This window comes from Rhamphochromis longiceps, linkage group LG12, assembly GCF_057381845.1.
Source record: "Rhamphochromis longiceps isolate RC_006_pf linkage group LG12, R_longiceps_female_GT1.1, whole genome shotgun sequence".
NCBI lineage: Eukaryota > Metazoa > Chordata > Actinopteri > Cichliformes > Cichlidae > Rhamphochromis > Rhamphochromis longiceps.
Genome location: NC_140568.1, coordinates 45,345,348 through 45,415,165, shown reverse-complemented (window position 1 = coordinate 45,415,165; position 69,818 = coordinate 45,345,348). Strand labels below are relative to the sequence as shown.

The window sequence follows — 69,818 nt, the reverse complement described above, 5'->3', positions numbered from 1 at the left end:
TACTTCCTGCGTGCGGTTGTGTTTTCCTGGTTTAAGCTCAGCCGGGTGTGTTTCCACACACTGCAGTCTGAGGAGCATCAGTGAATCCTCATTCCAGCCGTCCCTGCACACCATCGCACCACATTCTCTCTCCGGATTTCCTCCTCGATGGGAGGCGGGACTTTTGAACCCGCCACCCCGGCCTGTGAGGTCTGCTGCTGACATTCGGCCTCACCCGTCTTCTGTTTTCCTTCTTTGAGCTGATAAAGTAAAGCAAACATGCTCAGAGCATCATGACGGCCTGTTTGGAAATGAGCTCAGTGAAAGAAAATAAATCCAGCCGCAGAGCTTTAAGCTCCTTACGGCGCTGCTACAACAGCTCCACTGTTTCCTCTACAGCAGCTGAAAGCGTCCTCAGCAGCTCCTGTTGGTAACAAAGCAGCTGATCCACACACAGGTATCAGTGTCACACTGCAGCTCAAATCACACATTTCAAAGGAAGCTCTGAACTGTATTTTGTTCCTCGGGAGAAAAAAATCCCAAGTGGTGGCCTGTCAATCAATCAATCAAACAAACAAACAAACAAACAAACAAGCACGCTCGCACGCTCACTCACTCACTCACACACAGTGTTCTTCATTTCTCGCCATCTGCTCACAACTGACAGCATGGTGTCCAACACGAGTGTGTGTGTGTGTGCATTAATCTGTAGCCACGGTAACACCTGCAGTCCGACGTTAACGACCTCGCCGTCCTGAAGCTGGGCAGGAAGCCTCCAAACAGGAAGCACTCTCACTGCTTCCTGCTGGCTTGTTTCTCGTCATGTCAAGAGCTGCTGCTCATCCCTGCCAAAGGGAGCCCAGAAGGAAAACCCTGGAAAAGCGACTCCAAAGATAATCTCAACCACAGATTTTAAAAAAGCTAAATCAGGTGGAACCATGAGGAACACGGGGACGAGCAAAAAGCTCTGAGAATAAAATACAGTAAAAACTAAATGAAGACTTGAGTAGAAACACGATAAACCCCAAGAAACAGATTTAAACACAGAAGGAGAAGCTGCGATCAGCCACGCAGGAGGAGGAGCCTCGCCACCCCGATCAGACTGTATTTAAAAGATGGCCGCACCCTCTCTGATGTACTGGCAAATGACTCGCCCTCTGCTGGGCGCTGAGAAAACTGCAGGTTCACATTATCAGACCCTGAAGCTGCTTTCATTGTGATTACGGTCTGTAGGTCCAAGAAAAACACCATGAGTCATGATTCAGGGAAACTGTGAGTGTGTGTGAGTGCGTGTGTGTGTGTGAGTGTGTAAGTGTGTGATTCATTCAGACTGGACGACTCAGTGGAAACTTCTCACAGAAAGGACTGGTTTCATTTTTTATCTGATTTTTCTTTCCCCTCTCCGTGAATCGCTACCTTATTGTGGTGGAGTTGTGTGTGTGTCCCAGGGAAATTGGTCCTGGGTGAGGGACCAGACAAAGAGCGCTTCAGAAGACCCTTATGAAGACAACATCGAGGGAACAGTTTACCCTGCCCGGGATAGGGTTACCGGGGCCCCGGCCTGGAGCCAGGCCCGGGGAGGGTGCCCGAGGGCGAGCGTCTGGTGTCCGGGCCCAAAGAGGAGACATGGAAGTGGAGACTCTGTTGTCTCCACCTGGGAGACTTCAATGCTCACGTGGTTAATGACAGCGAGACCTGGAGGGGCGTGATTGGGAGGAACGGCCTCCCTGATCTGAACCTGAGCGGTGTTCTGTTATTGGACTTCTGTGCTAACCACAGTTTGGCCATAACGAACACCTTGTTCGAACATAAGAGTGTCCATAAGTGCACGTGACACCAGGACACAGGTCGATTTTGTAATCGTATCACCAGACCTGCAACCATATGTTCTGGACACTCGGGTAAAGAGAGGGGCTGAGCTGTCAACTGATCACCACCTGGTGGTGAGTTGGATCAGGTGGCGGGGGAGGACGCTGGATAGACCCGGTGCACCTAAACGCGTAGTGAGGGTGCGCTGGGAACGTCTAGCAGAGGCCCCAGGCTGCAAGATCTTCAACGCACACCTCCGGCAGAGCTTCAACAGCATTCCAAGGGAGACTGGTGAAGAGGGAGCTGAGTGTAAAAGCGAAGCTCTCAATTTACCGGTCGATCTACGTCCCTACCCCCACCTATGGCCACGAGCTGTGGGTAGTACCGAAAGAACGAGATCGCGGATACAAGCGGCAGAAATGAGCTTCCTCCGAAGGGTGGCTGGCCTCTCCCTTAGAGATAGGGTGAGAAGTTCGGCCATCCGGGAGGGGCTCAGAGTAGAGCAGCTGCTGCTCCACATCGAAAGGAGCCAGCTGAGGTGGTTCGGGCATCTGACAAGGATGCCTCCTGGGCGCCTCCTGGGTGAGGTGTTCCAGGCATGTCCCACCGGGAGGAGGCCCCGGGGCAGACCCAGGACACGCTGGAGAGATTATATCTCTCGGCTGGCCTGGGAACGCCTTGGTGTTCCCCTGTATAAGGTTACTGTTCTATGCAGGCGATACACAGCTGTATGTGTCACTTCCTGTGTGTAGCCTGTGTTCACAGTTTCTACTCCAAACTGACTCAGAGACACTGGTCCATGCTTTCAGTTAGAGTATTGTAACGTTCCGTTTGCAGGACGTGACCACAGACATGTGACCACGTGGCCCTGGGACTGAACGCCATTGGCTCCCAGTTTAAGACAGAATCACCGTTAGAATCCTGTTGGTTCGCCTCTCTGACCTCATCACGGCTCTCAGCTGCACACCGTTTCCTCTCTGTCAAGTTTTATTTGCAGCTTTCAGCGTAAGCCCACACAGGTTTTTATGTTTGTGTCCTCAGCGTTTAGCATATTCAATATTAATGTAATCAAATGTACTCTATGCATAAAACTGTCATAGTGACATCAGACATCCAAACAGGAGCTGTTAAAGCTTTCCTTTGATGGTTAAAGAGGGTTTCTGCTCTCACACAAACCTCTGCACTGTGGCATGACCGCCTGACTTGCTCTAAAACCACATCGCAGAACAGGAAATCACAACTGATTAATATCAGATTCATGTGCAGAAACCTCAAACTGAGCAAAGAAGAGTTTCCCGTCTTCCTGTTTCCTAGATCTGTCAGCTCCCAGGGGTTTTCAATAAGTTAACGTGTGTGAACATTAACGATGGTCTAAGAAAGACTCACAAATACGGGAACAAATGGAAACGATCCGCCTGCAGATTGGTAGATATGACTATGATGAAGAAAAACGGCACTTTCAGGCTGAGGATGGAAACGCTGCACTGGTCTCAGCACGCTAGTTATTCAGCTCCGCTCAGCTGGAACCAGAACCAGGCGCTGAACAGGAAGGAACCACGCGGTTTGGTCACCTGATAGCTCAGTGTGGCTGTTCTCACAACTGTTTCAATAAAGTTTCCAGAAAGAAAAGGCAGCTCTGACGGAAGCACGCCTGAAAACTGAAACCCACCGCTCAGTAAAGTAAGCACCACTTCCTCCTGGGAGATCCCAGCTTCCTTTCCCAGGCCGGAGCAGGAGTAAAATCTGCTCCGGCCTGAGTGCTCACGCTCCACTTTCCCCCTCAGACCTAAGTTCAGCTCAGAGAAGCTCTGAGAGGATCCATCAGCAGGTCCAGGTCACTAAGGCTACGTTCACGCTGCAGGTGAAACCGCATGAAATCCGACTTTTTCAACCCTCTGCGACTCATATCCGATCACGGTGTGACAGTGTGAACGGCACAAATCCGACCTGGGTCACTTCCGTATGTGGTCCTGAATCCGACACATATCTGATGTTTTAGAAAGCGACTGCTGTTTGACGGTCACGTCGCATTAAATCCGTCTTTTACGTCCCTGACACAAGACAGACGCCGATTATCAGCGCCGGAGAAGACATCGCGAACGCTTCCTGTCCGTCCAGTACAACTGCTGGGAAGACAGTGTTGGAGAAACGTGAACATTTCATTTGTTCTGTATAATCTGCAGATTCTGACAGAAGTTATTTTGTTATGTAAATAACAAAATAACTTTATAACTTAAAGCAAAATTGGGAAACGTAAAGACTGTTTGTTCTGGGTCTAAACAGCGCGCTGTGTGTGACGTCTTCTTTTGCGCATGCGGCCGCTTTGAGCGTTTGCTGTAGCATTTTATTTGTAGTGTGAACGAGCAGACAAAACAATCGGATTTGAGCATTAAGACCTGCAGAGTGAACGTAGCCTATATGATCTGCTGCTGGTTTGGATCGCTCTGTGCAAAAGTCCTGAGCCTCAGCTTCACCACACCGCTCTCGGGTACTTGGACACCTGAGCAACAGTTACACTAACTGGCTTTAAACAGCTGGAGGATTACAGAGGAGCGCTGCATCAGAGGAGAGGCTCGGGCCTCGGTCATCCTTATTTCCCGTCTAAGCCCCGCCCCCATTCTCTTTCGTCTGATTGGCTGACTTTAGGAAGCCGCAGAGGGGCCCGACCCAGTGCTTTACCTTACTTTTGCACACGCGCCCGTCACTTTGTGAAACTCTGGCCACATTTAACATGAAACCTTAGAGCTAACTAGATCAGATGGAACCTCAGCGTGCTGCGTAAACTTCTACCTGTGCACACCTGCGTGCTCACAGAGGGAGGCAGGAGCCAGAGTCGGTGTAACCGTCCTCTCACTCCGATGAAGATTAAACTTGGACACATTTATAGAAACATTTCAGATATTTGTTCGCAGTGACCGTCAGAGCAGCTGAGGGTGGACTACACCTCCCGTGATGCCCCGGGTCAGTGTCCCTCACAGGGCCCGATAAACCTCCCACTCAGCGTGCTCTTCCTCACCCCTCTCACCTCTGCAGTGGCCGTTTCCGATGAACAGCAGGAGGAAGAGGAGCCAGCTGATGCCCAGCAGCTCCACTATCCCTCCCATCTTCATCCTCCTCTTCTTCTCTCCTGAATTAAAGTGCCTCCTCTCCCTCCGTGTGTTACTGCAGTCTGCGCTCTCTCTGTCTCCCCCCGCGGAGCTTCATGTTCAGCACCCAGAGCAGCTTTTCTTCCTCGGCCGGGCCATGGCAGCCTGTTCCGGGTCTACACCGTCCGCGAGCTTCCCGCCCGGACCCCAAAATGTCCCAGAGGTCAAAGGTCAGCCCCGAGTGTGTGAGGGTGTTTGCTCTGAGAAGTCCCGTCCGAGCTGAAGCGCGTCTGATATTTCTCTCCTTGGAAACTCGACTGAAGCTGAAGCAAGCTGGCGGAAACAGCCGCAGCTTCCTGTGCGGTTCTTCAAAATAATAGCATCAAGACCAATCATCTCAAGAGGAGCAAAACTAAAATCATAAAATTAAAATCAAGTCCGTCTTAATAATGTTCCAGTAAGGCAAGGCAAGGCAAGGCAAGTTTATTTGTATAGCACAATTCAACAACAAGGTGATTCAAAGTGCTTTACAGAGACATTAGAAACAAGAACAAATAAAAAGCATGATTTAAAATTGATTAAAACAAGCAAATAAACTAACTAATTAACAAACAAACAAACAAACAAACAACAGTATATAAAATCAAAACAGATAAAATCAGTAGTTAAATGTAAGTTTTGAAATTTAAGCTTAAAGTGTGGATTTGGTGCTTTATTCAAATGCAGCTGAGAACAGGTGAGTCTTCAACCTGGATTTAAATAAACTGAGTGTTTCAGCTGATCTGAGGCTTTCTGGGAGTTTGTTCCAGATATAAGGAGCATAAAAGCTGAATGCAGCTTCTCCGTGTCTGGTTCTGACTCTGGGAACTGATAAAAGACCGGATCCAGATGACCTGAGGGATCTGGAAGGTTCATACTGGGTCAGGAGGTCACTGATGTATTTTGGTCCTAAACCATTCAGAGCTTTATAGGCCAGCATCAGAACTTTAAAGTCTATCCTCTGACGGACAGGCAGCCAGTGTAAAGACCTCAGAGCTGGACTGATGTGGAGGAGGAGGAGTTCAGTTTACCTAAGATGTCCTCCAGGTCTTTGCTGTTAATAGGTTGAAACTGTTTCATGGTGTTTAAACAGTAAACACGAATATCAATGAATATAAAAAGATTTTGACAATTATTTTAAAACATTGATTTGATTACTGGATGTGGACCTCACACAAATTACCAGAAGTGGACAAAAGTCAGTTCCTGTAAGGTCAAAGGTCACATCAGTAGACTTGATAGATGTAGATGATAATGAATACAGTCAACAGGGCACAGTCTCTGTTTGCATTTTTATTTGATTTGATGATTCATTCCCGTAGGCAGAGGTATGACGTTTGATCCACATCAATGAAAATTACAACCTGTACCACACACTCTGAGCTGAGCGTGAACAGGAAGGACAGACTGCAGTAATAGGACGTTTGATGAAACACTATAGGATGATCCCTTTAAGGACCTTTTCAGCTTCCTGTGATCCTGCCAGGATCACCTGACAGGTGTTGAGTCTAAACTCTGAGCAGTGGAGCTGAAATCACTCCATTCACATCGATGTCATTACCTAAAAAACAAAAACGCATTGAAGATGGTCTCATTAGTACTATATAGTGTTTGGATGACTGTTTTCTGTCTGTTACTCTCATGTGAACTCCAGGATCTGAAGTCTTTATTGGTGATTAAATAAAGTAATATTTTCATGTCAGGCTTTTGAACAAAATAAGCTAATCAGCTAATCAAGAAAAAATTATTTCTAAATAAACCCATAATTAATGCTGTTTTACTCACAGCAAATACAAATTCATGATCACAGGAGCTGCTTCACTCCACAGAGTACTTTGAATAAAGGTGACACTTCGCTATCTGACCTATGTAAGTAAATTAAAATAACGTTCAGCACAATACTTTTCTCTCTGCACAAGCCCAGGCTTTTATTTTGAAGTCAAAGCAGCTCACGCAGAGGTCAATGGACGCTTTCAGTTCACGTGACAAAACTAATATGCCGTCAAAGTGCGCACGCGCAGATTCTTACGGCGAGCAGTGACGTATTCAGTTTGTGTAAAAGCTTTAAACTTCAAAAGCAGACGTGCGTCACGTGACAGGAATAAAAACGTCATATTCTTATTAAACTAAAACTGCTTCTCTGAAACTCACCTGAGCCCAGGGCCCTGTTTCAGGAAGCCGGTTTAGTGGAAAAACTGAGTAAGTATACCCTGAGTTAACGAAAACTCTGGGTTTTCGGTTTCACAAAGCGAGTTCAGCTGCAGCCTGAGTGAGTCACTATGACGACACACTCCGTGAAGCTAACCTGCCCCCTAGCAGGTTTACTACAACTAACCCTGACTGTCTCCGCCCCTTTGTCGGAAACCTGACTGTAGGAAGTGTCAGACATGGCGTGCCACTTCCTTGAAGAGCCAGTAGATCGTGAAGCCCAAATTCTCCGCAGAGCTCTCCGCCGGGAGAGAGTGATCAGAGCGCGTTTGGACATTTTATCATTTCCTGATGATTTCCTGTGTGAACGTTACCGTTTCTCAGCACAATCTATAAGTTATTTGAAGAACATCCTCAGGCCATATATTACGCATGTGACACATCGCGGACATGCTCTCATTTCATTGCATATTATTTGTATTGCACTTCGGTTTCTTGCAAACGGGAGCTTTCTGTATAATATTGGTGACGCTGAGCACGTTTCCAAGGCTACCGTCTGTCGGGCAGTCAGGAATGTTACAGTTGCACTGAAACGTCTCCTGCACTCGTCTGTGGTGTTCCCCGGTCATAGACCCACAAGATTCATCAAAGAGGGATGCCACAAAATTGCAGGTATCAGGATGAACAAAACTTAATGTATGATGTGGTGATACTTGAACTACTACTTAAATTTTACATTTATTTTCAGGGTTCCCAGGCGTGATTGGCTGTATAGATGGCACTCACATTCCAATCATTGCTCCTTCAGTAAATGAAGGAGACTATGTGAACAGGAAGTCTTTCCACAGCATTAATGTACAGGTACATAGTTCCCTGTAGCATGTCAAACTAACAAATTATTTCATTATAGTAATGGATGCTAATTTGTGTTCTCTGCACTGTGAAGATCATATGTGATGCTGCCAACATTATCACAAATGTGGAAGCCAAGTGGCCAGGCTCTGTCCATGACTCACAAATATTCCGTGAATGTACACTGAGCACAAAATTTGGACATGGTGAGTTGAGAATACTTTAAAATATATAAAGACCAATTGCTTCAGGGACATTTGAACTGAAGTGTATCCTTCTGTCTTAGGAGAGTTCACTGGCTACTTGCTTGGTGATAGGGGGTATCCATGTTTACCCTATTTGCTTACCCCTTACCCTGACCCTGAACCGGGCCCACAGCAACGATATAATCTGGCTAATTGCAGGACAAGAGCCAGAATTGAAATGACTATCGGAATGCTTAAGGCCCGGTTCCAGTGCCTGCAAAGACTCAGGGTCACCCCAGAAAGGGCATGTGACATTATTGTGGCATGTGTGATTCTTCACAACATTGCCACAATTAGAGGAGAACACTGTCCTTCTGAACCAAACAGCAGTGATCCAAACCATGAACATCCTGACCCTCCCACGGACATACAAGATGGAAGCGCAGTCAGAGACACCATATGTCACAATCATTTCTTTTGACCCATCACCTCAACATGTTGAAAGAAGAATAAACAGATTTTCTGTTCAACTGGCTTTATTGGTCGCCTGTGTTTCCTGTACACAAAGTATTAAAAGATGTAAACCTCATAAAGTGTCTCTGTTGCTTCCTCCTCTGTAACAGCTGTCAATGTTTCTTCATTATTTTCCTGTAGTAAAGAAATAGACAACATTGCTGTTCTACTGTAAACTCATATAATCTGTGGAGTATTACTCACAACTGCATGTTGGTCTGGCTCAACAGGAGGCTGCACCAGATGCAGTACACCACCACCATCAACTGATAGAATATGAGGTTTATACAGGTCACTTATAACTTACAAGGGACCAAATGGCAATTAACAAACATACCAATCACCTTACACTTCATTGTCATTATGCTCTCAAAGACAACCAAGACTGAGGGAAGGCAAAATCAGTAGGAAAATAACTTCACTACAAAATAATCCATTATGGTAAAGAGTTTATCAAATGAATGTGTCGCACTGCAAAGGTGACTGTGAAGAAAGGATGTATGCACATCATGTATTATTTTGAATTTACCCCTTATGTAGGCACTTGTGTCTTGCGGGGTTATTGACTCAGAGGATGTCCCCGCAGAGATGCCTTCAGCCACAGGGCGCCCACTGTTTTGGCTGAGGGCCAACTGCTCAGCCTCTGTGAGTGGTGGTGGTGGAGGACCCCCACCTGTTTTTCGGGCCTCCGCTTTTTTTCTGTTGGCTATAACGGGTCACATTTGAGCATACAGAGTAAGCAAATATGTACTTGTAATGTGCTCAGATAATTTCAATAAGTGCTTACAGAAAGAAAATTAATGTAGCCTCTAACTGCAATTGATTTACATGGGACAAACAGACCAAGCACTATGGCTCATAATACAATTACACCTTACCTGTTTGGACTATATTTTTATATTTCATTTTTACTTGCTGCCAGGAACGTTTGGGGCCTGTTGGGTTGCACCTGCGCTCACATCACATCACAAAATAAAATGTATAAAATAACAAATAAAATAACATATGATAAAATAACGTGTTAAATGGGTGGAAATCCCTCGATCAATGTTTATATTAACACTCACGCATTGACTCTGTCGGCTATGTTTTGCCATGCATGCTTTTGCAGCTGTGGCTGTGTTACTTTTTTCCGCGGAATTTGCATGTTATCTGCAGATGCTGCCATCAGAATTTCGGCCTCAAGCGCTGTGAAATACATTGACCGCGCCTTCTTTCCCTCCGTCTCCATGGTGACTCGCTTAATCTGTGCTCCGCTTATCAGGGCTTTATGTATCCTCGTCCGCGCGCTTCACTTGGGGTTAAAGCAACTCCGCGTTGACTGAACTAATTGTTATCAGCCTTTCTGAAACCGAATATTCCGAGTTGGACAGTTCGGGGTTACTCAACCGTGAGTGTCGTTTTTCACTCTGAGTTTTCCAAACCGGCTTCCTGAAACAGGGCCCAGGTGTTGATCACAGACAAACAGCATAGTCACGTGATTTATCAGAACGCAGCTTCAGTCAGCCTGACGCTCAGTGGCGGTCCTAGCCTGTTTGGCGCCCTGGGCGAACACTCCCCCTGGCGTTACTTGCACTGCTGTAACTGCAGCCTCGTTGTCTCGTCTCTATATGCTGGACTGTCTGTAGCGGAGATGACAATAAAGTTTACTTTGACTTCAGCACCGCGCAGGCGCACCGAGGGCTCTCGAGCTCACTTTTCATGTATAGAATTTCGAAAAAACATCGCTGCTAAATCTGTATCATGATGTCTGGTGTTTTTGTGTTTGTTGCTTTGTTTTTATTTTGCGAGTTGGTTATTAGACGCCGCCCCGCCCTCTCCTCCCTGTGCCGCAAGCAGCAGGCGCACCTCCCAAACGGAGGGCGCCCTTACTCCCAGCAAATGGGCGATAGAAAACCGATCGGTGCCTACGACATTCCCAATATGCGCTGGCTGATGTCGGGGCAGAATGAGTACGAGCCCGTGTCAAAAACCGCTACTGCTGAGGCTTCAGGGAGCAAACTGACCAATGAGGCGCTGACTTTGAATACAGTGTTGTGCCAAAAACTGATTGCTGCCATAAGCTATAAATGACTTGTTGGTCTATAATATGTCAACTTTACATTTTTGGCAGTGACTTTTATATCTCCTTTATTTATCCAGTTAAAAAAAAAAAAAGTCAGAAATTGCAACAAATAAAACAGTTCTGTAAACACTTAAAGTGGGGAAAAGTCGGGATTGGTCATAATGAAAGTACAATAACACAGAGTTATTAAGATACTTTATGAAAAGGGGTAATTTTAAGGTTTTGCCTATAACCCTGTTATAAACCCTGTTAATGTAAAGATATTACTCACACTGGAAATCAGTTTTTGGCACAACACCGGCGCAGAGTCCAAGCAGTTTGTATTTATTTGTATTTGTATGTATTTGTATTTATCCAGAAAATAAACCAAGTTCATGTTTTTACCCCAAAATCTGAAAGCAGTGAGAAATCAGAACATTGAACCCGTAAAACTGACGTCAAACATTAACTAACTGGAATCTTACATCTTATGATGAGCTTCATTATTCTTCAGCTTCTTGCTCAAACAGTGAACTTGAAGAAGAATAATGTTGAATATTTGCACACCGGTGATCACAGAAACATGGAAATGAGCTGTTATGACCTCACACTGATGTTTCATGTTTTCTGGATTTGTTTCTGCTCAAATACTCTGACCTTCGCGACCTCATTGGACAGGAAGTGTGGGAACGCGTTCTCGCCGCTGTGTGCGTCTCGTCAGTTCTGCTTTGTAAACGTAGGTTTGCAGCACTGACTGTGAAGCGTTTCAGGAGATGACAAATCCCAACACGTTCGGTTCTAAAGGGGAATGTAACCAGGATTAAGAGCTGAGTCAGACGCTTCAGAGGGACCTAAACTCAGGTCTGACCCACCGATGTATCCTCAGCACTTCCTGCTGAGTTTATGTTCTGGTCTCTGCACAGCTGGATCACAGCTGTGTGAAGTCTTTTATGGGCCATCGGACGATTTAGTTATAATCTGTATATAAAAGATGGATGTAGCTTCCTGTTGTGAATCCTAAACCTGCATGAGGCTCCTGCTCAGCTGATCTGAGGCCCAACTGGATAAAACAGGAAGTTTATTTTGGTGGGTTTAGGGCGGGGAAAACTTTTGAGTAGGCCAAACGCTCTGCAGGAGATTTCTGTTTTCAGAGATGAAGCCGTTCATTACCTTAAAAATAACAGACATGAATTCAAATTAGACAGAAACATGAATTTTAATTTGACAAATTTCAAAGTATATTACAATAAGTACAGGTTACAGATGAAAATCAGATCAAAGATGAAAACTGACCGTTTCGTGGTGGATGATGACACACACCTGATTCTAGTTACATTACTGAAAGAAGAAGTTCAAACAGGAAGCTTTCTGCAATCAGCTGAGCTGTTCAAACATTAGTCACTCAGCGCGATCTCACGGAGAAGACGAACACGCCAGACACGTTTGAAAGATTTACAGCTTTGGCGTGAAGCGGCGGGCCGGCAGAGCTTGACCTCGCCGCCCCGATCGTCCTTTTCTGTTAGGATCTCCTCGCCACCTGACTCAGCTGCCGGTACAGCTGGATGGTCATGAGCTGGATCTCCGGATCTCCGGGTTTGATGTCGATGGCTCTGAGGAAGAAGTCCAGGGCCTCGTCCAGCTCAGCTTTGCTGTAGCACTCCCGCCCTCGCTGCACCAGCGAGTCGTAGCTCTCGTCCTCGACCTCCTTTACACCTGTCTCGGCGGTGCACTGATCCATCGCCTCGTTTGATACCAACTCAGGCTCGGTGGACGTTTCCTCCAGGAGGCTCCCTTCTCCATATTCCTCAGTGTCTCCTGACTCAAAGTCTCCTTCCTCCTCAAATTCCTCCTCCATCTCCTCTTCTACAAACTCCTCCTCTGAGTTTACAGTCTCTCCACTGGGTTCCTCCTCCTCAACCTCATCATGAGCCAAACCAATCATGTCCTCTTCGGCCTCATCTGAATGGACATCCGAAGCATCACCATCATCTTCATGGCTGTCCTGGTTGTCCATGTCCTCAATGATGGAATGGAGGAAGGAGCGGTGAGAAGCCACGGACGTGTTTCCACCAATGCTCTTTCGAGTACGGAGCGGCGTGGTGCCAGTGCACGCTGACTTTGGCGTCGATGCTCCGGAAACCTGGAAGGAGTTCTCAAGCTGCCCATCATCCTCCTCCTGCGTCTCCTCTTCACTGTCATAAATCACAGCAGCCTTTTTCTTCCTGATACCCACGACTGAGTCATGTGACTCATTGAGGCTGACGGCGCGGCCGTTGCTCGCGCTGTAACTTGATGCTTCTTTCTGCTGCCACTCACAAAGAGATTTACCCACGTCGAAACTTCCCTCCAGCTGCAGCTGAGACAGCAGCTCCTCCTCCTCCTCTTCCTGCAGCTCCTCCTCCTCTTCCTGCAGCTCCTCCTCCTCTTCCTGCAGCTCCGCCTCATCGTGATCGGCGCCACTGTCCTCCAGCTGTAGGTTGAAGTTGCCATTCAAAGACTCGAGCTCGCTGCCGATTCTGGATGATGTGTCGGCTCTGAGGCTCAAACTGGAGACGCGCAGCGCGGAAAGTCTTCTGTTCTCTGGAGGAGTGATGTGAGGAGACCCCAGCTCCATCTCGGAGTCATCGTACTTCAGGGTCAAATGTCCCATCATCTTCTGCTCATCTTCATCGGCTGCTGTAACATACAGACTCGCGGCCGCAGATTCATTGAGTCCTTCTCTGACTGAGGTGTCAGCTACGTCACCAGCCTCCATCAGCACCACAGACACCTCGATCGGATCTGCCGCCTCCAACAAGCTCCTTTCCAGCTTCACTGACGGGTGTTTCGGAGAATCCAGGTTCTGCTCAGCGAGGCTATGGTGGCTGACCTCTGCTGTGCTCTCCTCTGCAGTCAGATCAATCACTCCCTTGCTGAGATTCTCCAGAGTGGCCTCCTTCCCAGAAGCAGTCTGTTCCAAATCCACCACAGCTGGAGACCAGGCCAGGCTCGTGTCCTGCTTCGGATATGAAGGATGTGGTTTCTTCTCATGGGACCGCTCCCGGCTGTTGTTGTCTGCTGGGTATCGGAGCCATGCCGGCTCCGTGCTGGACACCATGCTCTCTGCCAGCTGCATCTGCAGCTCAGACTCCGCCTTCATGAGCTCCTGAGCCTTCTGGACCCGCCCTTCGATGTAATGATGCTCCTCTTGGTTCTCGAGGGCCTCGTCGTGGTTGATGTCAAGTGTAAACATGAGGTCATGGTCAGAAATCCCAAACATCTCCATGGTGTGGAGGTGTGTGATATGTTTGTCGAGCTCAGGGTCGGTGCGCCGGTGCCTGGCGTGCAGCGCCTGAAGCTGGAGCTGTGTAGAGGAGGACCGCGTGTCCTCCAAGGTGAAGAGCTCCTTCAACTCCTGTTTGCTGAAGTACCGAAACGGGTTCTTTTTGTCCCCGGTATTCTGCCTAATAAGAGAGTCTTTGAAAACCTGCCGGCGGTAAATCTTCTCCTCCACAGTGCCGCAGGTGATCAGCCTGTAGATGACGACGTTTTCAGTCTGGCCTATGCGGTACGCCCTGTCAACGGCCTGGGCGTCTGTCGCAGGGTTCCAGCTGGGGTCGTAGATGACCACCCTGTCGGCTGCTGTTAAGGTGATGCCGACTCCACCGACCTGGGTGGTGAGGAGGAAGACGGAGTACCGTTTGTCAGTCTGGAACAGAGAGATGAGCCTCTCTCGCTCTGCGATCTGAGTGATGGTTCCATCTAGCCGCAGCACTTTGAAGCCTCTGTTGCCCAGGATGCGCTCGATGATGTCGAGCACCTTCCTGTAATGGGCAAAGACGAGGGTGCGGTGGCCTTCCTGCCTGAGCCGATCTAGGAGAGAGAAAAGAAAGACCATCTTCCCAGACTCTGAGATCAAGGTGTGATCAGGAACGCTGATGATGCTGTGATCGTTGGCCTCTGTGGTCTCCTGGCAGTCAGCTGCACTCTCCTCCAAGCCTAACTTGGCTATGGCGGCAGCAGAGAGGAGCCTCGGGTGGTCGCACAGCTTTTTCAGAATGTTTAACTCAGCTAGAGGCGATCGGGTGGTCAGCAGGAGCTCTCTGATGTGGTCCAGCGATATGAACTGCCTGTAGATGTCCTCCTGAACGGCACTCAGGTAAGTCCAGACAATCAGGTCGTTTTTTCTCGTCAATTTGGGCATCACCGCTCCAGAGTCTGCTTCAAGGTTTGGAACATGGTCTTCCATGTCCTCCAAGTGTTCCTTGTTACGTGTGCTGTTTGTTTTGTTTTTCTGTACTTCGGACTTGGTCCTGCGCAGGAAATACGGTTTTATTATTGCCATCAGGTTCTCTGACATCCGGGATCCCAGTGCCTTTTCTCCTGGAGTGGCGTCCTTCTCCCGGGCCCGGGTGATGGGGTTCTCGTACTCCGCTTTGAATGTTTTCGCCATGCCGAGGAGGGTGCCCTGACAGGCAAAGTCGAAGAGAGCCCACATTTCTCTCAGGTTGTTCTGGACCGGAGTTCCTGTGAGTAGAACTCGGTTCTTGGACGGTATGGCGTAGGCACTTTTGGCGGTTTTGGTGGTTGTGCTTTTTATCTTGTGAGCCTCGTCCAGGATCATATAGTCCCATGTGAACTCTTTGCCATTGTAGGTGGACAGCTGCTGCCAGTTGTTTAAGAGCATCGTGTAGGTGGTGATGATGACGCCGCCCCTCCTCTGAACTTTCTCCAGATTCCTGGTCCTCTCTCCTTTGCTGATGCCATGAAACTCCTTCACCCTCATGCCCGGAGTCCATTTGGAGAACTCCTTGGTCCAGTTTGTGATGAGGGAAGTCGGCATGATCAGGAGTGTGTGTTTAGCCAGCTCATTGTCGTACATGCCAGAGAGGAATGATATCACCTGGATGGTTTTGCCCAGTCCCATGTCATCAGCTAAAATCCCGCCTTTCCGGCCATCTCTGTAGAGACTGTACAAGAAGGCCACTCCATCCCTCTGGTAGTCGTACAGCTTGTCATACAGCTCTTTAAAAAGCATTAAACCGCTGCTGTTAACATTAACAAACTCGTCATCATCTTCCTCCAAGTCATTCTCAGCGATGAGCTCTTCGATTTTTTTGATCCGGCTTTCCAGTTTGTGACTGTGGTGAATGTTGTAAGCCAGTCTGAAGAACTCCAGCGCTTTGTGCAGGTCTCCCTGTCGGGCAGCGTCTTTGCCATCTTGAATGAACCTGAACGAAAGCAAAGCAAACGTCATTAGTAAGTAATGCTAGAGCTGGGCGATAGAACGATAACGATATGTATTGTGAAATAACCTTTTCTCGATAGAAAAATTAAACTATTGTGATAGACCTCACCGCTCTTGTCCTCTTAAAAAAAAAAGAAGAAAAAAAAAAAGAAGAACAGCCAATCCAAATTAAGTAGCGCAGAGCCGAACCAATCACAGCCGCAGCGTCACGTCACGTGACTTGTTGCGTACAGCACAAGTGCCAAGCCGCACATGTGTATTTGTTTGGGAAGCAGCCAGCCGCCGTGCCGCCGGGTAACGGAGGAAATGAGTGTGCCGAGAGCGCGACCGAAGGTTACCGAGGAGAAAACAGACGATGGTTCCAACGCCGGAGAGATTGTCGAACGGAAGAGCCACAGAAGCTCCGTAGTGTGAAGGTATTTCTGCTATTTCAAGTCTGACAAAAACAGAGCAGCGTTCACTGTCATACACAGAAAGGATCCACGATTTACTGGCTGAATCAAAATAAATGTAAACAAAAATCTGAAGTACGGTTTCTTCATGAGGAACAAATAACCATCAACTCAAATACTTGGTTCTCATTGAACAGAAATGTCTATGAACTTGTAAGAACTGTGTAGGACATGAATCAGTCTGTGTCAGATCCTCAATCTGACATTTCCACTGAAGTCACGGGTAAGAGGCAAGTGGAACCAAGATCGAGGCCGTTTGCTTTGTGAAGTTTGCAAAGACTGCTAAATTTGGCCAAAGGTAGTTCACTCTTTGCAACATAGTAGCTGCTCTAAACAGATTTCTCAGGTTTATTTTTAGTATGCTTTTTTGCAATTGGTGTTTGTTCTGGGAAAGATATTGCAGACTGAGCAATAATGCATTTCTTGCATTTCTCATGGGTTCTGATGGGGTCTTTCTTAAAATGACTGGTCCCAGTAACAAAGGCGCTTGTCGACTCACAACACACCCGGCAGAACATCATGTTATTTAGCTCGTCATATTCCAGCCACAGAAATTCTTTTGTCCATGAAACTGCTGCGCTTTTTTTTTTTCTTTTTGCCTTATAGTCTGATTTGTCATAACTTCTCCGTTTTGTGGTAAGCTTTTCTTTGGCTGTCACTTCTTCACGCTGACCTGTCTTATTTGGCTCAGCAGAACTAAAATATATGTCCTGCTGCTTTTACACACACTCACATAACGCTCAGCGATCAACCTCTCACATGTTTAAGCTGCGGGAGATTTCACTTGTCACGTTTGAACAGTAAGCTAATGAGTGATAAGACGATGTCAGAGGAATTGGTGCACAATTAATCGTCACTGATCAATCAGTGTCACATATTGACAGTGGCTCATCGATGCCAGTGACATAATTACTCAGCTACATTGGCGAAAGAATGCAAAAGCATAGAATGCGGAAGCAAATCCCAATTTCTGAAAAGACACTACGGTAAATAGGCTAAACTTATATCGAGGTCTACAGAGCTACCGGTTCAGCAGCTCACCGGTTCAAGCTAGGCTAATAAACTATGGAGCTTCTTCTACAACTGCTATACACCCATTTCAAAGGCGTACACGTGCAACTACATTCACTCAGAAGTTATAAAATTTAAAGCACATTCATATTTTTCCTTCCTATGACAGCCCGACGGGCAGGGCTGAGTTAGATTTTGGTAGCCCGACTGGAAAAATCGCTAGCCCCGGGACGTCGGGCTAGCGATTTTGCGAGCCCTGCGATCAGCTGATCATTGATCAGTTTCATGATTGAAGTAGCAGCAGGAGAGAGAGAGGTTGTTAAGCTTAACGCTGGAATGCTTTACAAACATTCAGAGATGAACTTACACACTTGCTTTACTTCTCTCTGGAATCACTTCCTCGGAGATGAAATGTTGGGTTGTTAGCGAGGCTACAAACGCTCAACCAGACCACTGTGGAGCAGGGAAATTATTTTACTGCTATTGTTAAATAATAAATATAATCTGCAGCATGGATATTGCATTCAGGGGTTGAACAGTGTGTGTCTTTCAGAAAGGCTAAAAGTCACAGGCTGACAGGAAACAGGCTTGCAGAGAGTTTGCAGAAGTGAAAGTCCTGAGGTTAGAAAGTGAGTTTGTGGAAATCACCTTTAACCGCCCTCTGCTCGCCAACACTGAGATCACTGCGGCTCACAGTCACGACTGCCAGGAACCTCTGCTCAGTCCTGACTGCACTTACAGTCAGCGCCCATGACTAACAGTTATAGAGTGCTGGGTTCATCATGATCAACGGGAAGCCTGACACCTGCTGGTGAAAGGCCGCAACTACAAGAGACAGCACTAAACCAGAAACTGCAGCTCCTCTGAAACCAGAGCAGAAAGACTGGAGAGGAGCTACAGAAAAGCACAGCTACAGTCTTTAAAAGGTTTCTCATGTCTGATTCTTAGATAAAGATATTTCAGTGCTGTTGGAACACAGAACCAAAACAAACAAAGATGCGACTAGGGCTGGGGCCTAACATTTTCTTATAATGTTAGGCCATTATAAGAAAATTAAATATCGCAATAGAATACGGGTAAAACGCACATGCACAGTGCCTTTGTTTACATACGCACATGGCGGCGACGGAGAACGAGAATGGCGAAAGCGGATCAATGAATGAAACTGATGAACCAGAACTGGTTTGTAAAAATGCTGCAGCTTCACTGGTGTGGAACTGGTTTGGCTTTCGTCCGTCAGACACACAACAAAGCACAGTTTTTGGTAGAGCATGCTAGCGGGCCGTCGTTATTACCAAACCGATTTTATGTGCACGGCGCTCAAAAATCTGTCAAATGTTTCAGTACGACTTTGTTGAGCTACGAAGCCGCACCACTTGATGGATTTTCCGAGCGTTACGGCTGTCGTAGGCGGAGCCTCGCGGAGTGATACGCACTGTGCTTCAACATAATATTACCGTATTGTGTGTGTATAACCTGATTGGTGCGACGGCACGGGAGCTTCGTCTACACGCCAGAAACAGAACAGTCTTAAAAAGAAAAAACTGATCTCAGATCAGCCACACGCTGTAATAATAATTTAAATCAAGTAAAATGTGTTTTTAACTAACGTCTAAATTGTGATATTAGCACAGAATCAAATATTTAATGGATGAATTAATGCACCTTAAAATGCTTCAGTAAACTGCGACGTGTGGAAAACAGATCCAGGACATTTATGATCCCATCCCCACTCAAACACTGACGTCCTCTCAGCCTCTGTGCTTGTGACAAACAGGCTTCTAATGTCAGTGACTCATGAAGATATGAGCTAGGGCTGCCACAAACGATTATTTTATTAGTCGTAGAGCTGGGCGATATAAGATTTTTTCATATCACGATATCAGCCAAATAACTATATTTGTAAGATTTAAATGTGCCGTTGCTCACAAGTAAAATGTGAAATAATCAGCAGCTTGTTTTGATTTAAATATTTATTTCCCATAATAAGTTCAACAGGGTAGATGTACTTAAGGAACATGAGACTTTTTCAGATAAATAAAGGCAAATATTGCAAACTACACAAAAGGCAGCCGCTAAAGCGTTTAAGTTTCAAAATAGAACAAACGAAACAGACTAAACTGTCAATTCCACTTAGAAACAAAATATTAATTCTAAAATAAAATCTTAGTTTGTTTTACAGAAGATCAGACAAAACAGACAAATCCCACCCTCCGTTTGGCAAATCTGATCACGCCGCCATCTTCCTCATGCCAAAATACAAACAAAGGCTGAAACAGGAAGTTCCGGTTCAGAGGAAGGTCGCGCGCTGGACGGATCAATCGGTGGCCGCGTTACAGGACGCACTCGATGACGCAGACTGGGGCATGTTCAGAAACAGCTCCGACGATGACGTCAACGTGTTTACGGAAGCGGTTGTGGGATTCATTGGGAAACTAGCGGATGATACCATGGAGACAAAGACTATCACAACGTTTCCCAACCAGAAGCCGTGGGTGGATAAAACCATCCGCGACGCTCTGAGATCCCGCACCGCTGCCTACAACACGGGACTCATGACGGGGGACATGGACCCGTACAAAGCCACGTCATATAACGTGCGGAGGGCAGTGAAAGAGGCGAAGCAGCGCTACGGGAGGAAACTAGAGTCACAACTCCAACAGAGTGACTCTAGGAGCCTGTGGCGGGGACTAAGGACAATAACGGACTATAAAGCACCAACAACCGGTATGACGAACGCGGCCGTGACTCTGGCAGACGAGCTGAACACTTTCTATGCTCGCTTCGAGGCTGCAGCTAAGGTCTCCAACAATGCTAGTGTTGGCGGCGCTAACGGCTGCAGACAGGAAGATACTGCCAGCACCGGAAACGTGCTCGTCATCTCCGAGCATGAAGTAAGGAGAGCCTTCAAGAGAGTGAACACCAGGAAAGCAGCAGAACCAGACGGCATCCCAGGTCGTATCCTCAGAGACTGCGCATACCAGCTAGCTCCTGTGTTCACTGAGATATTCAACATCTCTTTATCTCAGTCGGTGATCCCCACATGCTTCAAAGAGTCCATCATTGTTCCTGTCCCGAAGAAACCCCACCCTGCTTCTCTCAATGACTATCGCCCTGTAGCCCTCACCTCAGTAGTGATGAAGTGCTTTGAACGCCTGGTCAGAGACTTCATCATTTCTTCACTACCAGACACACTGGACCCACTACAGTTCGCTTACCGTCCAAATCGTTCCACAGACGATGCCATCTCTCATCTCCTCCACACATCACTCACTCACTTGGACACTAGAAGGGGGAATTATGTTAAAATGCTCTTCATAGACTACAGCTCTGCATTTAACACCATAATTCCCTCCACACTCACCACCAAGCTGGAGCATCTGGGACTCAGCTCATCTATGTGTCAGTGGATCTCCAACTTCCTAACTGGCAGACCACAGGCAGTAAGGATGGGCGGACATGTCTCAGCCTCCACCACTCTCAGCACTGGAGCCCCCCAGGGGTGTGTTCTGAGCCCCCTGCTGTACTCTTTGTACACATATGACTGTGTGGCCACTACCAGCTCCACCACCATCATCAAGTTTGCTGACGACACCGTCGTGGTGGGCCTGATCTCTGATAACAACGAGACGGCCTACCTGAAGGAGATTAGGAATCTGGAGAACTGGTGCCAGAGGAACAACCTCCTTCTAAACGTCAGTAAGACAAAGGAGCTGATAGTGGACTTCAGCACTAAGCAGGAGAGGAACTACCAGACCCCCGTCATCAACGAGTGCCCAGTGGAGAGAGTGGACAGCTTCAAATACCTCGGAGTTCACATCACGCAGGACCTGTCATGGTCCTGTCACATCAACACCGTGGTGAAAAAGGCCCGACAGCGTCTCTACCACCTCAGACGCTTGAGAGACTTCCAACTGCCCTCCAAGGTGCTCAGGAACTTTTACTCCTGCACCATAGAGAGCATCCTGACGGGAAACATCTTAACCTGGTTCGGGAACAGCACCATGCAGGACAGACGAGCTCTACAGAGGGTTGTGCGGTCAGCTGAGCGCACCATCCGCTCCGAGCTCCCTGACCTGCACTCAATCTACAGCAGGCGGTGCTGGACCAAGGCCAGGAAGATGGTGAAGGACCTCAGCCATCCCAACAACAGACTGTTCTCTCTGCTGAGGTCAGGAAAGCGATTCCGCTCCCTGAAGACCAACACAGAGAGACTGAGGAGGAGCTTCTTCCCACAGGCGATACGGTCTCTCAATCACACCACCACACAGTACTGACCCACACATACAGTTCTTACACACACACTGGACTTTCTGGACTTTGGTTTTGCACAACACTGGTCACTATATTCTTCATTTCCAGTTAATACTTGTACAGCTGCTGTTATTGTGCATATATTTATTTATATTTAGATTTCTTCATACATTCTTATATAGTTCTATATTGTGTATTTTGTTGTACAGTTATTTTATTTTCAACTTTAATTTATATATTTTATCTTATTCTCCCCAGTTAAATTTACCCTTCATTCTAATTTGTGTTGTACAGTTATTTCATTTTTAACCTTAATTTATATTTTATTCCTTCCTAGTTAAATTTACCCTTTTTAATTTTTCATATTTATTTCCTATCTTATTCATAGCCTTTTCCTTTTTTGTTCTCTTTAGGTCACGAGCAGTTGTCCAAGCATTTCACTACATATCGTACTGTGTATGACTGTGTACGTGACAAATAAAATTTGAATTTGAATTTGAACTGACTAACTTTTGTCAACATCAAATAAACTGAGAACTAAAAGGAAATTCTCGACCTCTCCTTGTTGTATAGCTGAGCTTTTCAAACAGCTGTAACAGTTACTTTAGTCTGACAAAAGCCGAATGACGAATCAGCGCTTCCAGTCAGAGACTGAGCTGCACCGCTTTATTGTATTTCCAGACTTGCTTTCGGCACATTTACAGTGCAGCTGCTCTGTTTTTGTCAGACTTGAAATAGCAGAAATACCTTCACACTACGGAGCTTCTGTGGCTCTTCCGTTCGACAATCTCTCCGGCGTTGGAACCATCGTCTGTTTTCTCCTCGGTAACCTTCGGTCGCGCTCTCGGCACACTCATTTCCTCCGTTACCCGGCGGCACGGCGGCTGGCTGCTTCCCAAACAAATACACATGTGCGGCTTGGCACTTGTGCTGTACGCAACAAGTCACGTGACGTGACACTGCGGCTGTGATTGGTTCGGCTCTGCGCTACTTAATTTGGATTGGCTGGGTTTTTTTTTTTTTAAGAGGACAAGAGCGGTGAGGCCTATCTCAATAGTTTAATTTTTCTATCGAGAAAAAGTTATTTCACAATACATATCGTTATCGTTCTATCGCCCAGCTCTAATTAGTCGACTAATCAGATCATCATCCATTGGACATAAAACTACAGCTTATTGCACCAGCAGCATCTGCTCTTATATAACTATCATTATCTTACAGCTTTAAGTGTTTAAGGTGCTAACTAAAAATAAAGACAAGATGATAGTTTATTAAATTTTAATTAAATCTGCAGATTGTCTCGGTGAAGTTTAATGAACTCCTTGCTATCTAAAATATAACAGGACACCGGAGTAAATTCTCGAGCGTCTCACACTTCTGATAATCAGTTGTCTGCTTGACGTTTATTCAGCTGTGTAAAAACTATAACTTTAATCTCAGCCAAACCGATTTACTCAGGAACAAATAAAATACTGAAAAAAGCCAAACAATAACATGTTTAAGTTATCTAAGTGACTCATATATCATGTTTAACCTGAGTAGCGAAAGACGGCGGTGATCTGAAAATGTGCCGGGAGTTGTGCCGTTCTCGGCGGCTTCAGTGACCCTTGAGCTTTCGGCTCGCTATGGAGCTGGTGGGTAACAGACGTCTCTGAAAACGTCGAAGCACTTTTGCAAATATGCGATATCTTGATAAACCGAGCAGATATTTGATGTTTACACAGCTACATTCTCGCCTGAAAATATGTTAAAAGTTTATTTTGTGACCCAGAAAGATTAATAAGAGTAATATTAAAACTTAGTAGCGGCTGCCATTGTTGGAAACTGGAGTTTGGCTGGGCCGCGCTATGAATTCTGGGATATGGTGGGCCACGAAGGACACACCCGACCCATCCTTCAAATTCGGGGAAAAGGAGGACGCATTTGTCGGCCATATTCGGAGGAGTCTACGAATTTGGACAGCCTTCGGCGCGTCGCTGTGACGTAATCGGTCTACAAATGCGGCCTCAGGAGGATGCAGCCCATGAATTTGGACACGACCTAGGTCACAGCTACGATACCGGGGATTGCTTCTTCTTCTGGGTTTAACGGCAGCTGGCATCCTTGTCGATGCAGTGCTGCCATCTTCTGTTTCAGTCCGTTATTACACTCTTAAATCTTACTACTTATTCCTGCGTCTTTCAGGATCTTACAAAGCTTCAAACAAAGCATCAACTATTAAATTAGTCGGCGACAATTTTGATAGTCGTCTAATCGTAGCAGCCCTAATCTGATCATCACACATTAATAGTAAAAGAACGCGGCTTCGGTCTACTTCAGGGTTTCGCAGAGCAGCGACTCACCTGAACAGTTACTGATCCCAGACTCAGGACAAAGAAAATCCTGCCTCCACTTACAGTGGATGTGACGGGTCATTGCATTAGATTAGTGGTGTGTGTGTGGTACCTGTGGTAAGTTTCCATTTCGTCTTCTGTGTCGATGGACAAAGACCTGCAGAGAAAGTCTGAGTGAAAATCAAACAAACTGATAAATAAGCACCACAAACAATGAAGCTTCTCATTCAGCTTCACTGTTCTGGAGTTTTTTGCCTGAGTGTAACACCACCTCCCATTACAGGTACCAAGTGTCAGACCGAAATCATGCAGCAGTTCAGAGATCACACACCCACATATTTCGCCTGAGAGTCCACTCAGAGAGCCACAGGACCTGATATTCACCCTCACCTGAAGAACACCTGAAGCCTTCGCTCCAGGAATAAGAAACACATCCATAAATCTGCTTAAATAGTTTAGTCTGTTTCTGTCTTGGAGCAACTGTGACCCACATCGTTTCCTTAGGGATTAATAAAGTGTTCTGATTCCGGTTTCAGTCCTGTGTTCACACCTGCGGGCTTTTACCTGCAGGTGTGAACAGCCAGTGTTCCAGATCTACTGGCGTTTAGATCAACTGGCGTTGGTCGAACAGATGTGTGGCAGTCTTGCGTTTCAGGAGCTGCTACCGACAAACCAGCAAAAAAAACGCCAAATGTGTCACCTGTGACACTTGTGAGGTTGTCTCAAACACACTCCGTCAGTCTTGATGCTGTTGAACAACAAAATGTTTAAAATGTGGCGAGTTTACCTGGTGATATCCTCACGCGCGACGCAATCGCAAAAACAGCAAACAAGTAACACCACGCCGATGTTGTTCACAGGACAGCAAGAGTAAACGATCGGGAGACTCTTGTCGTCGTTATCGTTCCCCTCGCACGGTTTATTTCTCCGGTTTCAGCGTTTTTGCTTCACAACTACAGCGAGCTGTTTACTTTGTGCACTAACATGGACTCGAGTCAACCAGCGCCACCTCTGGCCAAGTGCCACAGCCTACAGCCAGATCAGCCTGTGACACACATCTGCAGCACGTTTGAATTCGTGTCATGCACATTTGTACCTTTCAATTGTGTCTGTTTGTGCGTCATGCAAAGAAACCTTTGAAATGAATGAAATGATATCATATATTCCTTATTGGCCTACATTTGTACAAAATTCCAAATTATATACACAAAGTCATAGAAATCACCACTCCAATTGGTCATCATGATTTTAATATTCTCTTTTCCCATAACAATGAAATACGCCTTGGACAAATATGACACATCAATATTTCATTAGTGTTGTCACATCACATCCTGTAAGCATCATCTGTCTGTGTCTTTTCCCTGAAAATGAATATTTCCAGCCAATATAGGCAATTCATCAACATGGCTGGAGTTATATACAGTCTGTATAAGTGTGGTTAATCTAATGAACATTTGTAAGGAGACGGCAGTTACTGTGAATCCACAGCAGTTACACAGTGATTAGTAATAAACAGCCAGTGAGAGTGAGTGGATTTAAGAAAGTCAGTGACTCAGGTGTGTCGCTTGGTTTGTCATCTGTTTGTGAGACTGGAGGAGACGTAGAAATCCTTTGTTTTAAATCTTAGTTAGGAAGATTCCTGTTTGAAAACAAGCACGTTTTGTGAGAAATGCAAGAAGTACATCTGCAGAAAGCACACCGTTACATTCTGTCCATCATGTGGACAAAATTGAAAATGTTGAGCATTGAAAAACTGAGAACGTTGGGCAAGTTCAAAATACGTGTTTGTAAGAACGAAAAACCAAACTGTTCCTAAAATAGTTATGGAAAGTCTAACTGTTGTATGTCTGTGTTCTACATGTTTATCTGATGGAAAATAAAGTTGCTATTGTTTTATTGCAGTTTTTGGATAATTCTGAGTGGATTTACACAGTACGGGTCAAAATGACCTGCAACAAAATCAATGTCACTTTTTTGTTTTTCAACATAATACAAGGGTTCATTTCCAAAACTTGCTTATGATCTTCAATTTGTAGCAGATCCACTATCACACAGCAGCTGGAGCAGTTTCAAATGGAGCTCAGTCCACTGCTACCATAGCCCACTACTAGATTAACTTGTGACACATCTGCACCTGCTGCTATGATGAGTAGAGGCTGAGTGGCTGCACTTACCCCTGGTACATCCAAATCTACCCACAAACATGTTGAAAGATGCAATGCCAGCAATGTGGATTGTCAACACTGAAAACAATCAGTAAGCAAAGACAACAGGGATCATTTGTTTCTGTTTATTTAGCACCCACAACATTTGTAGTCGCCTTCTGCACAGGGGAAGTCCACACACACTGTGTGGTACCACTTTCCACAGAAGGTGCATTCAGTCTGCAAGATTGAATGAGATTGTCAGAGTCATTGTCTGACTGTTTATTACTAATCACTGTGTAACTGCTGTACATTCACAGTAACTGCCATCTCCTTACACATCCATCCATCCATTCACTTCCGCTTATCCTTTTCAGGGTCGCGGGGGGCGCTGGAGCCTATCCCAGCTGTCATAGGGCGAGAGGCGGGGTACACCCTGGACAGGTCGCCAGTCTGTCGCAAGGCTAACACACAGGGACAGACAACCATTCGCACTCACATTCACTTCCACATTCACAGCTAGTGGCAATTTGGATTATCCAATTAACCTATCCCCACAAGCTGCATGTCTTTGGACGTGAGGATATCACCAGGTAAACTCGCCACATTTTTAAACATTTTGTTGTTCAACAGCATCAAGACTGACGGAGTGTGTTTGAGACAACCTCACAAGTGTCACAGGTGACACATTTGGCGTTTTTTTGCTGGTTTGTCGGTAGCAGCTCCTGAAACGCAAGACTGCCACACATCTGTTCGACCAACGCCAGTTGATCTAAACGCCAGTAGATCTGGAACACCGGGACCTCACACGGCACAGCCTGTTAGCCGCTCGCTAACGATTCGAGCTTTACTTACTTCTCCAGCTTCTCCGAAATCTGCCAGACCTCTCCGGTACCGTTGGCCCCGTCCATCCCGCCGTTACAGCTGTACCTCCGCCTATAAACTGCTCGAAGGCGCGACTTTAACGATTATTTGTCCTCAAACTAAACTCCGAACTCTCCGAGGAGCCGCTGCCTGTTTCTATGTTTAAACTCGAGGATCATCCCCCACCGATTTGTCACAGCGAATCAGAGATGACACTTTGGGGACATGACGACTACGTTATCCAATCGGAGAAGCGGTGTTGAGTGCTATAAGGCGGGACCCCAGTAAACGTTCAGCCAATGAGCAGCCGAGCGGCACGCGCGAGCAGGAAAACGTGATGTGCGATACCACTGATTTCCTTTCCGATCCGATAGCAAGTAATATCCAGGGTGGTATCGACGATACTGATCCGATACTTTGTACAAAAACTTATTTTATTTATTGTATCTCAAACTATAGCGTCACAATGATTACAGGACATCAGATTTCTTGTTCTTATCACTTAATAATGCAGGGTTCATCATATAGAAATAAAAAACCTCAAGTTTTGCCCTATTTGAACACGTTGCCTGCAGCAGTAAAGGACTCTGTGAGAGACGTCTGTCTCGCCCTAGCAGCACCTGTCCCTGTCCTCCTCTTCAGTTCGCCTCAACATAAGCTCGTCATATTCTGTGATATGATTTACTCTGAGGCAGGGGCGATTTTAGCCCATTTTTGGGGGTTCATTCAAAAATGAATCAAAGCACCCACAAAGATTTCTTACTTTTTTTGACAATATTTGCTGTTTGACTAACACACTACTAAAATATAAAAAGCATACAGTACTTGGTTGAGACGTAAGATTTTAACAACAAAAGTATAGATTACCCCCCCCCCCCCCCCCCCCCCCACACACACACACACACACACACAAAAAAGAATGGTTTGTTCCAGCTCTCTTGCTCCGTTGCTGCCAGAGCGATGGTGGCTGAGACGCAGCAGAGCGGAGGTGTAAGTGCCTGGCTTAAAACAGGACACATTAGCTGCATTTAACCTTCAGTTACTCTTTATATAGTTGGTAGGAGTCAGACCATGTTTCTTTTTAGCTGAAAAACATTACACCAGGTAACCTGCAGTGTTGAAAACTTTTCCGTCGATGTTTGCTGCCCTACAATCCGTCCTAGTCTGTAGTAAAATCAGCGACATTTGACTGTCCTGTTGCTCCCATTGAAATGTATACACCCTATTTAAAATCTAAAACTTAAAATTGTCCGTAGCCTAAAGTTGTTACCACTGTCCTGTTTGAAATGGATACTAACTAGCTGACTGAATGCCCATTAACCTTATAACTCCTGGTGTGTGTGTGTGTGTGTTTGTGTACACAGAGTGTGTGACGAGGACCCAGGCACAGAGAGACTTGATGAATTTAAGAATCTTATGATTTAATAAAGAAATTTGCAGACTTGCACAGAGATGGTAAAATTTCGATCACTGATAACAGAGACGAAGACAACAGATGACAAGGACAGGGAGGACCAGGGGTTTAAACACACCAAGGAGACAGTCATAGAGAACTCGGGACAACTGGAGACATTTAAGGATGCAGGGACCGAAAGAGACACGGAAGAAGTCTCATCGTGATGTGTAAAGTTTATCTTGCTTGGCTGGGCAGCTCTCTGGGTGCTCAGCACCCCCAAAGCTCTGATCCTAGAATCGCCCCTGCTCTGAGGTGTTTGACAAGGTTAGTGATGTTGCCACAACCATACATGCCAACCCTCCTGATTTTTCCAGGAGAATACCGAATTTCAGTGCCCCTCCCGAAAATCTCCCGGAGCCTCCATTCTCCCTAATTTCCCCCGATTTTCCACCCAGGCAACAAAATTGAAAAACCATATCGCAGAATTCATAGCGTGGCCCAGCCAATTCCAGTTTCCAACAATGGCGGCAGCGACTTAGTTTTAATATTACTCTTATTTCTCTTTCTGGGTCGCAAAAAACTTTTGACATATTTTCAGGTGAGAATGTAGCTGTGCAAACTTCAAATATCTGAGCCGACACATCGTCTTCAAACCCCCGCGGTCTTTCACTACTCGGGTCAAACATGATATATAAGTCATTGATAACTTAAAAATGTTCTTGTTTGGTTTTTTCAGTGTTTTATTTCTTCATGAGTAAATCGGTTTGGCTGAGATCAAAGTTATTAGATTAGATTAAATTAAATTTCATTTAATTTTATTAATCCCTCGGGAGGGTTCCTCCGGGGTTTTCACACAGCTGAATAAATGTCAAACAGAAAATGATTAAACAGAAAAGTTTACGTCAGCGCCCGGTTATATTTTAGATAGCAAGGAGCAGACGGCAGTTTCACTCCACCGAGGGAGCTCGTGACGTACTACCTGGCTTTCTTTAGACCACGAAGGGCGGGTCCTCAGGTGGAAGCAGCCTCTGAATTTGGACACCCCCGCTGTTTCCGGGCCGGCCAATAATAACGGTGACATGTAACGTATTTTATCCGATAAATAAACCCTGTAAAATGCATTTATTGAGGTTTTCCTGGGAATATCACCAAAATTCAAGCTTTGGAAAACGCCGTATTTCATCCAGTGTCTACCCTCAATTACTGAATAAAAATAATAATTCCCACCACAAACACATGTGCAGGGGACATGGTTGACGCTTCCGGACTGGACAGGTTGAAGTTTAGCTGACGGTGTTTCCCTCCTCTCCGTCCTGAGTGGCGCGATCTGGTTTGATGTTCTCAGGACTTAAAAGCAGTTTTTGTTTATTTTGAGCTTTTTGAGTTTTTGATGTAAAACAGCTAAAAATAAAAATGTCTTAGACTCTTGTAACTGTTAAAGATGAATATTGGCGAGATTTAGTTTCGCCAGTAGGTGGCAGTGGCGGCTCAGACAAACAGGTGACCGGCAAAATAATCCCTCACAAAAGTAACGCAGGCCACTTATTGTAATGGCAGCCGTCAGTAAAACAGAACTGTTTTGCTGTGTTTCAGCGCAATAAACCTCCACGTGCACCTGGATGAACCTCGTCTTCCGTCAGTGTGTAACACGTCTTCAAAGTGGGTGACTTCCATCCTTTTTATACAGTCTGTGGTCTGGAAGCAGCCCAGGACATTTTACTCCAACCAGGATTTTAAAATCAGCCCATTCTGCAGAAAGGCTCATAAATAAAGAACCTCGGCAGTAAAAGACGGTCGATGAGTAAACGCTTATTAACCCCGATTCTTTCGTCCCCATGATAGAACAGAGAAAACCGACTCTTAGTGTGTTAAAACATTTATATTTCTTTTATTCAATCATCTTCCGGAAGAGAGAGACCCCTGCACAGCCCAAAACGCCAGTTGCAGGATCTCGAACATTAGAATCATAAACTGTGCCTCATATAGGTTTGATTTCTGTACTTTACACGTCACAGTTTCAAACATTGCTTATATGGCAAAGTTCCTCTTTTCTGTGTCTTATCTATTAATATGGCTGTGCACTAAAACTTCCTGTTGTTCAGTCTGGCTGAGCACTTAGTTTGGGAGTCAAAAGTGGCCTTGCTCTACAAACCTTCATGATTAAAGAACATAAAACAATATAATGAGAAAATAAGGATACTAAGGATATTAGTTACATGACTCTCTGATTGCAGAATGTAAAATTTCCAGATTTCTAAATGTTTAAAACTCATGTACAAAAATCTCAATCAGAACTTTGTGTGCAACAAATTATTCACAGAATAACTCAGAGAATCGGCGCCGTCTCCAGAGCTTTGACTCGAGTGGCGAACAGCAGGACGTTCTTCTCCACCTCTGCGTTGATCTGCGCCTGCGAGGCTCGCGGGTTCTGTCGCAGGAACTGTGCGATGCTCAGGACGCAGTCTCGCTGAGGACACGGAACAGAACGACATGCATCGTGAGGAAATGACACGCGAGCAGAGTGGCGGATGTGATCGGCGCCCCCGCTGTACCTTGTAGGCGTCAACTTTGTCCTGGCCGGTGAGCCGATTCAGCAGCTCTCTGCCGACCTGGACGCCCGTCACCGCCGCCAAGATCCTCCGGTCCTCCTCAGTCTGAGAGTTCAACCATCGCAGCAGCGCCACCTGCAGGAAACACGATGAGAACCAATCGCAGAGTTTTTGTCTGTAAACCCAGCAGACATGCCACAGGTGTTTTTATGAACACAAAAAGTGAAAAAGATGAACAGAAACAAGCTGGGGCTCTTTAGATTCTCCCGTAAACTCACAAAACTAGACCAAAGACAGAGCTGATGGAGAAAGACGCAGCATCCCTCTGTGCAGGTGAGCCTCAGCAGCCAATCAGGAGCAGGGACTGAACTTAAAAACGAACTGGATGAAAAACACGTGGGTGTACAGAGGCTGAGGGCTGGACTGTGGATCAGGAAGTGACTTCAGGTTTAACTGTGGGTATAAAAGAGCTGCCGACAGACAGACAGACCTAAAGCGTGTACCTGCTGCCTGTGGGAAAGGAAGAGGGACAGGATAACACCTGAACACCTGCAGGTGTACCTGTGTCTTCAGGAGGATTTGTGGCTGTTTTCCTTTCAGCTGAGTTAGATTTTAATTTGACTCTGCTGATAGTTTGATGTTCCTGTGACCCTGCACCTGTAAAGATTACAAGGTCCATGACATGTCAGGGACCCTCCCACAGGATTTCAAATGTGGGACCAATTGTTCTTGGAGCGGAAGAAGCTTCTCTGATTAAGTCCAGGCGCTTTTCTCTCCAGGCTCCTTAGACTACGATGACTGAAACCTGTAATGATTCCTGAAAAATTAAATTGTTTCTGTTCTTATTAAAAGTCTTTTTGGTCGTTTTGATCGGACCTTCTCGGCCACGTTTAATTTACTGTGACACACGCTGTGATAAAAGTTTACATTTCATTTGTTTCACATCAGATTAAACGGATTTACCTGCTGGAATAACTGCGCGTTGCTCATCTCTCCTGTGTGGTTCACTGACCCGGACATGACCGGAAAACGGCCCAAAAACAGCGAAAAATCCCCAAACTAAGAAAAACGTCCCGAGATTAAACTAAAGCAAACTTCAGCAGCTCCTCTGTGTTCAGCAGCTTTCGCTGAATTTCACATTTATCCACAAATTCGACACGACAGTTTTTGTGGATGTACATGCCCCACTTCCTGTTTACATCACTTCTTCTTCGTCGCTTCAGAAGCAGCTCGGCGGCTCCACAGCGCCGCGTGCGTGAAACAAAACGCTGCTTCCGTCCGCGTGCTGCGCCACAACCGTGTCTCCGCGTGTTTGCCGCAGAGCTCCGACTGAGCGCTGGGTATCGATTCCCATTTCTAAAATCGATTCAATTCCGTTTTGACTCAGACAGTCAGAAATATTCTAATTCTGATCAGTTATCAGTTCATCTCCATATTTTTATATCTATGTATAAAACAAAGTTCATCAGAGGCGTGAGCATCACAGCAGAGGCCTTTGTGTCAAAGGAACTGAGGATAAAACAGAAAATCATGAAGCAGATTTTCCTGGCCTGGCGTTTTATAGCAGATAGCTAGACTTGTAGTCAAGACCGAGACCAAAAAGTCTTTAAGCTGCAGCCAGATGCTGCTTCGTTTACGGGTGTCGGGCATATTATGTGTTTTTGCGATGCACAGCCCTCCTCACCGCTGTCTCTCACTCACTGAGAGGACAGACGCACGCTCCACGTGACTCTCACCCTCTCTGTTTTTCACACAATGATATTATCCTATATCCTCGCATGTGATTGGCCACAATATGGAGGGATTGGAGCATAGCTGAGCCCCTGTGTGAGAGCTGAGCAGCCAAAGGAAATTAAGTGAGGAGCGGCTCTCGCTCAGTGGGAGTCGAGTCTGATTCACTACAAAGCGCTCTGTAAGCACGGCTCTTAGAGCTGATGCTTTTGAAATGACACATCATCGAACGTTACGGTGTGTGTCATGGAAACTGTTGACTCCAGATCTCCCGACCACTATGTCGATCTGAGACGGCGAGACGGAGACAAGACGGAGACAAGACGGAGACCACGTAAAAGTGGTCTCAAGACATCAAGTCTACAGATAACCTTAAAAAAATACTGCAGTCGATCCAAAACAGAAGAAAACCATGAATCAACATGTGAACATGACCTGATGCTGCTGAAGTGAAGCAGAGCAAAGTTACAGAGGTTTGATTACAGACACAGCTGAGCAATCATTTGTAAAAGTTTACATTTCTTCGGTTTGAACGGCAGAAATGAGGCATTGTTGTCAGAGGCCGACAGCGCTGAACACCGCAGCACTGCTGCGTGATAAGCAGAGAATAATGCAGAAAACAGAGATTTGATGGTAAACTGGTGTCTGAGGACACTGAGAGAGCTGTGCAGGAAGTAAAAGCCAAAGTCAGAGCGAGTTCATGACGATGTTTATCAAGCGTGAAGCGTAGTTTGGACCTTCGTTTGCCGCAGGTTCAGAGAATTTTGGTTGGAGAGAGAAAACCTGCAGCATCAGAATCACTGAGCTTTCGCTCTTCAGCCCTGACGGTGAGTCCGTGACGTCGGGTGAACGATCCACACTCTGTGTTTACATGTTTCTGCTCTCATTTACTGTTTCGGCTGTTTGCTGGTTGCTGAAATAGTTTTGTGAGATTCTGGCGTTTCTGGCAAAATACATTTATATTTAAAAATCGATTCTAATGAATCGATTTCACTTTATTCAAACTAAAATCGACGGATTTTTTAAACCCACTCCTGCTCTGACTCCATTTAAGCTCCTTTAAATAATTTCCTGTGTAAAAACTGAAACACGAGGTTTCCCTCGTTTCAGTTTCCTTGGAAACAAACAAACAAACTTTTTAATTTTCTTTGTAATGCCTGAAAAAAAATAGTCACATCACTCTTCATTTACCCAGAATGCAGTGCAGACGCATGAAAACAATATGAATGATATTTCAGAGGGAGACATGAAGCCTCACAGACACATTTTATTGTTCCAGACAGCAGATAAATTCATTACTGTCAACATTTGTTTCACGGCAGCTTGTATCGCTGCTGCGACCTTCACAGCCCGTCTCCTGAGCACAATGGCAGCAGTTTGACGGTGCCGGCGTCTTTCGGAGGTCACGCGGTTTCAGCCGCGCTCTTTGGGTTTGGAGAAGGAGCCCAGCTGTTTGGTGTTGGCGTTCCTCAGCTGCTCCAGCTGCCGCTGGCCCCGTCGGTATAAATACTCAATGTGCATCACGTCCGTCTTCTTGATGCGGGAGTTCTCTCGGAACTCGTCGCGGATTCGGGGGAGGAAGCCCGGTTTGTCCTGCCCGGCTCGCAGGAACTGCCGGTACAGAGCGAGGACCTGCTTCTGCAGCTTACTGTGCCGCAACATCAGACCGAGTCAGCAGAGACAAGAGTCCAATCAGAGAGCAGCTATGCACACATGACGCTCCAACACCGGCGTGTCTCCAGCTGCGCTCCCTCACACGCCCACTCTGAACACACCACGAGGCTCAGCTTCACCTGTTTCTTCTCATTCAGGGTCTTAAAGAAGACCTTTGCCTGCAGGAAGAACACAAAGAGAACCGAACAACAAAACAGCGTTCAGGAAGATTCATCGCGTCACGGTCGCTGATTTTATTCTCTCACAGGAGAAAACTGACACCTTGAAGACACAACAGAAGGCGTCTGCTCACCTGCAGCTCCATATTTATATCCTGCAAGAACAGCTTTGCATCAGTCAAAGTTCAAAATAATCCTTCTTTAGCTCACGTTCTCTCTGTCTGCCTCCTAGCATGCCTTCCTCCTCTCCTCCTCTCCTCCGGTCAACAGCAGCACAGTTCCCCCTGAGCCAGACTGAATATAACAAATGTTCTCCTTCTACCTGCTTGTTTTTATTTCGAATGCATTCACTGGAGTTCTGATGAAGGAACACGTGTTTGTGTCTCTCTGTTTCCATTAATGTGGTCTGATCTTTAACTCATGTGTGTTTCATATTCCCGCACAAGCATGAACGTGCACGCGAGCCCCGACTGTGCACACAGGTGTCGACGTAAAAGCACGTTTTTATTTCAGTAAAGATTCTTCCTCCGTCCTTTTTTACCCCCCGCCTCTGCTGATTTTCTCATCACTGATTGTTTTCTGTGATAACTGAGCTCACCCGGCACACGTTATAACAACAACAGCGTTTAGGTGTGTCTCTCACTAAAACACATTTCAGCTAAAATAACATAAATAATTGATCTTTGGATTCTGACTGGATCCTTTGACCCTCCTGAGTAACAGTTTTTACAGTAACACATACAGTAGTATTAGCATTACTTATATTATAGTACTACACGCAGTATTACCAGCAGCTGTGGCTTATGAAAGTAACCCACAGCCGGCTGCTGGACCTCAGGATTGATCAGCGAGAGCGATCAGTTCAACTTCCTGTTTACCTGACGGAGTTCCGCTCGGACCGGTTCGGACCGGCTCCGCTGCTTCACCTGTTTGTCCTATTCCACCGTCACAGGTACGTCTCCCGGCTCTCTGTGACCTTATTGCGTTATAACACCGGCCTGAGTCGCAATGACCAGGACAAACTACAAAACACGTGATTTCCGGGTCAGATTTTCACAATAAAGCACGCGCACAGACAAATAAAAGCTAATACCCGTTTTAAGAACGCTGCTCCTGATTGGTTAGAGCTCAGTTACCTTCTGATGTATTCATCTTAATTTGTACCGTCCAAATCGCCCGTGGGGGGTGTTCGAGTGGGTTAAAAGCTCTTACTGCGGCGGCGCGGAACAGGAAGATTAGTAGCACTTCCGGTGTCACCTTCTGGAGTCAAATGTCAAAACAGGCGAGCTGAAGCAGTTGGGCTCGTGCTTTTATCACCGGCATCTGTTTCCGGGGGAAGGCTTCCGTGATTTATGACGCCGGTACCTGCGGAGAAAGTAACGAAGTACTTTTAGTGAACTACAGTTTTCAGGATTCAGATCCGACAGTAAGAGAGGAAGCTCTCCCAGCTTCTGTCACACCTGGTAGAGACCAGAAACACCACACCTGGATCACAGGTGAGCCTCTGCGCGCTTGCAGTCACAGCCTCGAGCTTTGAGGTGTTTTTTTAGCTGATGAAGACGCTCTCTGTTCTTCCTCTTACAGACATGGAGATGACAGCTGAGGAACAGCAGCAGGTGGAGGAGCAGGTGGAGAGGCTGCTGAGTGGGCAGGGGTCAGAGGTCACTGTGTGTGATGTGGGCCTGGAGCAGAGCAAACCCGCCACTCTGAGGAAGAACGTCACCTACATCGTCTGTGCTGTCATCTTCAATGAAAAGGTGAACAGAGGTCACCACAGGTAGCCACTCAGTCTCATCAATACCCTTAAATGATCAATTATTTAATTAATTAACACTCCTTCAGGAGGAGGTGCTGATGGTCCAGGAGGCCAAACCGGACTGTTACAAACAGTGGTATCTTCCTGCTGGGAGGGTGGAGGTGGGAGAGAGCCTGGAGGAGGCAATGAAGAGGGAGGTGAGTGAGGAGGAGCCTGAAGCTGCAGCTCCTCCAGCGTCCAGCAGGGGGAGCAGTGAGTCAGTCCCCATAGACTCCCATGTTAAAACAAACCTGTTTACAGCCTGATACACAAACAGTTTGGTCTCTGTGGATCATATACTCCTTCATAACAGCTGTATGCGGAAGAGCGTTTCTATTACTCACCTGTTCAAATTGTATTAAGGCTTAAAATTTGCATTAATAGGGGCGTGGCCTCTTTGACTGACAGGTAGATGGTGGTACAGGTGGCTGTAGCAGCTAGCTGTGCTAGGCTTCACCTTAACTAATGGGAGTCCCTGAACTGGACCTCTGGACCGTGTTTGTGCTGTCGGAGCCTTTTGGAGCGTTTTAACGACATCATGTGACCAATAATATGCCTGCTGTGATGTCACTGTAGAAACAGAGCATCCGAGGAGGCGGAGCTACAGTTCAGATATTACTGAGCACTGATTAGCAGATATGTGTTTGTGTGATGTTTGCATAAGGTCTGTGAATGCAGCTTCCCAACTTTCTAACCAAGATATGTAGCATTAATTAACTCCTCCCACTTGACCAAATACGATCACTTAAGGTTGAAAAAGTCAAAATACTGAAATAACAGTTTGTTTTTTCATTGGGTAAGCACTGCCCTCCTTGCTTGCCCTGACAAAACAACACTGCTTTGCAGACATCAGGAGGCGAGGAGGAGGAGTGATCTGGCTTTAACCTCAGTGTTATGTCACCTGTGTGAACATGTTTTGTTTTTTTTGTATGTCAATAAAATGTCTGAAAATTCATAATCAGAGACTTTGTGGAGCCCCAGGTGGACATTAGAGGAACTGCAGGTTTTGGGGTTTCAGTGTTTTCTTGTCTTTTTAACTCTTTTATTAAGAAAGTACATTGAACATAACAGTAGTATGACTCTCTACATTGCTTTTGCTTTCAGATTTGTAAACTTATAGTTGAAATATAAAACCCGTAAGAACTTGGGTTGGGGGTAGTGGGGCAGCCAAGTTAGCTTCGCATTATTAAGGTTTCAAAGCTTTGAAATGCCCCCTTGCGGACAGATGATAATAATTGGTTAGGCCTGTTGGACTCCAGTTCTTGAAGCTCTTATCGCACTGATTCAGGGTAAAGTCTGAGTCATATACGCACTATCTAAAGACTTTAGAGGCATTTCCAAACCACAAATTCTTATTGCTTCGCTCCAAGCAGATATCATTACTCGTAGTGTTGGTTCATCTGGCAGGTTTGTTTTGTTCTGTAGCTTTGTGTCTGATATTAAAGCTGTAGCTGGTATTACTTTAACATTTGTTCCTTCCAGATCTTTCCATCCCACAGTGTAATCTAAACAACAGAGACATATCAATGGCCTTAACTGAGCTGCACAGTAATACTCTCATAGACTTAGAGGGTTTTATATTTAACTCTGGCTTTGTTCCCTTTCCAAATGTATTTTGACAGCAGTCTATCCCACTCCACAAACTGTTTTTGTGGTGTGGGAATCTGTAGCGACCGAAACAAATACAGCATGTTTAATCTAATGGCTTCAATCCTAGAGTGTAGGTCCAATAAAGGGATGGGATTCAGAATCAGAATCAGAATACTTTATTAATCCCGAGGGAAATTAGGGATCCCATCTTTGTATATCAGATTTTATGGATTCATTCACAGGACCATAGTTGGCATCAAACATTTTGGTGACGTCACGATGTATTACCCCCCTACGTACCTAATGCTACCTGCGTCCCATTTCCATTTACAGTGATTCTTCATTTCGATTGGTGGATCGTAGTTTAGAGTTAGTACCTGCGTTTTGTTTACATTAACCTTGTATCCCGAGAAACTCTGAGAGCATTTCCATGATTTTGGGGAGTGCCTGTGTGGGACAGGATGTAGTAGGTCGTCGGTGAACAGTGCTAATGTCTGGTCCCCTCCTGCTGTTCTTACTGTCTCTGCCTGATCCACTGATGGTTCTGTAAACAAGCTGTTTCTGCTGATTAAACGAGCTTCACAGTGTAGCTTCTACTGGACATGTACTTATTGGCTTCCACTGCCGTGTCGTAAATCTTTGTTTATCGGTATATTTCACCTTAGCTAAGCTGGAGGGGATCTGCTGCTCTTTCAGGGTCTCGCACACGTTGGCGTATTCTCTTGGTTTTTTTAGAATCGGGGGGTTAGTCAAGGTCCAAGCTCACTTGGTTGGAGGTAAATCCTCTGTTCTGCCATGCCGTACGAAGCAGAAGTTCCTTTGTTTTGAAGCTGAGGAATTTCACAATAATAGATCGCAGGGGAGCGTCGCCTGGGGGTGGTGCGCCCGTTCGATGCGTACGTCAAGTTCATCTTTGGACGGCCCCAGGCCTTCCCGCGGCAACTTCTCAACAAACTCACTCACTGTTGTAGAGCCCGCTCTGCTGTCTCGGGTACAGCAGAAATGCATTTGTTCTCTCTTCCTGTACGGCTCTGTAGGTCTGTCAGTTTATCCTCCACCTTGTAACAGCAGTCTGGCGAGGAAGGAGCGGCTAGCAGGTCCAGCGGGCATGAGGTGTGGAGGTTAGCCGGATAACTCGAAGCCAGTCAGTTAAATTAAAGAACAGACCTTTATTCATTGTCAGCAACATAAGACCATACAAGCCAGGTCTCCACGGCTCTACTCTGTCCGTACATACATGTGCGGGGATCGGTAATCCCGGCGCCAGGCCGTTACAATGGTGAGGTCTGTCCTGAGAGCAGAACACGAGCAGCATGTAATGGCTGCCACGCTATACTCACACACCCACTAGGAGACTCCCCCAACTACTACAATAGTAGGGCAACCCCCCTAGTGGTGCGATAACACAATAAGGGTTGTTACAACCTTCACCTGTAGCTTTATTTTTTCAATCATGGCGACCTCGGTGTTCTCGATCCTGCCCTCAGCCTCGTCCAGTCTGGCGCTCACCTTTAGGATTTCTTCCTTGATCTCCCCAGTTGTGCACTGTTTTCTTGGCGAAAGTCTTTTATTTCCTGTAACAGTGTCCAAGTCAGCCATATTTCAGCCGTTGCCTGCTGGGGTTGATTCACAGTGTGCGGCAGCAGGTTTGCAGTGAGAGGAGAAAGCTATCAGCCTGGAAGCTATCATTATTTTCCCACCGTTAAACTACCACTTCATTGCCACCTCCGAGTATTGGTTTGGTGTATTTCGCTCACCCCCTTCTTTATTCACCTCGAGGTGCTGCCATCACAGTGACGTTCAAATCGGAAGTCCGTTTCAGTGTTTTCTTTCATTAAAGATGATATTTGGGAGATGACATGAAGCTTTATGGAACTTAAATTAAATGTGTAGTTTTTTTAAAGGCCATCATTAGAAGGGACTGCACATTGATGAGTTTCCAGGTTGCCTCTGATTTCTGCTGCAGTATTTAAAGCTGCCCTGTGTTGAGCAGCAGCTTTGTGAGATGTTTGCTTCAGCTATAAATTCAGTGTCACACTTTTCCTGCTATCCGTGTCGGATCACAGGCGCAGCAGTCCGAGCCGGCCTGCACAGAACTTCGTGCTTTCCATCCCAGACTCGGCTCAGGAGGACGTAATGCTGTGAAAGGATCTCCGTCCTCTCTGTGATCACCACCCTGCTACAAACAGCAGTCTTGCTTATTGCTGCTCCTCTGACTGAAGAGCGAGCTGCTTGGTTGGTCTTTAGAAGAAGTGTTGAGTGATGCATCAAACGCACCTCTTTGTGTGAGGGTACTCAGATAAAAAGCTGATGAGCAGCGCTGGGATGTCTTTGATCTGGGTTTCAGGTTTTGTTGAACCAGCTCATGCAGAGAAAGCCTGGCTTTGTCTTCCATCAGCTGCGGCTCTCTTTGTCTGCAGGTGAAGGAGGAGGCGGGGTTTGAAAGTGAGCCAGTCACCTTGCTGCTCATCCAGGAGCAGGGACCTCAGTGGATCCGTTTCATCTTCCTGGCCAAGGTCACAGGTCAGAGGTCACACACTTTATTAGTGTTGAAGGGTGACCTTTTTACTCCGAGCCCCTGAACGCATCGTTAGCTTTGTCTGGTTTGAGGAAGCTGGGTGAATATGTGTATCACATGAAGGGCAGCAGAGTTTAAGGAGCGTGTCTCTCCTCTTCTGTCAGGGGGAAGTTTAAAGAGTCTGTCAGCAGCAGATCAGGAGTCTCTTCAGGCCTCGTGGTGGGACAGACATTCAGAGCTCCAACTCAGAGGGCGGGACATCCTCCGCCTCATCGAATCTGGACTGAAGTATGTAAACTCAGCGAAACACACCACAGAGTTGAGTTTAGTTATCGATTAACCTGCAGCATCACTTTAAATTCACATCAGTTTTATTTATGGAGTACCAGTGCACTTAAAAGATAGTGTCTGTCTCCTGAATCCAAACTGGAAGCTGGTTCCACAGAAGAGGGGCCTGAAAACTGAAGGCTCTGCCTCCCATTCTACTTTTAAATACTCTAGGAACAACAAGTAGGCCTGCAGAGCGAGAGCGAAGTGCTCTAATAGGGTGATATGGTCCTACAAGGTCATTAAGATAAGATGGGGCCTGATTATTTAAGACCTTGTATGTGAGGAGCAGGATGTTGAATTCTGGATTTAACAGGAAGCCAAACAGGAGAAATCTGCTCTCTCTTTCTAGTCCCTGTCAGGACTCTTGCTGCAGCATTTTGGATCAGCTGAAGGCTTTTCAGGGAGTTTTTTGGACTTCCTGATAATAATGAATTACAGTCGTCCAGCCTGGAAGTAATAAATGCATGAACTAGTTTTTCAGCGTCACTCTGAGACAGGATATTTCTAATTTTAGAGATGTTGCACAAATGGAAGAACGCAGTCTTACATATTTGTTTAATATGTGCGTTGAAGGACATGTCCTGGTCAAAAATGACTCCAAGGTTCCTCACAGCGTTACTGGAGGCCAAGGTAATGCCATCCAGAGTAAGAATCTGCTTAGATACCATATTTCTAAGCTTTTCAGGGCCGAGCACAATAACCTCAGTTTGATCTGAATGAAGAAGCAGAAAGTTAGCGGCCATCCAGGTCTTTATGTCTTTAAGACATTCCTGCAGTTTAACTCATTGGTGTGTGTTATCTGGCTTCATGGACAGATAGAGCTGGGTGTCATCTGCATAGCAGTGTAAATGTATGCTATGTCTTCTAATGATGCTGCCTAAGGGAAGCATGTATAATGTAAACAGAATTGGTCCTAGCACTGAACCCTGTGGAACTCCATAATTAACCTCAGTGTGTTTAAAAACTTCCTTTATCTGAGTTGTTCAGCCTCTTTTTGATCTGTACAATGTTGACGTGGCGACTCCTGACTTTCCTGCCGTGCTGCCTTCAGGTACCGTCTGAGTCCCTGCCATCCTGTCACGCTACCCTTAGACCTGAGCTGCCGTCACGTGGTGCAGAGACTCATGTTGGTCTTCGTCGGTGCTGAGGAGCACATCTGGGTTCTGCTCATCAGAGGTAACAAACTCACTCGTTAGCACTGACAGAAAACTTCACGCACTCTACAGTTTGGCTTTTTTCCTGAAAACACGGCCGAGTTAAAGTGTTTTAAGTGTGACATCTTCCTAAATAACCTGTAATTAAGTAGGACCCTGAGCCTCAGTAACAGACTGAACTAAATTAAATAATGCAATATATTAGAAAGTTACAAATATAAGAAACAGTCCTAATATATATAAATACCTCAATGATAAATATCCAGAATATTACAGACGTGATTTTTTTGCTGGCAGCCCCGGAGCCCCACCTCCCAACAGCGGCGGCGGTGAGGACCCACGCGGTGACCTGGGCGGCCAACATGGTGGTGCAGGAAGCCATGCAGTCGGCTTACTACGACCATGATGTCAACACGCTGGGCGTGCTCAGTCTGCAGCACAACGGCCGACAGAATGGCAAGACGGACGGCGTGTGCTTCAACACACTGGTGGCGCTGACGCCTGACCACGTCCAGCGCGATGAGGACGGGCGCAAGGTGGAGTGGACACCGACGGGGCAGCCTCCGCGTGTGGAGCACCCTCGCTACGTCTGGCATGAAGTCCAGAAACAAACGCTGAGGGAGAAACTGCTGGAGAAAACCAGAAACGCCGCCCTGGTACCGATCCACAGCCTGTACTGACCGCCGGCGCCGGGCGTACAGGGACGACACCAACTGTACTCTTTGACAAGAACGAGAAGTTTTAGGTTTTATTCTGAAAGGCAATCTATGCCAGTAACTGCAGCAATAAAATGAAAGATGATGACTGTCAGGGAATCACTCCGACCGCCCCCAGACTGGAGCTCCCGGGGTCGTCGGGGGCGGTCCAGGGTGGGGGGAGGGACCTCAGAGCCTTACTGGTCCTCTATCATGTAGATTACGAGTTACTGATTTGTTGTGAAATTCTGTCTTCAGCTGATTAAGGACATGTCCAGCATCGCTCACTGACCTGTGGAGAAGCTGATCATCTGCTCGCTGCTCTTGACGAAGGCGGTCGCACTTATCTCCTCCTCCTCCTCCTCTCCCTTATCTTCCCTGCTTAGCCTCTTGTGTCCTTGTCTAGTCTCGTGTTTTTTGTATTACTTTTCCCTGAACACTCTCTCACAGTCTGTTGTAAAGGCTCACCTTTCAGCACATTCACTTCACCAGATGCACCTTGTTTCTTTTCCTCACCTTTGATTGGGTGTGGTGCTTGGCCTTAATCGCACTCACCTGTCACTCGTTATATAAGGACTGCACTCACCTACCCCTCACTCTTTCTTCACTCCCACATGGGGCGGCAGCTGAGGTGAGTTTCTCTTTGAGTCTCCTGAGTTCATGTATCATTTTGAGTTACTTAAATCATACTTTATGTCCTTTTTAGAGAGAGCAGTCCATGTGTGTCTTTCTTTCCTTTATCCGTTATACAATAAAACAACAAAACCTGCAAATGATTGATGACTGCTTATTTTCATTCTAATCGGATGAGCCCATGATGACGACTACTGAAACCCTGAACCTTCCTTCCTCCAAAACATGGTCCTCCGAGCCGGAGTAGCGTCAGCGTCATGGATTCACAGCAGCCATTGACCGAAGATTTGAGACGTTCCGGTCGTGATAGTCGACCTCCGGCCCACCTGCAGCAGTATGACGTTCAGTATCCTGGAAGTAGAAGTGCTCGATGTGATACAGAGAGTCAAACAGAATGCCAGCATAGTGACACAGACACACATGGGCTGCAGGATCCTGATGGAGAGTCAGAAAGACAACCAGAGACATCGCCTGCTCCTTTACCCACCAATCAAGATGAGGTGATGAGGGAACTCCTGATGACAATGAGGGAGATTAGGCAAATCATGATTCAGTTATCTCCTCCCCATTCTCGCAGTTCCTCCAGATCTTCAATTCACATTGTCTCTGATGAAAGCAAATCCTCTGTTTGCGGTTTACAAGCCATTCCCCAAACACATCAGCAACATGAGCAGTTCCCAGTGATTGATCCAGCAACATGTCAATCACCCTCTCAGCCCCCCCAGGTTAGCCGTCACTCTGGTGCAGTTCTGGCTGCTAGCCCTCCTTTCCCTAATTCAACAATATTAGATGCTGCAGTTCCTTCAAGTGGTTTGCCTAGACCAGTTTTTCCTACACCAGATGAGACTCCTTTTAATTTCCTGGCCACGCCACTGCAAGGTCCCCACCAGATTTCATGTGTTCAACCTGCTGTTCCTCTAGATGAAGACCCCGCTCAATCTCTCGTTTGCATTCCAGAACCAAGGCAGCACCCTCCTTTAAAGCAGCAACCAGCTACATCTGATGGTTTGCATGCACAAAAACCTTCGGTACCCATTACTGCTAGTTCTAGTCACCCTGTTAGCACTAGAACACATGTGTATAAACTTGAGGGTCCTTCTTTCCCAGACCTTACCAGAGAAGATGAAATCCAGTATAGGCTGTTACGAATGGCCCTTACTAACCTGCTTGACCCTCATGAGACAGAGCATTTCAAATATCATGTCCTTCTTGATCACCTGAAAGTAGACCAAGCTAAACGGTTAGCTATTTCCTTTTCCTATGCTCCTGACCCATACACTCAAGCCATCAAAGCTCTTGATGAGCGTTATGGGCAACCAAGACAGCTAGCATTGAAAGAGCTACGGAATATACTGGAGCTTCCTCCTATCAGAGCAGGTGATGGTCGGACTCTGGACAACTTTGCTCTTCGTGTGCAAGCTTTAGTTGGCTTGCTTAGCACTATGGGTGATCAAGGACAGACAGAACTAAATTGTGGCTCCCATGTCGATCGCCTACTTGAAAAGTTGCCCGCAGAGCATTCCAGTCGCTTCAAACGGCACATTTACAGGGAACAAGGAGATATGATGTATGACTTACCTTTGTTCTCATCCTGGTTGCAAATGGAATGCAAGTGTCAACCAAGAAAGGACAGTCCTGTTTCATCCTTTAACCAGCCACGACCTGCCCATAAGTACACCTCTCCACTCACAACAATATTACATGGAACAAATGCATCCAATCCTGTACAGGCAGCACAACCAATCATAATGACTAAGGCTAGATGTGCATATTGCTGCTCACCTGAACACCACATTAGCAAGTGCCCTGAGTTCATTAACAAGACAAAGGATGAGAAAATAAACTGGATAAAGAGAAACAAACGGTGTTGGCGTTGTGCTAGAACTCATCAGGCTGCGAAGTGTGATCTGAGGAAAGCATGTGCCACCTGCATGGAAAGACATCTACAGATCCTATGTGAGGTGAATCAGAAACCTAGAACTGAAACTAATCCTGTAGTGAGGACACTGTACTTTGATAGACCTAGCGATCGTCCTAGTGTACTATTAAAGGTTGTGAAAGTGCTCCTGCGTAATGGCAAAAGAACCCTGGAAACATATGCAATACTTGATGATGGCTCCCAACGTACCATGCTTCTGACATCTGCAGCTAAGCATCTCCACCTAACTGGGAAAGCTGAAAAATTATCACTCAGAACTGTCCATCAAGAAGTTGAAACTATTCAAGGGTCTTGTGTAAGTTTCCAGATTTCTCCCATCGCACATCCAGAGAAAACTTACACAATTAATAATGCCTTCGCTACAAGTCACTTAGCACTTTCAGACCACACCTACCCCGTATCCTCTCTTCAACGGAGATACAAGCATCTTCAAGGTTTCCCATTAACCTTCATTAACAAAGCAGCTCCACTACTGCTCATAGGCTCTGATCATACCCACCTTATTACGCCTATTGCACCAGTTAGACATGGACCATTTGGATCTCCTGCAGCAGTCAAAACCCGCTTAGGATGGACACTCCAAGGTCCAATCACAGACTTCCAACCCCAGAGCAGTTCCACGCATGCCCAATGTTTGTTCACATCTTCCAGTTCAGGTTCAGGAGAACCGCTCCAGCACATCCTTGTGTCCGCTGATGGCTCTGAATTCATTCAGCCACCTCATACTCTACCATCAGCAGTACCTATGTCGTCACCGGCAGTGCCACTATCACCAGTTCCACCGCCTGTGGCTGCCATTCCGCCAGTGGTCAGGGCGCTGCCTGCTCCTGCATCACTTGGTCCTGCCTCTGCCAAGCCCCGTACATTGCCCCCAGCACCTGCAAAACTGCCCAACGGTCTGCAGGTCTGGGCCTGCCGCTGCATCCCACGCGGTTGGCATTTGGACCTGCTTTGCCGCAACCGCTGGCTACATGGTCGGCCCCCTGAACTGTCTGGCCTGCATTGTCGACCTCTAGGTCGACCCCCTGAACCTATATTAGACCTGTAGCATGTCTGATTCCTCTGCCCCCGCTTCGTGAAAAAGAGCATCTTTAATCCTTTGAACATATTTCTCAGTAGAAATATGGGGGCGGCTGTTGTAAAGGCTCACCTTTCAGCACATTCACTTCACCAGATGCACCTTGTTTCTTTTCCTCACCTTTGATTGGGTGTGGTGCTTGGCCTTAATCGCACTCACCTGTCACTCGTTATATAAGGACTGCACTCACCTACCCCTCACTCTTTCTTCACTCCCACATGGGGCGGCAGCTGAGGTGAGTTTCTCTTTGAGTCTCCTGAGTTCATGTATCATTTTGAGTTACTTAAATCATACTTTATGTCCTTTTTAGAGAGAGCAGTCCATGTGTGTCTTTCTTTCCTTTATCCGTTATACAATAAAACAACAAAACCTGCAAATGATTGATGACTGCTTATTTTCATTCTAATCGGATGAGCCCATGATGACGACTACTGAAACCCTGAACCTTCCTTCCTCCAAAACACAGTCTGTTCTCTAAAACCTAAAAGAGAATTATGGATTGGATCAACTGGTCCCTAAATGCAATCGACACCCTTTTCTCAACGAGAAGTCTGGGCTCGGGTGAGCCTGAGTGCTGAAGATATCTACCTATGAACCATGATAACAGGGTTCTGATCGGAGCTGGCTTGGCCCTGACTTATCGCAGAATTAAGGAAGCGGAACCAGCTGTTCAAACCCCCACAAGGCTGCCCGCTGGGATTGAAACGATGGGAGAGGCGTGAGTTTCTCAAAATGGGCTCATTGAGTGCAGCACAGATAAGATCTTGGAGAGGCTACGGCTGCTGTGAATACTCAGAATAAGATCTCTGACTGCAGACTGGATACATCTCGGAGAAGCTCACTGCGGTCGTGAGTTCTCAGTTTTCCAGGGAAAATTAATACAAAAAACACGAGACTAGACAAGGACATAAGAGGCTAAGCAGGGAAGATAAGGGAGAGGAGGAGGAGAGGAGAAAAGTGCGACCGCCTTCGTCAAGAGCAAGAGCAGAATCGGCTCTTTGAGCACAAGAATGACAACATCACAGAACGCAAGTATGGCGAAGCTCGCGGCTCTCCAACGGGAGATTGAGAGACCAGTGTTGGACTGTAGAACAGCTTTGAAATTCATATGAGTTGTTCGCACTAAAGTAAAAGCACCATCACTTCATGCGGAGACCCCTTTGGCGCCAGCGGCGGCCTCAAGGCTGGAGCTGAACAACAACACCCTGATAACGACTGTGTTGAGTCTGTTCTTCCCATTCCATGTAAGGCCACCTGGGTTGGCTGGAAGACTGTTTAGTTAGCCTGGCAGGGTGAAGGACACTGTCTCAGCTGAACTATGGACACGCACACACAGACATATACACTGATATGCACACACTCATCCCCCCTCCCTTTCCAAACGCCTTCGACGCTTATTCCCTTCCGATGCTGACGGGGATCAAGGAGACCAGCGCACGCAGGCCCGGATGTGCTGTCTAAGTCGGCGGTCTCTCACCTTTACCCCCCCTGTTGCTTGTCATGTGTTTCTTTGGTGTATTAAGAGTTTTTTCATGTGCAGAGGTGTTTTTTTCTGTTCTCAAACTGATCTCCCTGTTGGAGCTCAGTCTGGGGGCAGTTATTTTTTTTCTTTTTTTCTTTTTTTTAAACATTTATTTATTGGTTTTAACCGGTTTTACACGATGCACCGTGAGCAAAAATAAATAAATAAATAAATAAATAAATAAATAATAAAATTAAATAAATAAATAAAAACAAAACCACAACATACACACATTTTTTTCTCCTTATCTTTCCTCATCTGGTGCTTTTTCCATTGTTATACCTCTCTGTCCTGTCTTCCCCATGTGATGTTTGTGTAATGTATGTATGGTCGGAGGGCAATAGGTCGGCAGCCTTATGAAATTTCCCCTTGTGGGACTAATAAAGGTATATCAAATCAAATCAAAATCACTTCACAGCTGGGTTGGATTATTCTATAATAACGTCGTTCATGAGTATGTTCATATCATTATCTACATGTGCGACGTATTTAATAACTAAAGCTGTGTGGTACAGCTGGGGCCCCCTTAAAGCCCCCCCTGCATGCTGCACTGCTGGAAAGAGAAAAAAGCAGAAATTATTATTGTCATTATTTTTAAATATATGTGTTTATAAATAAGTCTAAAGTTTCCAAAATAAAGAAAAAAACACTGGTGGGGAAAAAGTCACTATGACTTCCTAAACATATGTTAAACAGAAACAACGCCCCCTGGTGGCCAAAGTCTTAAATTCTGCAGAGAATAATTCATAAAATTAACTTTTTTATGCTTCTGTAGAAAAACAACTGAAAACTTAAAAAGTTTGTATTTGTGAAGCTGCTGTGAGAAAACTTGAAATGACTGAAGAGTGAATTTAAAATATTTAATAGTTGTTTTTATTTCAGTTACGTTCCAAACACTGACCCAGCTCTGCTGTTTGCTGGTGTTGAAGGGGACTGATGGTTTTGTCACTAATGGTCACTTATAGATTATTTATTGGTTCACACGCTGCATGTGGCCGGCGTCGGAAACTCCTTCATGTTCCCACCTTTACTGGACTGAACGTTCAGCCCCTCCTCGAGGTTTGTTCCTGTTTGTCCAGCAGATGGCGCCATGTTGGCGGTCAGAGGCTTCAGAGTGAGTCTCAGTGATCTTTACACCTGCTGCAGAATCAGCACAGCCTGACACTGCTGGCTCTGATGCACTGATGTGTTTGAGATGCAGGAAATAAAACAGAACGTTCAAACTCTGACTCTGAATGAATCACAGACGTGTCTATTTTCCAGCTCTTTATTTCTCTCACACAGCAGCAGGAGGAGACGCGGTTGTTGGCTCAGCAGCTCTACGGCGAGTTATCGGGGGCTCAGGTCTGGTCAGCTGACGGCTCCATCTTCATCTTCCTCATGTAGTTGTCATTGAGGTTCTTCAGGTGTTTGGTTCGGTTCTCCAGACGGACCAGCCACTCCCCCCTCAGCCTGAAACACACAGGAAGGACGGTTACATTACATCATGCCAGCGCATCACATGACACCATGTAGTCAAACTCCACCCCCATCTTGCTGTTACACACACTGCACGTGCTCAGCAGTGGTTCTGCAGACCTACAAAGGTCACGCAGGTTTGTGACCTTTTATAAACCACCTGCTTCAGCTTTCGGTTTTCGTTCTTATGGTTCCGGCCTTAAAGCTACCGTGTCAGGGTGAGCGTCATCATATTCATTAACAGTATTTTAAGAGGATCTGATCGTAACAGCGATGCCTGGAGGTGGTCGGTGGCGTGCAGCAGTGCTGAGGTCAGAGCTTCAGAGCTTAATGAGCTCTGAGTCTGCAGCAGATCTGGTGTCCTGGTGACAGCTGCGGCGTTATCGCTGTCGCATCAGCGCTTTTATTTCACCAACACCCACGAGCGTGCTCGCCTGTCTCTGTGAGGCTCGATGAAGAAAGAACACCTCGTGCTGCTTTCTTCTTCTTCTGTTTGGCTGCACGTCACAGACAAATCCTTCACCTTCAGTCTCAGTACTTGACTTCCCTTACAGTGCTCACAGATACGATTTCACCTGAAGGACCTCTGAAGGTTTCATCTAAATAAGTTCAAACAGTATTTCTGCTCAGGTTTTGTTGCTTCTGCATCTGTTTTCATTCTCTGTGCTGCAGTTTTCATCTTTATTGACAGAAACTACTGGAACACTGCTCTGTGCCAAAGAAACTGAGCTGCACCGCGTCCGATTCAACTCTCTGACCGGATGTTATTGGCTGCTGATGTCACTGATGGGATGTTATTGGCTGCTGATGTCACTGATGGGATGTTATTGGCTGCTGATGTCACTGATGGGATGTTATTGGCTGCTGTCTGTAGGAAGAAGGCGTTTCTCCTTAAAGATGGTGGAGAGGTCAAATCATCACAAGTTGCCAGCCTGCCAGTCCAAACTTTTTTCTGGTCCTTCCTTTGGGACACACCTGAGGACAGAGGCTGTTTGAGGGGTCAGGGTGTACGTTATGTCACTGAAAGGCTTCACAACCACAGGTGCACAAACGTGCGGCAGACAGGAAGCGACTCCAGGACACAAAGGCAAAGAAATAACAGACGTTCGTCTGTGAGGCGTCACATGTTTGAGTGTAACCCAACCCTCGCCATCAGCTGTCCTCACCAGCTCTTTGTCGCCTTCCTGTCAAGTTTTTCGGATTATTCCATTTGTCCTGATAATCTTCCTGATGTCAGCCGAGGCAGACAGACGGACAGGTAGGCATCTCGCTCCTCTGCACCAGGAGCAGATTTTTTTACGGGTTGTATGGAAGCCCCAAACGCAATTTCATTGTTCTTGACAATGACAATAAATAAATACTTGACTTGACCAACGCTTTAAGACCTTCATCTGACACAAAGGTGTTGCTGAAGCAGCATCAGAGTGATTCAAGTCCAGCCCGGCTCACTGGTTTAGGTTAGCATTTCTCCTTTCAGCGTGCTGAGCACCGCCACTATGACGTCTCTTATCCACAGAAGTGCCAGCGACTCATCCAGAACCAGTTTCACACATTTTCACCAAAACATGTGGGGTCATTGCTCCAGGCTCAGTACTGCACCACAGTGACATCACTGAGTGTCTCACTATGATTGGCAGATGTCCTCTTCAGGTCGTCTCCTGGTGCACCTCTTGTTCTGCACCGGCTGTTTGCATGTGCTTCACTCTGAGATCACCACGAACCTCAAAGTTGTGGGTCCTGAATCACCAGTGTGACGCAGCGGTGCAGGAGGCGGTGCAGAGGTGCAGCTAAATTATAATCAGCCAGGCTAAGGTCTGGGATCTGCAGCGAGGACCTGCAGGATGAAGCTAACCTGTCAGCTGATCAGGAACAAAACGAAATGATTTAGAGAAGCCAGAGAGTCACGTTCAGCATTTTTCTCCTCCTCTGCTAAATATAATTAATATGACTGCAGCCACTTCCTGTGCTGTTGATGAGCTGCTTCTTCTACAACATCTGCTGCTATGACTGTGGCCATTCAGGCTCCTCTACTACTGCTACACCCTCTGCTTAGACTTAGACCTAAACACTACCACAGCGTCTGTAACTCCTCCCATTTCTGCAGCTTCTGCTCCCACTGCAGTGGGTCTACTAACCACAGGGTTTGTGGTTCAGTCCCTGGATCCTCCAGCTGCATGTTGAAGTGTCCTTGGGCAAACACTCCACCCTCAGGTGCCTCCATCAGAGCGTGAGTGTGAAGGTTTGGATAAAAGTTCTTCGGCACTGAAATACCCTTCCATGAACGAGAGCTCTGCTCTCCTGTGCTAGTCCAGCACGTCCACGCCTGCGATGACCTCTGTGTGTTTTACTGTTACAACCTCTCCTCCTGCTAACGCTTCGACTCCTCAGCTTCTACCTGAACTTTAAATTTAGTTTTACTTGTTTGGTGTTTGAGCTGCAGGCGAGGGGTGGAGGAGCACCGTCTAAAGAGGTGCCGCCTTATATCTGAGCTCCTGAAGCTGTGGAGGAGCTGTGATGATGTCACGGGTTCATGGCTCATCACTGTGTTTAATCTGATCCAAGTTTTCTTTCAGTTTTCATGAATGAATGTTTTTTTAAATGCAGATGTTTTGAAAATAAATGAATCTATTAAACGAGTGTGGAGGAACAATATAACTTGATTTAATTATAGATAAGTTTAGCTCTTGTAATTATGCACTCATATGTATTTTTATGCTCCATGGAGCTGTGGAGCTAACACTAATATCAGGACACTCTGGCCTCACACTGTGGACACGTCAGCAGAGAAAAGCCCCCACAGATCCTCACTGATGGACTCGCTGCAGCTCATTGAGAAAAGCAGAAACTGAGCGTGCTGAGCTTCACGTCGATGTCCTTTCATGAAACAAAATTAGTTTTGGCTTCAGCGACGCAGACGCACAGACCGAAGCATCCGTTAGATGATTATTAATATCAGAATATCTTCTAAATTCAGCTGCTGTGTCTGTGCTCGCGGCCGGCCTCCGTCACTCATCGCTCCGAGATTATCACCTCGGTGCTTCGCAGCACATTTTTCCAGCCCCTGCTCAGATCACACATAACGTACACAATTAGCGCGGACTAGAGTCGGGGTTAGAGGCAGCGGGGAGCCAGATAGCTGTGGAGTCGGGGGGTGCATGGTAATAGATAGCCGAAGGATTAGGAGATACACGGTAGTGATAGGTGGGGGATTAGGATACAGGGTAATGGATAGCAGAGGGATTACGTGAGATGAACTGAGGTTAAGGGGGGAGGAAGATGAGTGAGAGGGGTTAAGGCGGATAGGGCTAATAGCTGATGTAACATCAGGAGGTCAAGTTTAATAAGAGGATATAAGATAAATCAAAAGAGCAGCAGGACCGGGGCAGGAGGCTCCTCCATCAGTGGCAGCACTGACCTGTTCTGACCTTCTCGCTGAGTCTGAGTCACCGTGCTCACTCTTACCTCCTTCCACCAGGTGTGTTGTGTTAGTCGCTTCCTGTTTTGAACCTGCTCCCAGTTTGTGTCACACCTGTGTGTGAGCTGTGCAGGATGTTAGCCGTGCTGATTCTTGTTCGATGGAGGATTTTGCTTTCCGGCCCCTCACCGTCTCAGCTCACTTTGTTGTCTTGATTAAACAACGGACTGATCAGAAGGACACCCGGGCAGACCCAGGACAGCCTGGAGACAACTTGTCTCTCTCTCGGTTGGTTTGAAGACTCCAGCCCGCCATCGTCCTGTTTCCTTTGCTTCCTTCAGAGCCGGTGAGGCGAGGTCATGTTTCCGCTCATTAGTGCTCATCGTCTCTGACACCTTTAGCAGCCAGACGGTGTTAGAGGCTCGTGTGTTTGTGTTGGTATGTCCTGCAGCTCGCCGAGAGACGAGGCCGTTTGTAATGAGAGGATCTGTTTTTAGATGCGTCTATTTGCCACAAGGTCACATGGCTTCACCGAATGAAACCGCATTCATGCTCAGTTTGGTAACGGACGTCTGGCTCAAAGACCTCAACAGATGAAAGAAAGTGTTTGTAATTTAAGCCTCCACGAGAGACGCAGTGTGTGAATTACAAACAGCACGTTTATCAGGGTGTGTCTGAGGACAGCAGAGCATTCAGTGGGCAGGGAGCTCCAGCTGTCCCATAAAACCCAGTTACACCCAGAGAACAAAGGACAGGCTGAGTGCTGACAGGTAACCAGACCACAGAATAATCAGCGAATCACACAGAGACAAATAAAATGCAAGAAATTAAAGCTGAGAGTGGAACGAACCATGAAAACGAAACCGTTTAGACTGAAGATCAGTGACATTACAAATAAAACAGAAGAGTCCAAAAACCTTTCCACCAGAATAACAGTAACTGAAACCCGTGAGGACGCCAGTCCGTGTGCTCAGGTGGAACAAGCTGCTGAAGCGTCTCACTTTTCTCTGCAGTAAAACACGTGCAGCGAGCGCTCGCTGGTCCCTCACAACGTTTCACCCATCAGCTCAAACTCAAGCTGATGAAAGCCTGTCCATCATACTGTGACCTGACTGTGCAGTCAGTGCATAAACATCACCATAGTCTGGAGTTATTTCCATCAGCCGCTCAGATCTGAACACAAGCGGACCTGCAGTTGTCTCTTTGGCGAGGAAAACAAACTGCCCCTCTCTGTCTCAGCTCACTTTGCCTCCTTTGTCGTCTTGATTAAATAACTGACTGATGAGTAGGAGAGCCGGGCAGACCCAGGACAGCCTGGACACAGTTTGTCTCTCGGTTTAGCAGCTCACATGTACTTTAGAGGGAACGCTGACAACCATCACTGAGTGATATCCATTATCGCTGACTGCGTTTAGCCAGCTAACACAAAGAAAGTCTGGATATGTTTAACCTTTCTGCCAGCCTCATGACAGAAAAGAAGCTGTACGCAAAGATGGAGACAGGTGTGACCTTCAATACAACACTACAAAACTAAAAGTAAACTGAAGAAGAAGAAGATGACTAAACTTGGGTTAGACACAGTTTTTGACTAAATGCTAACCAGAGCCTCACATCATGAAGTTTTATAGAAACATGTTATGCGTTGACCGCTGGGCCGAAGGACGTCACTCACTTTTTGAGTGCGCTCTGGCTCATCCTCTGCTCCTCGCTGTCAGCTTGCTGAGTCTGAGTCTCGATCCTCCTCTCCCAGAACGTCTTAATGAGCTCTCTGTCATGGACCAGAGCCAGGTTCATCTGTAACAGCACGACAGGAGCACACACGCTGTCAACAGCCTGACCTCTGACCTCCATAGAAACACATCGCTGCACATAGTTGACCTTTAACCCCTTCTTCCACTCGGTCCATGATGTCAGCACTCTGCGGTCTTCTTTGGTGTATTTGGGTTCATTATCCTGCTGCAGTGTGAGTCCTTCAAACCCACAGGATGGAGCATGAGCTCCTGCTTCTCCTCGGTCAGGGTGGAGCTTTTAATCTCACCATGTTTCAATCTGCTCCTCACATACAAGGTCTTAAATAATCAGGCCCCATCTTATCTTAATGACCTTGTAGTACCATATCACCCTATTAGAGCACTTCGCTCTCGCTCTGCAGGCCTACTTGTTGTTCCTAGAGTATTTAAAAGTAGAATGGGAGGCAGAGCCTTCAGTTTTCAGGCCCCTCTTCTGTGGAACCAGCTTCCAGTTTGGATTCAGGAGACAGACACTATCTCTACTTTCAAGATTAGGCTTCAAACTTTCCTTTTTGCTAAAGCATATAGTTAGGGCTGGACCAGGTGACCCTGAATCCTCCCTTAGTTATGCTGCAATAGACGGAGGCTGCTGGGGGATTCCCATGATGCATTGAGTTTTTCCTTTCCAGTCTCCTTTCTCACTCACTATGTGTTAACAGACCTCTCTGCATTGAATCATATCTGTTATTAACCTCTGTCTCTCTTCCACAGCATGTCTTTATCCTGTCTTCCTTCTCTCTCCCCAACCAATCACAGCAGATGGCCCCGCCCCTCCCTGAGCCTGGTTCTGCTGGAGGTTTCTTCCTGTTAAAAGGGAGTTTTTCCTTCCCACTGTCGCCAAAGTGCTGCTCATAGGGGGTCATATGATTGTTGGGTTTTTCTCTGTATGTATGATTGTAGGGTCTACCTCACAATATAAAGCACCTTGAGGTGACTGTTGTGATTTGGTGCTGTGTAAATAAAATTGAATTGAATTGAATCTGAACTTCACCCACAGTGTGTATGTAAGGTGAGCATAACAGCTATGATGTCATCCATCTGCTAATGAACCCTGTAGCATTATAACATCCATCCAGCCTGTCCCAGCTGTCATAGGGCAAGAGGTGGTGTACACCTGAACAAGGGCCTCTAAATATGCACATTAGTCAGGATAAAGCAGAGGATCTGCAGCCTTGAGTAAGCTAACATTGTGTATCCTCTTTGGCTGCTCTAATGGAGTAGTTTCAAATTTTTTAGATAAATAAAAAGACGTCAAAACCAGACAAACTATTTCTTAAAATCACATTATGTTAAAATCTGGTAAAGCAAACAACCACATTTGTTGTTATTGTTAGATAAGATAAGATAACCTTTACTAGTCCCGCGTGTGGGAAATTTGTTAATTTGTTGTGTTGTAGAAACAGCAAGCTGCAGTTTATATAAAATAAAACAACCATTGCATCATCAATTACATTAGATTATAGACAAAAATCAGAAATATCAATAAGTTTTGGCTCTAGAAATTGTCAGTACTGTGAAGTTGCTCCCTGTTTCCTCTTTCCGAGCAGCAAACAAGTTTTAATCTATCGAGACGCTGAAACTTTTAAAACTGTATTTCCTCCCTGACCACAAACAGAAGTTAAACAGGACTAAAAACTAAAGACAAACTCTTTCCTGGACTGAAGGTTACAAATTCAAACCTTAAAAATTTAAAATATAAAAATTTTGAAGCATTTTTACTGAAAGTTTAAAGCTGAGAAGAACTGAAGCAAATGGAACAAACCTTTGATCGGAGCTCACGGTGCTTCAGACAAACACTGTCTCTCCCCCCACACCTCTGCACAGGACACACACGAGCCGTCCGTCACACCCTTTATGTAATAACACCCCCCCCCACACACACACACACACACACATCATCTGATTTGATTTCTGTAAATCCTTTACGATGCTGACAAAACATCAGTGTGTGTGTCTGTGCACGTGTGTGTGTGTGTGTGTATCTGTGCACGTGTGTGTGTGTGTGTGTATCTGTGTGTGTGTGAGAGAGACAGTTGGGTGTTAACACATGTTTGACATTTCAGCCCTCTCGGGGCGTGATGCGATGCTGCTGCAGGGTGTTAAACACACACACACACACATGTGTCTGTATTTATATCATTGTGAGGCCTTACACTGACATAATGCATTCCTGGGTCCTTGCATCATATTTGGGTTTTTCCAAAATCATTAGTTTAAGAGCTGAAGGACAAATGGGGGACAAATACTGTGATATAGTTCAGCAGTCGAATAAACAAAGTCTTCGTTATGATGATTATACGCTGCTGGTTTGTAATGTCTAACTGTTCCATGAGTTAATTCCTGGACTGGGCAGGCTTAATTATCTCTACATGTTCAGTGTGTTTGCAGCAATGTCAACATGCATGAGAGCCCACTTATGTTGGTATTAACATCAATCAGCAGCCCAGGGTTAGCGTAGCTAAATGGGTCCATGGTAAAAACATGGTACTTTTACAATGAACAGCTGGTCATCCATGTAGCCTCTCACGCCCCACACTGTTAGTAACACTCAAATAACATCCCAGTTTCACTCAGTGAAGCTGATTCTGCCTGTCAGCACAGTGACCTCACAGCAGTCACATTATTGGTCATGTGATGTCATTAAAAACGCTCCAAAAGGCTCCAACAGCACAAACACAGGCTGTAAACGGCTGTGGGGACTGACTCACTGCTGCAGGTTTCAGCACTATCAGAGACTGAAAAAGTAAGAATAAAAGTGCTGTAAACAAAATGAAGGAACTCAAGTGTGGAGGACCTGCATGCACCTCGCTCCATCACCTCACATTGACTTTGCTCATTTTTGTGGCTGCAAAAGAAAGCCAGAGAGTCACATGACTCTGGCCAACAGAAGGGGAGTGGCCCAGTGTTAGAGCCTTAATTATAAAATTGACTCATTTTGCTCTGTTGTCCAGCAACAACACATTGTGATGTGACACTGAGTGGAGTGACAGGTGATAGAGTCGGGTCCAAAGTAAATCCTGGAAGGAGGCAAAGCTTGTTAAACTTCACCCAAACCACAAAACAAGCTGCAGACAGCACGCGGCCTGCAGACCTGTCATCACCTGTCCGCACTGAACCACACTGAGGTTTTCATCCATTTCAGGACATTAACTGTGAGCTGACTGCAGCCGAGCTCAGGTTTAGGGTGGGGCAGGAGTTAATGAGGCAGCAGATGTAGTTACACTTTTCTGGGTGCAACGGATGGATGTGAGTGGATTTAACGTCCTCTGGGTGGATGGAAACATGACAGGGTGTGCTGGAACAGTAACTCACTCAGTGGAAGAAAACCGAGCCTGGAAGTGATCTGTGTTTATAATGATGTCATGCACAATTCACAACTCTCTGTGTGTGTGTGTGTGTGTGTGTGTGTCTGTGTGTGTGGCAGACAGATATATCCCTTGAAGGAATGCTGTGTGTGCACAAGCAGAAAGTGATCTGCTTTTACAATGATGCCATGAACTTCACAACACATTTTGTGTGTGTGTGTAGATTGTATATCTGTTTCTGTGAGGCCTTGTTGTCTGGTCATCACCTTTTAAAGAGCCGTGTGTTCTCGCTGCGGTTTTGTCACACTGGTCGGCGTGTCTCGGTCACACGCCGTGACATTTGGCGGTGGGCGTGACCCACGGGGGTACAGCGTGCAGGCTTGCTGTAGTGAAGCTTTCAGCGCCTAATGCGTGCTGAATGTCTGGCTGATGCCGTCTTCACAGTGTGAAACAGCGCTGTGAGGTTTCATTTGGGTTCAGTGTAAGCCAATAGCTAACATCTGAGCAGGCCGTCGGTGGACCAGCCTTCTCCCTGTGGTCTGCAGCTATCCTCAGCTGGGCAAAGATCTGCAGGTGAGGAACAGGTGTGCCAGCACCAGCCCTGGGCAGCTACGCCCACTTCTGGGTGGAGGTGAGCACAGTTACCCACATTCATGCTCACTCATACTGTTACACACCGGCCCGAAGCCGGGGTGCAACACAAAAAAAAATAAACCCGATACATAATAACGACAAACAAAAAAAACACACCACGGCAGAATGACGAGTTTGGTTAATTTATTCACTGAACAGGTAGCGAGCTTCAGGGTGGGCGATGCCAAAACAACAAACAAAACACACTAGAAAGAAAAACAGAGCTAACTTACCTCCCACGATTCCAAAACAAAATACAATTCTCTAACCTGTCTCCCTACCCGAAACAGGAAAAAAGAGGGGAATAAAAGAAAACGGCTTCCCACCCCTACAGCTACCAAGCCCAGGTACAACCCTTTTTCAACATTAATATTGCAGCCCCGTGCAGTCACACGCCACGACGGTCCCCAGCCACACAGCTCACGGGGAACCAGGAAAAGTCTCCTCACCGGCCCAGTCCAACCCCTTTTGTAGCTGGCCTCTTTCCTTCCTCCACCAATGGGCGGCCTCCACCTGGAAACAAGCATCGCTGAATACAAATACAAACAATAACAACCCCGTACCACAAATAATGACCCTGGGTCATAACACCCCCCCACCTAAAATCAAGCATCTCATTAGAGAGATGCTAGACCTAGGTCTCCACCCGGGATAGGGCATCGGCCACAATATTATCAGCCCCTCTAAGATGATGGATGTCAATATTAAAGTCCTGCAGCAGCAAAGACCAACGCATGAGACGCTGATTGTTATTCCTCATGCGAGAGAGGAAAACCAAGGGGTTGTGGTCCGTATACACAGCAGTTGGAGCGGGGCTGGAACTGACATACACCTCAAAATGTTGGAGGGCTAAGAGTAACGCTAAAGCTTCCTTCTCGATGGTACTATAATTCACCTGATGTTTATTGAATTTTCTTGAGAAGTAACACACGGGGTGATCAATACCCTGGTCATCCTCCTGCAGGAGTACAGCACCCGCACCATGCGCACTGGCATCCACCTCTAACTTAAACACCCGAGTGAAGTCAGGGGCACCTAACACTGGGGCACTGCACAACAGGGCTTTGGCTGAGTCAAAGGCATCCTGACAATCAGAGTTCCACAAAAACAGGCACGACGGACTTGTCAGGGCTGTCAGAGGAATAACCACGGTGGCGAAATTTTTGCAGAACCCTCGATAATAGCCACACATTCCCAAAAAACGGCGAAGCTGACGCCGCGTAGTTGGTACAGGGAAATCCAAGACGGCCTGGACTTTGGCCATGAGAGGGCGTACCTGCCCCTGTCCCACCTGCTTCCCTAGGTAGGTAACCACAGCTTTGCCAAACTCGCATTTGGCCAAATTGACTGTCAAACAGGCACCCTTCAATCGGACAAGAACCTCCCGTAGCGTCTCCATGTGCTCTAGCCAGGTCAGCGAGTAAACCACAATATCATCTAAGTAGACCTCGCATCCCTGAACACCCAGTAGCACCATGTTCATCAGCCTTTGAAACGTGGCGGGAGCATTTCTCAACCCAAACGGCATCACCGTGTATTGCAGGAAATGGTCTGGTGTCACGAAAGCTGAAATCTCCGCCGCCCGTTGCGACAGGGGCACCTGCCAATAACCTTTCAAAAGATCTAGCTTGGTGACAAATCTGGCTGAGCCCACCCTATCAACACAGTCATCCATACGGGGGAGCGGAAAGGAGTCTGGCTTGGTGATGGCATTTACTTTACAGTAATCATTACAAAAACGTGGGGTTTGATCAGATTTAGGCACCAAGAGGGTAGGAGAGCTCCATGGACTGAAGCTGGGCACCGCAAAACCATTCTCCAACAGGTATTCCACCTCCTTTCTCATGATTGCCCGCTTTCCGGGATTGACCCGATAGGCATGCTGCTTAATGGGCCGGTGTTCGCCAACATCTATATCATGCTCAAGCATAGTGGTCTGAGTCGGCTTGTCACTAAAGAGCACAATATGACCACAGATCAGATTGTAAATATCCTGCCTGTGGGGCTCACCCAAATAAAGCAAATGAGCCTCAAGGTCCTCCAAGATCTTTGAATTCTCCAAGCGGGCCCCTGAGCTGGGTCCCTGGGGTTCACGCAACCCATCCACCTCCGGTTGGTAGGAGGGTGAACCCACCGTCACCACAGGGGAAACAGAGTTAGTCTGGCTCTGGTTCCGGTCCACATATTTCTTGAGCATATTAACATGACAAACCCGGGACTTCTTCCGCCTATCCGGGGTTTTAATCAGGTAATCCGTGTCACTAACTTGGCGCTCGATCTCATACGGACCACTAAAACGAGCTTGGAAACATGAACCCACAATGGGTAAGAGAACTAAAACACGCTCACCAGGCAAAAAGGTGCGCTTGAGGGTCTTCCTATCATACCTCTCTTTCATCTTCTCCTGAGCACCGGAAAGCGACCTGCGCGCCAACTCACATGCAGCGTGCAGCCTCTCCCTAAACGAACTTACATAGTCAAGCACGTTGTGCACGGGCCGCAGCTGGTCGGGCTGCGCGAGCCACCCCTCTTGGAGCAGACGTAGGGGTCCACGCACCGTATGCCCAAAAACCAACGCCGCCGGGCTAAAACCCAGGGACTCTTGTGTGGTCTCTCGAATGGCAAATAGCAATAACGGCAGGCCCACATCCCATTCGGACTCAGTTTCAAAACAGTACTTCCGTAACATGGCCTTCAAGGTCTGATGGAATCGCTCCAAAGCCCCCTGTGTTTCTGGGTGATAAGCACTAGACACCCGGTGCTTAACCGATGTGGAGCAGGGAAATTATTTTACTGCTATTGTTAAATAATTGTCATCAGTACCATTGCATTAAGAATATAATCTGCAGCATGGATATTGCATTCAGAGGTTTAAACAGTGTCTCTTTCAGAAAGACTGAGTTGCAGGCTGACAGGAAGTTGTATGCAGAAGTGGAAGTTATTTTGAGCCGCAGGCTAAGACGAGGCTTTAACAATGTAACAGATAGCTTTAAGAAGGCCTTAAGCAGTTATGACTATTTCATACACAATGCATATCTGTGCTTATTAAAGAGTTGGAGCTCGGTCAATTAATTGGGGGTCGGAAGCTTTGTTCGGCGCGATGTTCGGACAATCTATTGTGCAAGTGACTTGGAGCCATAGAAGGAATCGCAATACATGCTTACAAAACACTTATATCAGGTCATTTTATATTAAGGTTTAAGTAGAGGTTCTTGATTAAAACATTTATTTAGTAGAAGACATACACATAGTCTCAGTGAGCCTCTGGTCTGGTAAAAGGTCAGAAGTGCAACAGGTGAATTGAGAAAGAGCATTTGAGGACGAGACACAGACAGTAGGTGAAGAGGTGACACAAAGAGCATGTGAGGTCAACACATACACACACATTAGTTAAATTTATTTAGAGGAACCGTCCTTGTTGTCTAGACAAGAAAGAGGAACAATTCACTTTAAGATAAGAACGGAAAGTACCACGCCATGAAAATAGAAGATGATTTTCTAGGTGAAAAGTCATGATGATGTTGATCTGATCTATGTATAAAATGTACCGGTGACGCATGAAGGGGCGTCAGTAAACAAACCCTGATGCTATAAAATATCTGTTCATGCTTTGATTAAGTCGAGGACTACTGGCTGTCTGCGTACAGAGTGTCTTCCCACACGTGTGTTCATTAAAATCATCGTTTGACTTCACCCGGCCGGATCGGTGTGGTTATTCTTCGATCACCTCTTGTACCCTTCCTCAATATTGAACCTTAACATTTGGGGGCTTCGTCCGGTTATTGAGGAGGGAGAGTTGGAGGTTTAGACGGAGAAATCCGGGGTCTTAGGTGGTCTGACGGGCAGACATGAATTCCAGTGGTCGAAGTGAGTGGGCATAAGCCGGCTTATCCAAAAGGTAAGGCACTACCTGTTGAATTATTTCCAAAGTGTGCCAAATTGGACATGATAAAATTTAAGTCTACTCACTGAAGTTACTGGTGGATGTCTGTTTTGATTTTGATGAAAATCTCATGAGTTGATGCAGTTAGAGTTCTGCTAAGAAGAAATGAAAGTAGTTAAGAGTCTGATAAGAAAAGTTTAAATACTGGGTTGAAGTCCCAAAGAAATTGAGTTCGAGTCTCAAGTAGTTTGGTAGGGAATCTGGTTATTTTTTGGTTATAAGGTTGGACCTGCTTCAGTCTTACACTTTGTTGGGTGTTTTACTGTTGTTCCAAAGTATTATAAATTATTTTAGAACGGAACCGAGGGGGTTCTAGGAAGCGCAGTGCTCAGAGGTAACGCTTGCCAATGCCAAGGACGCTTAGGCATTGTCCTCGAAGAGGGATAGTCAGTTGGTCACTGTGGAGCTTGGGGCACTCCAGAATAACTAGGAGATAGAGTCTCCTTACCGTTTGGAACGGTATCTGCGCTTTTTTGGTCAGAAGAAGTTGGACTTCGGGCGTGTAACTTTAACCTAAAACTTCAAAGTTTGGGTTGGTTGACGCTTTTAAATTGAGTTAGGGATTTTAGAAATGAGGCCAGAAACAGTTAAAGTCTTGATACTGGTTAATTGGTCGCAAAAAACTCAGGGAGTTTATCCGCTGGGCGGTTATTTAAAATTTGTCGAAATTGTGTAGGCGCTAAAGCTGACAGATCTGACAGTGGTTGTAAATATAAGACGTCGTTGTAATATAGAATAAGAAAATTTGGTGTGAGAGATCTCTGTGTGTCGAGTCAGTAATGCACTGACTGCCTGCTGCTATTTTTAGACGGTGTGTGTGAGTGTGAAAATGCAAGGCAAGGCAAGGCAAGGCAAGTTTATTTGTATAGCACAATTGAACAATAAGGTGATTGAAAGTGCTTTACAGAGACATTAGAAACAAGAACAAATAAAAAGCATGATTTAAAATTGATTAAAACAAGCAAATAAACTAACTAACTAATTAACAAACAAACAAACAAACAATCAAAACAGATAAAATCAGAACATGCTTAATAATGCAAATTAGTAAGCAGTGAACTGTTTAAGCCACAGTTGGTTTTACAAATACTGCTGCAAACATTGTTGAGTGTGTGTTTAAAATGCCATTCATGTTTATTAGAGGACTATAAATAAAGTTTTGAGTTGCCGTAGGGGATGCATAGTAACTGACTGAGTTTGGATGTAGATATATAAATATATTGAGTGCCCTGTATATACTTAAGACTAACACATGACTTTCAGTAGTAACTTTTCTCCAGCATTAGTTGCTGGTGTGTTTTATTTTTTTCAATCTCTTGTGTGTGCGGTGAGAATTAATAGAGGTTTCAATTTTTGTTTGTTTGTTTTTTACTTGCTTTTTTGATTATGACAAGCATGTCTAAAATACTTTTAGGAAAGTGGGTTTTGAGTTATATTCCTCAACTCTAGTCACACTTTAGGTGTGTGAATGCGGTGACTAGAAGGTTTTGAATGATGAATGAAGGTGTGAGAGGTATTTCTTTGGTGATGTAAAGTAGGATGTTTTAAAGTTTGAAAGTGTTTTTAATTTAAGAGATGCATGAGTGATGTTATAAGAGTTTAGTTTATTTAAAAGGTGTGTGTGAGAGGATTATGAAATCATTGTGTGAATGATGTTACATTTTAGATCAAAAGTTAGTAGAATTACAGAGGGTCTGTAGATTGTAAAATAAGTTTGATTAGCCTGGAGAAACAGCAAAGCAGCTTGAGCTGCTCTGAGCAGCTGCGTGCGGTGTGTGTGTAACAGGAAATGGTGTGGGTGACAGGAAGTTTGCATGCCCATATAAGGTGACGAGTGAGCACCCAGAGAGAGAAACAGATGAGTTAAACTCTAGGCAGATAAAGCGAATGGAGGTTTTGAGAAAAGAAATGAAAAGGATAGTAATTGTATGTTTTAGTGTGTCAACACAGATTACAGATAAATAAAGGTGGACTTCTCTCAACCTGGAATTTTGAGTACGGCGCCAAAACCACTAGAGTAGCATAATTGGGAGAAAACAGGCCAGATTTTGGCTTAAAATCTTACAGCTTGACCTCGCACTTGTCCCCATCCTGAGAAGAAGCTCAAAGGACAGTTAATCTCCTGATGAAGACCGACAGAACATCGTGGACTTCAAGAATTAACAGCAGCCAAAAGACAGTGCAACTGAAACCACACTGACGACACCAGCAGCAGCATGTAAGGAACCACGAGGTGGAAACATGTACTGTAAATTACAGGCTGGGCAGTTGAACAGTGGGATAATGAACGGTGGTAAAGCACTGGACACTGATTGTCAGATTTGCCATGCTTGGAGTAATCTTGAAAGAGATGACTGAGAGGATCAACAGGAAAGAAGAAACCACGTGATGAACCATGCACGGTGGACAGCAGGCTGGTAAGAACAGTGTGACATGACTGTTTAAAGGCACTGAATGTGGTATTTTGCCAGGCTGGGACTTGATCCAAAAGGAAAATACTGAAGAGAAACAGAGAAGAAACAGACTGTGTTTGCTGGAATTCAAGACAACAAAAGGACACTGAGAGAAGAGGACGGTGACCAGTGAGAGGTGAAGCCGGACGACTTCGACTGTGAGAATACAGGGTGTAATTGGACTGAAAGTGAAGCTTGAACTCATGATGGTTTAGAGATGTCCACCGTCACAAACAAAGAGGTAAACAAGAATAGAAAACACACATAGACAAAGTGTTACATGTGAAATTATTTCTGGAAAGGATCAGAAGTGAGATAATTTTGAATTAAGAAATCAGGGAAAAGATGCATGAATTAAACCTGACTATAACATATAGAGGCAATGAAGAAAGCAGCTTACACTCACTGAACATTAACAAAATACATAGGAAAAGCAATGAAGACCTGCTTACACGTATATACATGACATAAGTTGGGATTTCTGACCAGAGAGAGGGAAACGGGTAGTTTAAGTACTTATGATAATAATGAAAATGTCTCAGTTGTGTTTCTATAGGGGCGAAACAGATCTGGATCAATTTTCCACGTGCAGCGGTCGGAAGAAACCTGTAGGTTAACTTGACTGGACATGCCAAGGCAAGTTTCTGGTTGAATTGTTTACAGCGCCATGTCTCCATAAACCTGACAAGTGGGCCCTAACTTCTGGCTGAGGAGCAGGAATGCTGTTAATAAGGTGGGAACTTAGAATTTGGGTTAGTAAATTTGGGAAAGAAACTGACGGCTTAAGTGGAGAATTGTGCAGGAGTCTGACACACTGCAAAAGCAACATATGCAAATTCACATACACAAGCAGGAAATGCATTAACTTTATGAAGACAAGACAAGCTCATGGAAATTAATGCAGAGATACAGATTAAACCTGGCTAAGAACACAAACATATGCAATGAAGAACAGCTTGCTATTTTGTATGAATGATACAATGGTGTGAATGGTTAATGAAATACATTTGAGTTTGAAGCTGAGGAATAACTCAAAGCAGCTATATGACAAAGGGAGTTATGAAAATAAAAGTGATTAAAGTAGTTTTAAAAAGAGTGACTTAGGAGTGCTCTCTCGTACTAAGTGATCAAAACTAGTGATCACTGCAGAAAGAAATAAAATAATTTAATAAGGTGGTAATGTTTAAATGTTTCTGTTGTTACAGCAACTCATTGAGAGATGACTCAGTATGCAAATTAGTTGGAGTGAGTGGTGACGAAGGAACTTCCTGTGTGTGTGTGACTGAGGAAGTGACTTTCAGACGAGGAAGCATGGCAGACAAGAGAAGTATAGATTTGGGTAGGAAATAGTTTATAGTTTAGTGATTATACGTTGTCGTAAGGGGGTTTTATGCTGAATTTAAGTATGTTAAAGGGGGTGATTTTTGTTTGCAAATTGTGTGGTTTTAATGAGACTTTCGGTGTATTGAGGAGGTGAAATTATGTGGTGGCAAGACTTGTGTGTTTAAGGTTGTTGTGGTGAGGGGTTGATTTTGTCAGTTAGGTTTGGGTTGGTGTTTTTGTTTTTAATAGAGGGAGTTTTAGGAAACATGGACATGTCTAAAAAATTGGGCCCATTATTTTGTAACAGTGCACTTAAAGAAAACCTGTCAGGTGATTTTGTTTTGTTTTTATGAGCTAACAATCAGCTCTATTTTTTCCATTTTTGTTTTAAGCAGGCCTGCAACAGCGCTGAAAATTCTCGGGGAGAGCAAATACAAGGGGGCTTTCCAGATTACAATTGGCTAAGGAAAGCTACCTGTGGGGACTGATCAAGGTCGTAAGTCCCTGTAAAAAGGATTTTATGCGAGTCAATCCAGTCCAAAAGCATAAAGAAATATTTTCCTATGGAAAATAAAAATGACTGAGCTCATTTTGCTGAGGGTGGAGTATCTGATCGTGCGGGAAGCTCCACTATCAGCAAATACATGGTGTGACTGCATGTGAGTGAATGTGTGACTGAATGTGAGTGAGGATGAATAAATGTGGACAAACAATTTGCCTTTACCAGAGAAAATTTCTGTTTTGTTTTGGTGACTGGGGTTAGATTATGGGATTATAGTATATTGTTGGGAGAATGCCAAATGCTAAAGGGGAAATATTTTTTGATGTAACTCAGTTACCATTAATTGAAGAAACACATGACTGATAACTGTTCTGTTTTAAGTTTATTTTTATGACATAGATTGGATCATGAGTGGGGAAAACTGAGCATTTTTAAGTTTTGTATAGTATCTTGACACATGAAATGTATCAAGATAAAGGGGGGTTTAGGGTTTAATAATTTAATTGTTTAATAATTTAGGATCATTTCAGGACCTTTTGGGGTTTTTGATCATTTGGGTATGGTAAAACTGAAACTGTTATTTTTAAGTTAAGGTTAAAGGATTAAAAGTGAACTTGTCACGGTTTGCGGGGCAAGCCGTGTGGAGTTGTAGAAAAGGACCCAAAAGGCAGCAGCTCTGGTGCAGGTGAATATTTATTTACAACAGTGGGCACAAAACAGCACTGGTGGAAAAACAAGAAACCGGAAACCTAAACTGGGTAAGCTAATAACACGAACCAGAAACGAGGATGCAGGGAGGTCCGGGGAAATACACCCAGAGAACACAGGGAGATTACACACAGGTGGGGAACACAGGGGATACTGATAAACATAACGAGACAGGGCAGGAGTGAACACAACATTACGCATACTGACGAGAGACTGTCAAAGTAAAACAGGAAGTACACAGAGGTTCAGACAGGAGGAGAGAAAGTACGGGGAGAACACAGACATAACAGGCTGGGGGAAACATGGAATAAACACAAAGAGAGACGAGAGCTCATGAATAGACAGAGGGGCACAAGGGGGTAAGAGTCACAAAGGGAAAAACACTTAGGGAACACCACAAGAGGACACCTCAGAAAACCTGGCCTAAATAAGGAGCGAAAATAGAAAGAACCAAGAATACTGGGCCAACATGGCCCAGGACCATGACAGAACTGAATCCTGTTTAGAAGATACAATGCCGGTTTTTCAAAGCTGTGAATAAATCCTTTGGGGAAAATTAGTGAGGGTTGAAGGAGGAGAACAGGTTTGATTTCTTTTTTGATTTTTAGAAGAAGTGGTTATAATGTAGGCGTACACATACAGATATTACATAGGTTTATCTTTAGGATAAAGGGGGAGCTTCTACGTAGAAATGATTTTTATACATATTGCATTTTGTGCTTTTAAAGGAGTTGTGGCTCAAATTTGTCTCTTGAGGGTCATGAGCCTTTGGCTAGCGCTATGATTAGCCAATCTACTGTGAGGATAATATGAGTTCATGAAGGATTGCACACGCTTACAGACACAGAGTTAAGAAACACACATGACAGTATTGATTCCAGGCAACAGGCCTCAAATTCATTTAGCTTTTAACTGAACTTAAAAGAAGGACCAAAGAGGAAGGAAAGCATATATTTTGGTTAAGTCTGATAAATTAGAATTAGAAGGTATTGTTACATTAAAGGGAGCAAATGAAATAAAAAGGCTATACCAAAAACAGGTGATAACATAGGAAATGTGAGGTTAAAATGAAGTTAACACATAGGAATTGTTTTAAGGCAGCATTTAGCTATGATGAAATGTATACAGGAGTAATTGCTTACATGCTTAAACTTAATTGATTAAAGTGGTTGTTTTCTTTTGGAGTAGAGGAACTTGCAGCAGCGACAATTTGTGCACGGGATGTTGATGATCAGATAAGGGAAAATAGAGCGAGCAACCGGACGTAAAAGCAGGGCTTAAAGAGTTTTAAGGTGATGAGTAACGTTGAAGAATATATATAAATACAAGTCAATAAGTTAAGAAGATAATTAGGATCAGGCTTTTGATTAAAGAGTCCCAGATAGGATAAGTTAGGGAGGTGCAGGAAAAGGTGTTTTGTTTCCTTTACAGAAGATCTCGGCGACCACAGGAGGGGCGAGGATCCTGGAGATCTCGAGGTCCGAGACCACCAGAGAGGGTCTGAGCGAGGACACAATGTATTGCGACCTCTGGTGTTCCAGAGGTCGAGAGAGGGAGTGTGGAGCAGGGAAATTATTTTACTGCTATTGTTAAATAATTGTCATCAGTACCATTGCATTAAGAATATAATCTGCAGCATGGATATTGCATTCAGAGGTTTAAACAGTGTCTCTTTCAGAAAGACTGAGTTGCAGGCTGACAGGAAGTTGTATGCAGAAGTGGAAGTTATTTTGAGCCGCAGGCTAAGACGAGGCTTTAACAATGTAACAGATAGCTTTAAGAAGGCCTTAAGCAGTTATGACTATTTCATACACAATGCATATCTGTGCTTATTAAAGAGTTGGAGCTCGGTCAATTAATTGGGGGTCGGAAGCTTTGTTCGGCGCGATGTTCGGACAATCTATTGTGCAAGTGACTTGGAGCCATAGAAGGAATCGCAATACATGCTTACAAAACACTTATATCAGGTCATTTTATATTAAGGTTTAAGTAGAGGTTCTTGATTAAAACATTTATTTAGTAGAAGACATACACATAGTCTCAGTGAGCCTCTGGTCTGGTAAAAGGTCAGAAGTGCAACAGGTGAATTGAGAAAGAGCATTTGAGGACGAGACACAGACAGTAGGTGAAGAGGTGACACAAAGAGCATGTGAGGTCAACACATACACACACATTAGTTAAATTTATTTAGAGGAACCGTCCTTGTTGTCTAGACAAGAAAGAGGAACAATTCACTTTAAGATAAGAACGGAAAGTACCACGCCATGAAAATAGAAGATGATTTTCTAGGTGAAAAGTCATGATGATGTTGATCTGATCTATGTATAAAATGTACCGGTGACGCATGAAGGGGCGTCAGTAAACAAACCCTGATGCTATAAAATATCTGTTCATGCTTTGATTAAGTCGAGGACTACTGGCTGTCTGCGTACAGAGTGTCTTCCCACACGTGTGTTCATTAAAATCATCGTTTGACTTCACCCGGCCGGATCGGTGTGGTTATTCTTCGATCACCTCTTGTACCCTTCCTCAATATTGAACCTTAACACTGACAACTCAGTCATCACCTGAGCAAAAACCCCC

The 69,818-nt window shown here is 45.6% G+C and overlaps 6 protein-coding genes across 9 annotated transcripts in view; 1 reads left to right on the top strand and 5 right to left on the bottom strand.

Moving 5' to 3' along the window:
* Positions 1-5,227, bottom strand: part of adam9a (ADAM metallopeptidase domain 9a) — a 23,865-nt gene extending 18,638 nt beyond the window's left edge. Inside the window, exon 1 of one of the 2 annotated variants that reach the window (XM_085426604.1) lies at positions 4,814-5,227. In XM_085426604.1, the coding sequence (XP_085282730.1) occupies positions 4,814-4,898 (85 nt within the window). In that variant the 5' untranslated portion in view covers positions 4,899-5,227. The remainder of the gene's footprint in view (positions 1-4,813) is intronic. The other variant, XM_085426605.1, reaches the window with a different exon arrangement.
* A 4,825-nt stretch (positions 5,228-10,052) lies between these two features.
* On the bottom strand, positions 10,053-27,138 carry ercc6l (excision repair cross-complementation group 6-like). 2 transcript variants are annotated; one of them, XR_014914150.1, is made up of 4 exons: positions 26,935-27,138; positions 24,045-24,089; positions 11,949-15,865; positions 10,053-11,825 (listed from the first exon to the last, which is right to left on the bottom strand). XR_014914150.1 is itself a non-coding variant. In XM_085426611.1 (3 exons), the coding sequence occupies exons 1-3, from the start codon at positions 26,988-26,990 to the stop codon at positions 12,175-12,177; spliced, it is 3,792 nt and encodes a 1,263-aa protein (XP_085282737.1). In that variant the 5' UTR covers positions 26,991-27,138; the 3' UTR covers positions 11,853-12,174. The 2 variants fall into 2 exon arrangements, 1 of the variants encoding a protein (XP_085282737.1); XM_085426611.1 differs by lacking the exon at positions 10,053-11,825 and having other exon boundaries at positions 11,853-15,865.
* A 3,053-nt stretch (positions 27,139-30,191) lies between these two features.
* Positions 30,192-32,085, bottom strand: LOC146658253 (uncharacterized). Its single transcript, XM_085426591.1, has 3 exons — positions 31,852-32,085; positions 30,892-31,023; positions 30,192-30,806 (listed from the first exon to the last, which is right to left on the bottom strand). Exons 1-3 carry the CDS (start codon positions 31,906-31,908, stop codon positions 30,666-30,668), a joined length of 330 nt encoding a protein of 109 aa, XP_085282717.1. The 5' UTR covers positions 31,909-32,085; the 3' UTR covers positions 30,192-30,665.
* A 1,761-nt stretch (positions 32,086-33,846) lies between these two features.
* On the bottom strand, positions 33,847-35,481 carry sdhaf1 (succinate dehydrogenase complex assembly factor 1). 2 transcript variants are annotated; one of them, XM_085426592.1, is made up of 2 exons: positions 35,330-35,481; positions 33,847-34,451 (listed from the first exon to the last, which is right to left on the bottom strand). In XM_085426592.1, the coding sequence occupies exon 2, from the start codon at positions 34,279-34,281 to the stop codon at positions 34,033-34,035; it is 249 nt and encodes an 82-aa protein (XP_085282718.1). In that variant the 5' UTR covers positions 34,282-34,451; positions 35,330-35,481; the 3' UTR covers positions 33,847-34,032. The 2 variants fall into 2 exon arrangements, with proteins under 2 accessions (XP_085282718.1, XP_085282719.1); XM_085426593.1 differs by lacking the exon at positions 35,330-35,481 and adding an exon at positions 34,586-35,314.
* A 203-nt stretch (positions 35,482-35,684) lies between these two features.
* nudt18 (nudix (nucleoside diphosphate linked moiety X)-type motif 18) lies at positions 35,685-42,983 on the top strand. The gene is made up of 7 exons (XM_085426590.1): positions 35,685-35,947; positions 36,036-36,208; positions 36,294-36,404; positions 40,257-40,359; positions 40,519-40,642; positions 41,736-41,860; positions 42,136-42,983. Exons 2-7 carry the CDS (start codon positions 36,038-36,040, stop codon positions 42,516-42,518), a joined length of 1,017 nt encoding a protein of 338 aa, XP_085282716.1. The 5' UTR covers positions 35,685-35,947; positions 36,036-36,037; the 3' UTR covers positions 42,519-42,983.
* A 5,512-nt stretch (positions 42,984-48,495) lies between these two features.
* Positions 48,496-56,191, bottom strand: LOC146658250 (protein FAM240B). The gene is made up of 3 exons (XM_085427106.1): positions 56,131-56,191; positions 54,251-54,372; positions 48,496-49,157 (listed from the first exon to the last, which is right to left on the bottom strand). Exons 2-3 carry the CDS (start codon positions 54,370-54,372, stop codon positions 49,046-49,048), a joined length of 234 nt encoding a protein of 77 aa, XP_085283232.1. The 5' UTR covers positions 56,131-56,191; the 3' UTR covers positions 48,496-49,045.
* Positions 56,192-69,818: the final 13,627 nt, after the last annotated feature.

Bases quoted from the DNA above. Each gene is read 5' to 3' on its own strand.
- ercc6l (XM_085426611.1), bottom strand. From the start codon at position 26,990: ATGGACGGGGCCAACGGTACCGGAGAGGTCTGGCAGATTTCGGAGAAG. The intron at 24,090-26,934 runs GTAAGTAAAGCT...CTTTCTCTGCAG, and splicing joins ATTTCGGAGAAGCTGGAGAA to GTCTTTGTCCATCGACACAG. The intron at 15,866-24,044 runs GTACCACACACA...GCTTTCGTTCAG, and splicing joins GAAATGGAAACTTACCACAG to GTTCATTCAAGATGGCAAAG.
- nudt18 (XM_085426590.1), top strand. From the start codon at position 36,038: ATGGAGATGACAGCTGAGGAACAGCAGCAGGTGGAGGAGCAGGTGGAG. The intron at 40,360-40,518 runs GTCAGAGGTCAC...CTCTTCTGTCAG, and splicing joins CTTCCTGGCCAAGGTCACAG to GGGGAAGTTTAAAGAGTCTG. The intron at 41,861-42,135 runs GTAACAAACTCA...TTTTGCTGGCAG, and splicing joins CTGGGTTCTGCTCATCAGAG to CCCCGGAGCCCCACCTCCCA.
- LOC146658250 (XM_085427106.1), bottom strand. From the start codon at position 54,372: ATGAACCTGGCTCTGGTCCATGACAGAGAGCTCATTAAGACGTTCTGG. The intron at 49,158-54,250 runs GTGAGTGACGTC...TGTGTGTTTCAG, and splicing joins AGCCAGAGCGCACTCAAAAA to GCTGAGGGGGGAGTGGCTGG.
- sdhaf1 (XM_085426592.1), bottom strand. From the start codon at position 34,281: ATGTTGCGGCACAGTAAGCTGCAGAAGCAGGTCCTCGCTCTGTACCGG.
- LOC146658253 (XM_085426591.1), bottom strand. From the start codon at position 31,908: ATGTCCGGGTCAGTGAACCACACAGGAGAGATGAGCAACGCGCAGTTA. The intron at 31,024-31,851 runs GTAAATCCGTTT...TGTTTCCTGCAG, and splicing joins ACGCGCAGTTATTCCAGCAG to GTGGCGCTGCTGCGATGGTT. The intron at 30,807-30,891 runs GTACAGCGGGGG...CCGTGTCCTCAG, and splicing joins ACAAAGTTGACGCCTACAAG to CGAGACTGCGTCCTGAGCAT.